The sequence below is a fragment of the Andrographis paniculata genome, unplaced genomic scaffold, assembly GCF_009805555.1.
Source record: "Andrographis paniculata isolate CXL003 unplaced genomic scaffold, ASM980555v1 Contig89END, whole genome shotgun sequence".
Taxonomy (NCBI): domain Eukaryota; kingdom Viridiplantae; phylum Streptophyta; class Magnoliopsida; order Lamiales; family Acanthaceae; genus Andrographis; species Andrographis paniculata.
The window spans coordinates 2,040,844-2,110,881 of NW_026137627.1; the positions used below are offsets into that span (position 1 = coordinate 2,040,844).

General features: G+C 34.7%; 9 protein-coding genes and 1 long non-coding RNA gene across 13 annotated transcripts in view; 5 read left to right on the forward strand and 5 right to left on the reverse strand.

The window, feature by feature from the left end:
• The first annotated feature begins 5,755 nt into the window (after nucleotides 1–5,755).
• On the forward strand, nucleotides 5,756–8,893 carry LOC127243112 (phospholipase A1 PLIP2, chloroplastic-like). The gene is made up of 5 exons (XM_051262985.1): nucleotides 5,756–6,716; nucleotides 6,890–7,384; nucleotides 7,462–7,521; nucleotides 7,622–8,038; nucleotides 8,131–8,893. Exons 1-5 carry the CDS (start codon nucleotides 6,144–6,146, stop codon nucleotides 8,728–8,730), a joined length of 2,145 nt encoding a protein of 714 aa, XP_051118942.1. The 5' UTR covers nucleotides 5,756–6,143; the 3' UTR covers nucleotides 8,731–8,893.
• Nucleotides 8,894–10,189: 1,296 nt separating this feature from the next.
• LOC127243115 (uncharacterized) lies at nucleotides 10,190–11,945 on the reverse strand. The gene is made up of 3 exons (XM_051262988.1): nucleotides 11,556–11,945; nucleotides 10,919–11,138; nucleotides 10,190–10,608 (listed from the first exon to the last, which is right to left on the reverse strand). The coding sequence occupies exons 1-3, from the start codon at nucleotides 11,759–11,761 to the stop codon at nucleotides 10,393–10,395; spliced, it is 642 nt and encodes a 213-aa protein (XP_051118945.1). The 5' UTR covers nucleotides 11,762–11,945; the 3' UTR covers nucleotides 10,190–10,392.
• Nucleotides 11,946–28,876: 16,931 nt separating this feature from the next.
• On the forward strand, nucleotides 28,877–35,089 carry LOC127243110 (BRCT domain-containing protein At4g02110). The gene is made up of 10 exons (XM_051262983.1): nucleotides 28,877–29,124; nucleotides 29,237–29,323; nucleotides 29,548–29,652; nucleotides 30,401–30,502; nucleotides 30,627–30,711; nucleotides 30,953–31,019; nucleotides 31,162–31,206; nucleotides 31,385–33,619; nucleotides 33,690–33,906; nucleotides 34,374–35,089. The coding sequence occupies exons 1-10, from the start codon at nucleotides 29,026–29,028 to the stop codon at nucleotides 34,944–34,946; spliced, it is 3,615 nt and encodes a 1,204-aa protein (XP_051118940.1). The 5' UTR covers nucleotides 28,877–29,025; the 3' UTR covers nucleotides 34,947–35,089.
• A 2,948-nt stretch (nucleotides 35,090–38,037) lies between these two features.
• Nucleotides 38,038–40,638, reverse strand: LOC127243113 (uncharacterized). The gene is made up of 3 exons (XM_051262986.1): nucleotides 40,382–40,638; nucleotides 39,873–40,288; nucleotides 38,038–39,612 (listed from the first exon to the last, which is right to left on the reverse strand). Exons 1-3 carry the CDS (start codon nucleotides 40,478–40,480, stop codon nucleotides 38,427–38,429), a joined length of 1,701 nt encoding a protein of 566 aa, XP_051118943.1. The 5' UTR covers nucleotides 40,481–40,638; the 3' UTR covers nucleotides 38,038–38,426.
• An 8,347-nt stretch (nucleotides 40,639–48,985) lies between these two features.
• Nucleotides 48,986–53,109, reverse strand: LOC127243111 (probable beta-D-xylosidase 2). The gene is made up of 6 exons (XM_051262984.1): nucleotides 52,650–53,109; nucleotides 51,333–51,620; nucleotides 51,082–51,251; nucleotides 50,909–51,006; nucleotides 50,443–50,802; nucleotides 48,986–50,365 (listed from the first exon to the last, which is right to left on the reverse strand). Exons 1-6 carry the CDS (start codon nucleotides 53,055–53,057, stop codon nucleotides 49,344–49,346), a joined length of 2,346 nt encoding a protein of 781 aa, XP_051118941.1. The 5' UTR covers nucleotides 53,058–53,109; the 3' UTR covers nucleotides 48,986–49,343.
• A 6,069-nt stretch (nucleotides 53,110–59,178) lies between these two features.
• On the forward strand, nucleotides 59,179–60,975 carry LOC127243116 (GTP-binding protein SAR1A). Its single transcript, XM_051262990.1, has 3 exons — nucleotides 59,179–59,483; nucleotides 59,569–59,700; nucleotides 60,392–60,975. Exons 1-3 carry the CDS (start codon nucleotides 59,355–59,357, stop codon nucleotides 60,710–60,712), a joined length of 582 nt encoding a protein of 193 aa, XP_051118947.1. The 5' UTR covers nucleotides 59,179–59,354; the 3' UTR covers nucleotides 60,713–60,975.
• A 550-nt stretch (nucleotides 60,976–61,525) lies between these two features.
• Nucleotides 61,526–62,473, forward strand: LOC127242866 (uncharacterized). The gene has a single exon (XM_051262576.1). The coding sequence runs from the start codon at nucleotides 61,823–61,825 to the stop codon at nucleotides 62,471–62,473; it is 651 nt and encodes a 216-aa protein (XP_051118533.1). The 5' UTR covers nucleotides 61,526–61,822.
• A 409-nt stretch (nucleotides 62,474–62,882) lies between these two features.
• LOC127243117 (uncharacterized) lies at nucleotides 62,883–65,165 on the reverse strand. The gene is made up of 2 exons (XR_007836944.1): nucleotides 64,632–65,165; nucleotides 62,883–63,565 (listed from the first exon to the last, which is right to left on the reverse strand). It is a non-coding gene; the product is annotated as an uncharacterized LOC127243117 (long non-coding RNA).
• Nucleotides 65,166–65,228: 63 nt separating this feature from the next.
• LOC127243114 (uncharacterized) lies at nucleotides 65,229–68,307 on the forward strand. The gene is made up of 7 exons (XM_051262987.1): nucleotides 65,229–65,576; nucleotides 65,681–65,752; nucleotides 66,421–66,488; nucleotides 66,826–66,955; nucleotides 67,110–67,190; nucleotides 67,777–67,872; nucleotides 67,956–68,307. The coding sequence occupies exons 1-7, from the start codon at nucleotides 65,427–65,429 to the stop codon at nucleotides 68,043–68,045; spliced, it is 687 nt and encodes a 228-aa protein (XP_051118944.1). The 5' UTR covers nucleotides 65,229–65,426; the 3' UTR covers nucleotides 68,046–68,307.
• Nucleotides 68,308–68,514: 207 nt separating this feature from the next.
• The window catches only part of LOC127243109 (uncharacterized), a 13,807-nt gene continuing 12,283 nt past the window's right edge, over nucleotides 68,515–70,038 (reverse strand). For all 4 annotated transcript variants that reach the window (XM_051262979.1, XM_051262981.1, XM_051262980.1 and 1 more), the window contains 4 exons: nucleotides 69,889–70,038; nucleotides 69,212–69,784; nucleotides 69,050–69,108; nucleotides 68,515–68,985 (listed from right to left, as the gene is read on the reverse strand). The exon at nucleotides 69,889–70,038 is cut by the window's right edge. In XM_051262979.1, the coding sequence (XP_051118936.1) occupies nucleotides 68,799–68,985; nucleotides 69,050–69,108; nucleotides 69,212–69,784; nucleotides 69,889–70,038 (969 nt within the window). In that variant the 3' untranslated portion in view covers nucleotides 68,515–68,798. The remainder of the gene's footprint in view (nucleotides 68,986–69,049; nucleotides 69,109–69,211; nucleotides 69,785–69,888) is intronic.

Sequence of the window (70,038 nt, forward strand, 5' to 3'; positions counted from 1 at the left end):
CAGACAGGTCTGATGGTGGTCTGCAGTCGGATAGGCAAGTCAGCTGGTCCGCAGGCGGGTAGACTGAGATAAGAAGGGTGACCCTGCATCTCTTTATGAGTTTTGAAATGTCAAAAATAGCAATGATATTTCAACTTTGATAATTGTTACGCACAAATAATAATAATAATAATAATAATAATAATAATAATAATAAGAATAGCAGGATTTTAAAGGAAGTTAGACACGAAATCGGGTGGAAAAGGAGAAAAATTTGCGCTCAGGTCGGTTGGTCAGGTCGGTTGGTCGGATGGTCAGGTAGGTTGGTTAGCGGTCGGATAGGCAGGTTGGAAGGTCCTCGGTCGGTTGGTCTGGTCGGTTGGTCTGGTCGGTTGGTCCTCGGTCGGATGATCAGGTCGGTTGGTTAGCGGTCGGATAGGCAAGTCGGAAGGTCCTCGGTCGGTTGATCTGGTCGATTGGTCCTCGGTCGGATGGTTAGCGTTCGGACAGACAGGTCTGATGGTTAAAAGGTCGGACAGACATTTCTGATGGTCTGCGGTCGGATAAAGTAGGTCGGCTGGTCTGCGGTCGCAAAGGCAAGTCAGTTGGTCCGCAGGCGGATAGACAGGTCGCTTGGTGGGTGCGGCCAAGGAGTCTTTTGGTCTACCGATTGGTCTCTGGATTGGTTGGGTGGGCTATTTAAGTTCTGGAACTGGTGGAGGCGTTTGGCGAGGCGGTTGATGTAACTGACCTGACGACGTTCCAAAACGTTTCGTCTTGGGCGGTTGACGACGGTTCCAAAACGTCTTTTCAAGCCAGTACAAAGGTAGGTTAAGGGCTAAATTGTCATTTTTGAAATAAGGGGCAAGATAGACTTTTCAAGTGGCAGATCCGTACAAACTCGTATTTATAAGATATAATATATATAGTTCTTATAATTTTTATCATTTATATATAAAATCTGTATATATGCTATCTAATACTGTTTTCATCTCAAATTCGTCTATATTTTAAATATATTAAAATATATTTAATAAATATAAATTATTTTGTAACATGTAACACATAGGATTTAGTTAAAACATTTTATTTCTATTTTTCGTTAATAAAAAAATATTTATATCTCTATTTAAAACTCATACTATATTATCAAAATAATTTGTATTAATCAAAATAAATATATTTTACTTATTTGTATTATATGAAATTTTATTTCGCTAGATTTATGCCTAATTTATTTACAGTAAACAATTTTATTCACTCATGATTTTATTATCTATATTTTAGCAAATAATAACCAATTTTTTACTCATTTTTTCTATTTACCATACTATTTTTATTATTATTATTAAATTTTAAATAAATTTAATATAATACTCACATTTATTTTTTACATGGACATTTACATTAAAATACTAATTATAGTTTAATAAAAATAATTATAAATTAATATTAACATGATTAAATAGTTTAACTAAAATAAAAAAATATTTATAAATTATGAATTTTAAAATGTGATTAAAGTATATTAATAAAAATAATTATAATTTAATAAAAATAATTATAAATTAATATTAACATGATTAAATAGTTTAATTAAAATTAAAAAACATCTATAAATTATTAATTTTAAAATGTGATTAAAGTGTATAATTATGTTTGAAAAAAATAAAAATTATGTGAAACAAAAAAAAAATAGAAAAAATGAACAAATTATGTGGGATGAAAAGAAAGTAAGTAGTTGTTGCAAAAGAATATTAACATTTTTTTTTAACTTTATAATTCATACTCCCTCCGTTTCAATACAATAGTCATATTTATTATTTTTTTCCGTCCAAAAATAATAGTCTTATTTTCATAAATAACCATATCACTGTAAAAGTATCGTTACTTTTTCATTATTATTACACAATTGCTACTACTTTTTATACTAATACTCTCACAAAGGCAAAAAAATATTTTACCCAAATTTTTTATCCACTATCGATATTAATATCGATATTTATTAAATTTTGTGTCTTATTACAAACGAAGATTACAATTCTGGGAGTATAAAACTAGGATAAATAATACCATTATACCCAAAAAAAAAAAAAAAAAAAAAAAAAAAAAAAAAAAAGTATGTGATGTGATATCTTCTTAAATCAGTTTCAGTGTTAAATCATTTTCAGTATTATATATATAAACTATTCACAAATATACAATAGACATTGCTTGTTTTCAATATAAATTTAGAGTGTTTTTTTCTTTTTTTTTAAAAAAAAATTCAAATTTTATTATTTGAATTATGAATTTTTCTTTTTTCGTAAAATATTGCATTAAATATTATTTTAATACTAAACTCAAATTAAATTAAAAAAAACACTCTTATGTTTTTTTTTTTTTTGGTAAAATATTGCATTAAACATTATTTTAATACTAAATTCAAACTAAAAAAAAAAAAAAAAACACACCCTTAGTTAAACCATAATATATATGTATACATATATCTAAATCTTAAATATTACATATAACTTTAAATTTGACTGAACACTTAAAAAAAATCTTAAATGGGGCTGAATTGGAACATGAATGAGTTACTAATTTCAATGTAGTTAGTTTTATTTAAAAATTTGTGGCCATTAAAGATTATTTAAGTGAGCCATAAAAATTGATTAAAATTAGGCAACATTTATGATCAATCCACTTGGTTCGGTGGGTTTTTTTTAGCCTACCAAGGGTGTGTTTGTTCGAGGGTTTGGATTTTGAATTGGGATTTGAATAGTAAAAATTTTGAATTTAAATAGTTGTATAATGTGATATAAATAGGTGTTGATGTGATATTTTGAATGTAAAATTGATTTTTAGTATAATATAAAAAATTAAAAGTAGGCGTTTGATTTGATATTTTTTGAGGGAAAATTTTGAATGAATAGTAAAATTTTAACAAAATTTTGAATGAATGGTGTGTTTGTTTGGGGGATTTGATTGGATTTACACTATTCATCCAATTTTTTCCCCTAAAAAATATCAAATTAAACACTTATTTTTAATTTTTTATATTATACTAAAAATCAATTTTACATTCAAAACATCACGTCAACTCCTATTTATATCACATCATACAACTATTCAAATTCAAAATTTTTACTATTCAAATCCCAACTCAAAATTCAAACCCCCAAACAAACACACCCTTGGCATGAGCTGCTTAGGGTCTTTTTACACAATATTTTTAAAATTTTAACATTATTTAATTTTAAAAATATCATATTAAATAAATATATTAAAATTAAGCAACATTTATGATTAATCCACCTGGTTAGGTGGGTTTAACTTTTAGCCTAGTAAAATTAAAGACATGCCCTATGAGCTTTTGTCTGTTTGCACAGTATTTTTGGAATTTTGATATTATTTATTAAAAAAAAAAAAATCATATTAAATACTCATTTTTTGCTCCGATAAAGTGTGGTTTGTTTCTTTAGATTATTTTTTATTATTTTACTATTTCGATTCATATTTTTCGAAAAACAGATATATTTTTTTATTTTTTTAAAAAATAAATATATATATTTAATTATATTTTAAATTTTATATTTCATAATTTTTTTAATTTTAATTAACTTATGTTGTTATCTTAATTTTTATAATTATTTTTAATAATATATTTCTTAATTATTAATTATTATAATTCTTTTAAATTCTTGTATCATTTGCCTAAATATTTTTTGGGAGATAGAGGATATTACTCAACACATTTTGAATAAATATGGTATCATTTTACTTATGAAAATTATATCAAAATATTATTTAAAAATTAAAAGTTTAAAATAAAAAAATCAACAAAATATAATATTTATTTGGCTTGTTGTTTGAAATTGATTTAAAATAAATTATTAATTTGAAATTTTATTTAAATAATATTTTAATATTATATTTTGTTAAAAAAAATAATACGTCCTCCGTCTCATAACTAGCTATCCATTTGCTTTTTGTAAATAGTTTTAAAAATATTAGTATTATATTTGGATGTAGTAGGAATAAAGTAAAAATGACTAAAATAACTTTATTATTGTAGCTTAATATAAAGATAATGGTATTTATGTAATATATTGTAAGTTGTAAAAGTATTTGCAATGTTAGGTAAATAGTATAATTACTAAAAAAATAAAATGAATACTTTGTTATGAGACGTACTAAAATGGAAAAATAAATACTTTATGGCACAAAGATAGTACTATATTTTTTGAAAACTATACAAGTTAATAATATTGATTTTAATTTAAAATTAAAGAAGAACAATTGTTTGCTTGTGAAGTTTGGTTCTAAAGAATGACATAAGTTAAACAAGTTTTATAAATAATTTCATTGAATAAAATAAATAAATAAATTGTTTTTTTAATTTTTGTAAAAATCACATAACAATTTGTCTTAAACAAATCATAGAAAGAATGATTAATCAATTATTTATTTATTAATTTTAATAAAACTTGCATTGTTGAGTTCATATTTACAATCAAATATCAGTTTTGGACGAAAATATTGTACAAACTTTGCATTAACATAAAGAGGTTTCACGCAATAAATAAAATATGCGGTGTTTTATACATTTTTACTAAAATACGAGTGTGTTATATAATTTATCCATTTATATCCAATCAAATAATTATTCAAATTCTACTTTTTACTGTTCAAAAATTTAAATAAAAAAATTCAAACCTACAAACAAACACACACTTGACGTTTTCGAAGAAAAAATACTTTTAAAATAGTAAAATCATCATCAAATTCTCACATGTAAATAAGAAGATAGAATTTCTATACAATATACTCCCTCAGCCTACAAGAAAGTGTTATATTTATTTTTGGCACGAATATTTACTTTAAGTCAGAAGGCAAATTTATTCTTTGATTTTATTTATAATAGAATAGTATTTATATAAATAAGTGATTGATATTTTATACTAACATAAAAAGTTTGGAAAAATGTAACTTTTGTTATAAAACAGAAAAGAAAAATAATAAAAAAAAAAAATGAAAAAGGTAACCTTGCGGCTGAATAAATGGGAGAAATTATGATGAAAAGATATATAGAATGCAAGCTATGGACATACGTGTACCTGTGTTATATTTTCTCCCTTCAATTTTTATTGTCCTTGTATAGTTTTTTTTAGGTGATTGTCTTTTTGTTATGAATAGACATATTTGTCTTTGTATAGTAGAGATAAAAAATAATAAATGAATTAAGAATAAAAATATAAAATTTAATTGTTGGACGTCCCAAATAAAAAAATAGGATATTAGTTTGTGGACGGAGAGAATATTAATTTATGAATAAAATAATCAATACCTCAAATAATAAAAGCCATCAATTCAGATAAAATAAATCGACTGCATTACACATTTTTATAAAAAATAAATTTACGTTTCATCTGACTTTTAAATTGTATGTATACACATTACATATACTAATTTCAATTTGAAATTATTTTAGATAAATCAAGTTTCTTAATAATTAATTAAAAAAATATACTTTAAATTATTTACTATTATTCATTGTCTATAATATAAATATTCGGTGGTAAAGGTATTATTAAAATGAAGGAGGCCAGCTTAATGTGAATGTATTAAACAATAATTCAGTAAATAACCGCCCAATAATAAATAATCCGGGTTCGGGTAATTAATGTAACGCGGAGCCCCGCCCGCCGACTCCAACTGCCCACGACGTCGTTTCGGTTTGATTTTGTTTTTAAGTACAGATTCAGATTCATTTCTTCATTTCTGCTGACTTCCCTTCCCCCTAAATTGGAGTTTTCACGTCTGCTACCCAAGCCAGCTAGAGAATCAGTAATCGATCGATCAGAGAGTTGCAGAGAGAAAGGTGAGAAGAGTGTGAGGTTTGGTCACCAAATTTTGGTCCTAATCAATTCGAGGGTACAAGGGAGGAACTCATTTTTCCTCTCCCTCCTATAAACCAACTGTTTGTCTCCATAACGCCTCTGAAATTCAAAGATTGTGCTCACGTTAATATCCTGCGCCAACCTCTTTCTTCTTCTTCTTCTTCTTCTTCTTCTACCTCTACCTCGTTGTCTATATATTTGTAATACGTATTGTATACTGAAGGAATTTTATAGCGAAGTAATAGGTTTGAGTTAGGACTGTACGGATTTGCAAGGGCAGAGATGGATGCTTTGTGCTTAAAGGCAGGGATTCATGGAATGGTCGCGCCGCAGATCGCCGCATCGGGAAGCAGCGAGCTTCGGCTTAGCGACAAGCCGTCGGTATCGGCAGTGAAGCGGAGGAATTTGCCGTGGGGATTCACTTTCCGGCATCCGCTGGGATCTTTGTGGCCGGGAGGTAAGAGCCGGTACGAACCGGCGATCGCGGTGGATGATTCCGTCCTGGTGGAGGAAAAGGAAGACGCTGCGGAGAGCGCGGAGGAATCGCGGAATGAGAATTGGGTGTTGAAGATTTTGCACGTCAAATCTCTCTGGAAAGAGGAGGCTGTTAATGAGCCTGAATCGACGAAAGAGATCGGAGCGAAATTGGAAGGGGAAATTAATGATGATGGTGGGGAAGATGATTGCTGCGCGGTTGAGAACGACGGCGACTGCGATTGCGATGGCGATGAACAGATTCAATTCGACAGGGAATCGTTCTCGAAACTTCTGCGGAAAGTGCCTCTCGCCGAAGCTAGATTGTACTCCCGGATGTCGTATTTGGGGAATTTGGCATATGCTATCCCAGAAATTAAGGTATCCTTTTCTGCTTCATCTTTTTGAGGAAGAAGATCCACTCGTGTTCTTTGATTTGTGCGTTCTGTAATTTTTGTGGTTAATTGAATCTGGATTTTTGGGGGTTTCTGAAACTTATTTAAGTTATATGTTGAAGAAATGGCATTTTGTGATTGTGAGGAATTGTTATGCAGCCCAGCAATCTTCTGAGAAATCACGGCCTCCGGCTTGTGACTTCGTCGGTGCAGAAGAGGGAAGCCGCGGCCGAGAAAGAGAAGTCGGAGGGAAGAACAGAAGCTGATGTAGCTGAGGCAGAGAATGCTGTTGCAGGTAATGAGACAGTGATATCTGAAACAGACAATGGACGCCATATAAGTGCAGCTGCAGCTTATCACATCGTTGCTTCTGCCGCGTCGTATCTCCATTCGCATACCAGAACCATCTTTCGCTCTAAATCCTCCGGCTCAATCCCAAACGAAATCAATGGAGCAGCTGCAGACAGCGATGATATGATCAACCAGGACGTCGCTTCATTAATGGCGACCACAGATTCAGTGACTGCAGTTGTTGCTGCTAAGGAGGAAGTAAAGCAGGCTGTTGCAGATGACCTGAACTCAACCCACTCGTCGCCGTGCGAGTGGTTCGTCTGCGACGACGATCAGACCGCCACCAGATTGTTCGTCGTACAGGTAAAACAACACAATCATCCGATTAAATCCCCTTGCATTCGATATGTTAGAATGATTTCTAAACCTGTCGGTTACAGGGATCCGAGTCGCTTGCGTCATGGCAGGCGAATCTACTCTTCGAGCCGATCGAGTTTGAGGTGAATAAGCCTAACCCTTTTCACAGAATCTCATCGACAAAAAGCTTCAATGGTTTCGAGTTTTGTAATGTTAAATTCTTGATTCATCTTTCGTCGTTAGGGATTGGACGTTCTTGTGCACCGAGGTATATACGAGGCTGCAAAGGGGATTTACGAGCAGATGTTGCCTGAAATTCGCGCGCACGTAAAGACTCACGGGGAGCGCGCCACATTTCGTTTCACGGGGCATTCTCTCGGCGGTAGTTTATCGTTGCTTGTGAGTCTAATGTTGCTAATAAGAGGCGAAGCACCCCGGTCTTCTTTACTTCCCGTCGTGACTTTCGGGGCGCCGACGATTATGTGCGGCGGCAATCGCCTGCTGCACAAGCTGGGTCTGCCTAAAAGTCACGTACGTTCGATCACGATGCACCGAGACATCGTTCCCCGAGCATTTTCGTGTCATTATCCGATCCATGTTGCGGAATTTCTCAAAGCCATAAATGGGAATTTTCGAAATCTTCGATGTTTAAGTAAGCAGGTATATAGCTATTATCCCGAATTGCGGAAACAACATTGTTTAGTACGATACATTGTAGTTAAAATCTCATTCTTTTTTCTTGTCGAAATCAGAAGCTGTTATATGCTCCGATGGGGGAGTTCTTGATTCTTCAACCGGACGACACGTATTCTCCGAACCACAATCTTCTCCCGTCCGGAAGCGGTCTGTACGTAATGACGGGTGCGGAGACGGAAGCAGCTAAGGCGGAGAAGCAGATCCAAGCGGCGCAGGCGGTGTTCATGAACTCGCCGCACCCGCTCGAGATACTGAGCGACCGATCGGCATACGGTTCGGGAGGGACGATCCAAAGGGACCACGACATGAACTCGTATCTAAAGTCCGTTCGGAATGTGATCCGCCACGAGCTGAACCGAATCCGGAAGTCGAAGAGGGAGCGGCGGAGGAAGGTGTGGTGGCCGCTGGTGGCGCCGCGGGGAGGAGCCGCGAACTCCGGCGGCATTATTTTCAGGCGGCCGGCGACACTGTCGGAGAAGGAGAAGATGATGGTCCAAGGACAGCTGGACTTCTCTGGCATGGTTCAGACAGGTAGAGAGTCGTTGAAAAGGTTTACTAGGTTAATTGCATCACAGCACATGCATTTGCTTGTGGTGCTTTTGTTCCCTGCCAAGTTGCTCGTTTTGGGAACTTTTAGTTTAATCAAAATTCATTGATTAGACACCCACACCCCCACACCCACGAAAATTCGATTCTTTATTCATTTACACCTGTGGGAAGCAGCAATGGCTTCCCTGATCTGTATCAGATTATTACTGTTACTATTATTACAATATCTATGAAAGAAGAGGTTCACTAAGGACCACTTTTAACTTAGGATATCAATGGTTTTCACGTTGGGAATTTCTACCTATCCAGTTGATAAAAAAATGTTAAAAGACTTTCTGGGAAGATCCTATGAAGGGTTGGGACCAAAACATGCCCAACTTGAAACATGTCTGCTGCTAATATGCCAAAAACATTTCGGGACAAAATAAGGGTCCCTAGTCCAAAATGGCTATAACACTTCATACCTATCCATCCAACGAGGCGGTGAGGCACGCGCACGTGGGTTGAACCGAAACGCTGTCCGGCGCATCTGTTCTTACCTGGCTGACGAGTGTGCTTATTGTAGTATTTGGCTTGCTTGACCATCTAAATCATAGTTTCATTTCTAAAATAGGGATCTACTGTTAGCAGCATCCCGTTCTGGTAAACTACTTACCTGTAGAGGCTGCCTTGAGTTGTTGAATGTTCTCGGCCTGTTGCAATACAGACAACAAATATCAATGTTGTCCACTTTATACACCCGGCAAGGAATGGGCCCGCTTTAATATCATCGAGTATTTGCTGCTCTAGCATGTTGTCGCAATGCCTAAAACGTGCACGAAAGAAACTGCAAATAGGATCAATCAAGATGTCGTAATCTCATTGGTAATCCAGCATGATTACGATAAAAAAACAAAGTTACGAAAGTTATGCTATTGTAGGCCAGTAAGAGAAAGAAGTTTTTGATTTTCAAGAAAGGTACAGAATAAAACCTATCTTGCAACTCAAACTAATGATCCAAATTCCATCATAACAATCACATTCATCTACTGATAGGGTACCCATAACAGAAGCACGCATTTTTTATTTGGTTTCGTCATGTTCCGCTGCTAATAATGTAACAGTTATGACTCACTCGAGCATCATAAAAAGATAAAATACCGTATCCATTACAATGAGCTATAGCACGGTACCATCAACTAAGTTTGCATTAAATGGAATACAACTACAAAATCCGGCATTAATATCGTAACAACCTCTACTATGAAAGACAGAACCGCAAAGGTAGGCAGAGTAGGTCAGGTCATACCATCAACATTCACATAGATATGAAAGCTTCTCAGAGGTAATATCAGAAGATGGGTCACGAAGTAATAATAATATAACTTCTCAGTGAAGTAAGTAGCCAAAGAAGCAAAATATAGTCTGAAACAGCTCATATACAGATCAGTTACACTTGAGGAAGACAAAATATACAGCACAGTTGTTTTCAAATTCAATCGTTCATATCAGCACACGCTAGATCATTTTTATTGAATTCACAAGCTGTGTATGTCACAATTCCATCCAAAACAATAGGTTTCAAGGTAGAAACTGGAAAAAAGTATTTATTCTCAAATTTGTCCAGAAATACATAATCAAGATTCAGAAGCAACCAGGATATTCCCAAATGAAGAAGGGTGGAAGCGGAAAGTTGAGGCATTTGATGTTACAGATACACAAAAAAAAAAAAAAAAAAAAAAAACCATGCGAAACATATAGCTGGTCTGGGGAACATACATGCGTTGCATCTAAAAATTGATTTTACCAGCCAAATACCAGGAGTGGACAGCAAGGCTACCAAATGACATGAGATTCGCAAGCGAAGACAATCCATGGATCATGCCGAACTTCTTATTCATAGAAGCAAGCCTTGGGTCCTTTTTTGCAACTTCTTGGTTTTTCGCTCCACCAACTTCTTGCCCAATATTCGCTTCTCTCTCCACCTTGTGCCTCTGTTTCATCATCTGCACAATTAAGAAATTGTAAATGTCACATTGTTTATAACACTGAGAGAGGATTAGTAAAATGACATCACTAGTGTTCCTTATAATCATTTGGATCAAGTTGGAAACTTTCTTGAGTTAACAATTCCTCATACAATTCAGTACATAATAAAAATTCTTAAACACAGCAGGAGAAAAATCATCAAGGCAGTTGTAATTACGAATGCCTGTCTATTCGACATTCCTTGAAATAACAGTAACAAGTGCACAAATGTCAATCAACCAACACACATAATCCAAGCTGTATAACACAAAGAAGGGAGAGTGTTACCTCAATGGTCATGGGAGTAAATATAACAAGATTGATGAGGCTGAAAACAAAGCCAGCAAGCAGGAATACAAGCTGGTACTTCTCAGAAGGGCTCGACGTCTTCCATGGATGCAAGTAACCAAAAGCCCCTACTGCCACTGCACAGCACACTCCCACCAGGGAAAAGTAGGCTGGAAACATCTTGCTTTGCAAATTCCCAAATTGATGCCTTGGCAAGTTTCTATGAAAAGGATACCAATAACTTTGAAATTACAACGAACAAAAATTACACAAGATTTATATTGAATTTAGCATATTTTCCCCAACTTCCCCAAGATTTATACTGACCTAGCCTGATTTCCCCAACTTCTACAGTTACTTCAGCATATTTTCCCCCATGATTAATATTGAATTTAGGGGAAATCGAAGCCTAGAATACTCCAACTTTCAAACAAAGTGTTAACTATACAGAGTTGGATCATTCGACAAGTTTTTCTTAAATGCTATACCTCATTCGAAAACTACATATTCCAATAAAATTCTCAGCCCAACCATTTCAATAAGATTTTATGAGACGCAATTTCTGTAAATTTAGAAGCTATAACTCAACAAAAATAACGAGAAAGGAAGATTTTAAAATATATAAATGAAATCTTACTTGAACATGATGATACCGCCGATGAAGGTAACCCATAGAGATGAGCCGAAGGCTGTGGAGAAGCAGAGAAGGTGTGACAACTTCAGTCCAGTGATAAGCACTGGTGAATAACCGCCGTCCGACTTCGATCCGAAGGTTTCCGGCGAGAAAATTACTCCGACGGCCAAGAATGCAACCGCAGTCAAAAATCTTGTCATCCAAGCCATCTTTTACTATGATTATTCCGGATCAAGTGCTTGAGCTGTCATAAATATTTTGGACATTGACCAGAAGAAGAAGAAGAGGGTGAATTTCCCAAGCTCACCAACCCCGTCGCCGCCAACTACCGCCGGTCTTATTGAAGATATTTTTTACTCCTATTTCTTACAGACTCGTGGAACACGAGGCGATACTAGGGCCAATTGGATATTTTGGCCCAATTAAGTACTCTCAAGGGTTTAAGAATTGTTGGTTGGTTTAAGGATTTAAAGAGATTTCAAGTTATTTTGATTTTAAAATTTAATGAAATTTATGTTTGATTTAAAAAAAAAAAATGATGAAATTTAAAAAATTCAAAATTTTATAAATAAGGAATATATATATATTTTTTGTAACAGAGCTACCTCCGGTCCTCGATTATTTTTAAATCTTATTTCTAGAATTTTAATTTTTTACTTTTATATCATTTTATCAAAGAAATAATATTATTTGAATTATATATTTAATTAAATTTATATTATTTTTATGATAGAATATTTTTTTAAATAAATTAATAAATTTATTGTTTAAAATTATTATTTATTATAAATTTTATTTGAATTATAAATGATAGGGATGACAATTCGAAACTGATATCGTTATTGTAAGATCCGAGGCTCAAATTCCGATTATATCGGATTTGACCGAAACTATAGCCACTATGATTGGATTGATCCGAAAAATCTATTTTTTTTTACTATTCTTAAATTTTAATTAAAAATTAGACATGTACTAGACCCGACATATATATTAAAATTTAGGTATTTTATTAAAAAATATTATAATAACATAATGAATAAGTTAAACTCAAAAAATATTTTTAATATAATTATATTGTTAAAAAATATGGATAAATTATGTGGGACGAAGGGAGTAATTTTTTATATATATAGTTGATATACTATTATTATATTACTCCGAACATGACCCAGACCAAGACCTAATACTCAAATAATTTGATTCAACTTCAAATAAATAGGTCGGGTTCGGTCGGGTCTCGAGTTTACAAAAACCTATTGTCATTCTATAAAATTGTTGATATATTTTTAATTTTATATTAATAATGAATTAGATGTTTAATTTATCAAAATAAATAAAATTCATATGAGGACAATTATGTCATTTAAAATATAAAAATTTCAAATCTTTCAACTCATATGAAAAACAAACCAAATGTGAGAAATATAAATCAAACATTATTTTTCTAAATTATAAATATAATAAATTTCATTACATATAAATCCTGTGAAATCTTAATCCCACGAAATAAAGTCTGACCTGCCGCGCGGTCAATCAAATTGTTAATTTATTTTTTCAACAAACAAAAAGTAAAATTCAAAGATATAGAAAATATCTTTAAACTTGATTAATGAGTGTCTGAGATTAGGAATCTCTAAACACGGTACAGTACATAAAGAAATTAACTGGAAAAATAAAATGCTGGAAATTTAAAGTGGTGATCCCCAAATCTGACTTGGCTTTGTTGAAGTTGATTGAAGATGCCCTCTCAAGAAAAATCCAAATCTTTAAATACTTCCTGAGAAATTGTACTGGAAACCGTCGCCTGAACGGTTACAACATCTCATTTTCAACCGTCTGCCAACCCTTTTCCTGCTGACACGTGTCCTTAGCAGACCAACATTATCACTCTATTCCACTCTTAACAGTATCCGCCTCTTTGGACCGACCGCAGACCTTCCGCCCTTTTGGTCCGAACACTACTCTTCCACCTTATTGGCCCGACTACCAATTTTCCCGACTTGCGGGCCACCCGACTTGTTGATCCAGTCGCAGACCTCCCGACCTAAAGACCATCCGACTTACTGGTCAAGTCGCAGACCTTCCCGCTTAAAGACCATCCGACTTACTGGTCTAGTCGCAGACTTCTCGACCTAAAGACCATCCGACTTACTGGTCTAGTCGCAGACCTCCTGACCTAAGGACCTTCCGACCTGCGGACTTTCCGTCCTGAGGACTTCCCGACCTGAGGACCTTCCGACCTGAAGACTTCCCGACCTGAGGACCTTCCGTCCTGCATTCTCCTTGGAAATTAACCTATTTTCCTTGAGTTCCCCACGGTGCCCTTCAGTCAGTTCGATCAACTCTATTACCAGGCCCATTTTTTCTTTTACCTTGGGCTTTTTAACCTAATTCTAAATTTCATACGTAACAACTTGCCCGCTGCCAAGGGACTTTCAAACGCCGTTTATCAATCGTCGTTTGGAAGTTCATAAATCACAACCCTCTTGAGAAAGTCCCTTAGCAACTGCACCAGTTACAACACTCCTGATTAACTTCCCTTCCTTCAATACGAGCCTTTGTGAATCACAATCTCAACAACTCTAACCATGGAGAATCAATATGTTCCTGCACTTCCCATCGATGGATCAATCCCTGAAACCACTCTTACGTCAACGAAAATGCACACACCAATCGTATGAGGGAAGTCTTGGAGGCAAGAAATCTGCTGGCGATCAATAGCCCCAACTACAACGCGACTCGTCTTCATTAAAGCATCAAAACACACCTGACGGATCCCAAGGATCCCTACCGTACCTGGTACCAAAGAATAGCAGAACATTACCAGGAGCAATGGAAAACTCAACACATCGATGAAGCCATACGCCTGTCAACGCTCCCGTGCCATTTACATGAGAAAATCCTCCTGGCCATGGCAGCGTTTTGGCACTCTGAGGTTTGCACCTTCCTTCTTCCAACAGCCCCCATCGGCCCCACCCTCATGGACGTAGCCATGATCGTTCATCTGCCCATCGTTGGGGAAGACCCTGTAATGGGTGCCTAAATGGACAAGAGCTCAACACAGACCACTTGGGTTGGTCTCTGACAGATGTGAGAGAATGGGGCTGGACTAAATTTCTAAATGACCAACAAGGAGCCGACGGGACCCCTATAACCGATCGAGAGCACACCGTTTTTCTGCTCTTTTGGCTCTGTAAGTATGTTGTAGTCTCTCCTTCGAAATGTGTCCTGCCTTCTCATCTTGATCTTGCTATACACATAGCCTCGGGTCGGTTCTTTTCGTTGGGCACCATTTTCCTTGCCAATCTCTTTGAAGGATTATCTAGAGTTAGTGTTCGCCTTACTGAAAAAGACGGTAAAAAATTAGACACTACTGCGTCGGATCCTTTTTGGTTCCTGGAACTATGGTTCCGTCTCTATTTTCTCGACGCCTTCCAACTTGGTCATCCTCCTGTTGCTCCCACACTTGAGAAATCCCTAGGAGTAGCCCTTAACCGACTTTGCTTAGGCCGTAATAACCTCCAGGCTTCTGATCCAATCATAACAGCCATTCTTACTAATAATCGAAATGACAACCATTTTTACATACACAAAAAGTATATTGGTTATGCTTCCGGTTTGTTTTGGCCATTCCCTGTTTCTTCGCCTTTGTTCCAACCAAATCCACTTCCACATCCGACTTTCCCTTTCTCTTGGGATGTCGCCCTTAAACCCAGGTCTTTATTCACCAGTAAGAAAATCGATAAAAAAGGCCTCAAAATATTTTATACCTTCAACTACCAACCTCAATTTATGGCACGCCAATTCGGCTGCCAACAAGGCTTGCCTGGACCCATTGCACATCCTCATTTTATAATTCAAAGTCCGGATGGGAAAGCCATTCCTAATGCAATCGCCCCATATATATCCCAACTCACAAATTACATCACTACCAACACTTACATCCCTTTCAAAACTTCTCCAACTTCAGTTGAGTCTTTCGTGAGTGGTGGTTGGTTACTTGGGCCTTGATTGCCCCTGACAAGGACCGTTTACTGGGCATACTTCTTCCCCCACCTGCAATAATTTTAGGGGCGACCCCTCTGACTAACACCCGAAGGAACCTGATTACTCAGGGCGATGAGTCGGGTACGCCACAGAGGAGGAGAAAAGCCCCTCAGACTCAATCTATTCCCCCTTTTGGGAACAGTCAACCGTCCCCAACAAAGCGTTCATCAGGTCGGCTCCTTATAAGGACCCGATCCCGTTCAGGTATACTCTCAATGTAATTTGATTCTTCTCTTAACAGAATATTAATCCTTAATTCATACTCAGGTGTGGCTTTGGCTCGAGCGACCCACTTGGAGGTTGTTGACCCAGGGGCAACCGACTTGGAGGCTGTCGACCCAGCAGCGGCCAACTTGGAGGTTGCTGACCCAGGGGCACCAGACCTGGAGGTTGCCGACCCAATAGTGGCCGACTTGGAGGTTGCCGACCCAATAGTGGCCGACTTGGAGGTTGCCAACCCAGGGGTAGCAGACCCTCTTCCAGAAGCAGATAGGCGAGAAAATGAACCTGCACCAATACCACCAAGAGGTCTCTTACAGGAATTACCAGAAATTCCCTCATCTGACTCAAAGACCTCTGTCAACCTGGTAAACACTTGAAATTTCTTCCTCAAATGTACCAAAATACAAGCTAGCATGACCTTTGACACACTATATTTTCACCACTCAGGGACCTGGATCCATACCTCAGCATCCACTCGAGACAGCCGACGAATCAGCTATCGAAATACCAGCCGCCCGACCCTCCAGACTTAGGGTTATTTTGGCACCTTAAAAAACCACCATCCGTCCATTCAGTCTGAGATAAATATCTTTTATTTCAGGAATGTTCTGACCTAGCCCTCTTGTCGGCGGTCCCCATTTCGACGGACGTCCGAACTGTAATTGCACAGGCTGTTGACCAATCTTTCCCCGACCTGGGGTCAGACTTGCTTGACAGCTTTCTTCAAGCTGTTGGTGGTCTCTTGTTCCAAATGTCTTCAAAGTCGGCTGCTGCCCCTATTCTTCACCAATTAATGAAGCGATTGTCCGAACTCAGAAATGAAGTTCTGTTCGCCCAACTTTTGACGGCTGAGACCCCCTTGCCCGACTTGGAACAAATAAGTCTGGAGGCCTCATTGATTAAAACCAAATAATCCATTCAACAAGCAATTGGTCGACTAGAAAGCCTGAATAATGCCAAGGCACACATCGAGGGGTCAATCCAGCAAAAAGAAGCAGAGCTGAAGACGCTCCATCAAGAAAAGTCTGTCCTGGAAGGACATATTAATGATGAGCAACGTCTGATTGATCGGTACCAAAGTAATGCAGCCGACCTGGACCAGGAGCTAAAGATTCACGCCCGATCTCAATTCATAAAGCAGTACCAGTCGGCTGCTAATAATAGACGGCGCTCCAGAATAGAAGACAAATGGTCTCAAATAAAACTTGTATTAAGATCCCTTTTGTAATTCTTTGACTTGGCAAACAAAATTTTTCTCATTTTATTGAGGATCGCCTTCCAAATTTTTCACTCTTCAGGAACTGACCAATTCATCACATTATAAATACTAGCAGCTCTTGTAAATCATCAGATAACCATTTACTCAATTTTGAACACGCCTGTTCACAAGCATTAAAATGCCATCTCATTATCCCTATGTTCCTGCAAACAATTGGCAAGGCGTCATTCAACCTTTCTTCGTGGGTAATCATCCAGTTGGAGGTCACGCCGAAGACCTATTATACATCTTCCAACAATTGGATTACAAATTCAGGTTTTCCAAACGAGGCCGAAAGACCATCCACTGTGTCATCCACCTGATGGAAAACGTGGTAGAGGGATATGAGACCCTTCGGGATATTCAAAGTCCCCTTCCCGACATTGATCATCACATGGATTTGATGGAACACCATGTGACCGCCATACTTCCAAACCTTCTCCAACCAACATGCAGTCTTTTCAAGATTACGTACTCTTGTTGATCGTGAACGCCAAGCCCTGACAGACATGAAAGCTCGGACCGACTATGATCTTGAGAAAATGCAAGATCAGTGGGAAAAGTACCGGCCTAGCTTAGAAGACCTTATTGATGAAGAGCCAGAACTAATCCATAACCGTTGGAATGAAGCTTCTGACTCAGAAGAAGATAATCCTCTGCACGAATCAACATCTGACAATGAATGAACCCTTGTTAGGTTCGAACCCTTGGAAAATGGGTTCTGAAAACTTACTGTTTCATGCTTTCTTGTAATCTGAAAATGCAGGAAAATACCTCTTCAGATATCTAACATTAATAAAGTCGTGTACTCTTTTACCTTCTTGATTTATAATAATATAGGCACCATTTCCAATTTCCTTTTGAATTATGAATGACCCCTCCCAATTTGGGGACCACTTTCCTAATTGATCAACCTTCTTGTAAGTTGGCAGAATAGTCTTCCAAACCAAGTCTCCTTCTTTGAATGTTCTGTAAAAGATCTTCTTTCTATAAGTTTTGGCCCTGATCTCATTTTGCTTCACAATCTGATCAATTGCATGAAGTCGGTTGACATCCAGACTTTTCAACTGCTGCAACATCATTTGTTGATATTCCTCAGTAAACTTATCATTGGTAAGGCTTGTGCATCCATATGAGACCTGCACTTCGGCTGGCAACACAACATCTTGTCCAAAAGTGAGTTGATATGGTGAAAATCCTGTGGCAGAACTTCTGTTGTTCCTATGTGCCCATAGGGCTCGAGATAACAACAAATGTCATTTCCTTGGATTCCCTTCAATCGTTTTCTTGATGATCCCAATGATAATCTTGTTAGCCGCTTCTGCTTGCCCATTAGCTTTGGGATAATAAGGCAAAGAATGACTTAGCGAATGCCAAACTCTGCCAAGAAGCTTAAAAACTTCTCCACAGTAAAGACCAATCCTTGGTCGGTTGTTAACGAATGAGGAATTCCATACCTATATATGATCTGATTCAACACAAAATCAATCACCTCCTTTTGATCCACATTCTTTAAAGCAACCGCCTCCACCCATTTGGTGAAATAATTTGTTGCAACTAAAAAAACAATAATTCTTGGATGAGGGAGGATGAATTTTACCAATGATATCCATAGCCCAAGATTTAAAAGGCCATGGTTTCACCATCGCTTGCAATTCTGTTACTGGCAAATGAATTAGTTGCCCATGCCTCTGACATTCTTGGCAACCCTTGGCAAATTGTATGTAGTCCTCATAAATCTTTGGCCAAAAGAAACCTAAGCGATGAATAGCCCATCTCATGTTCAGACCTGCTCGATGAGCTCCACATATTCCACTGTGCACTTCTGTCATCACCTCCAACACCTGATCAGGACCCAAACATTTCAAAAACAATCCTTCGAATGTCCTTTTATACAACACCTTCTACCAATTGGAATCGTAAAGCTTTCAAGCGAATTCCAATTGGTACATTTGCTCCTGAATCCTGTAAATACATGACAAACTATGTCCTCCAGTCGGTTCCTGCTTCTGTCTTTCAGTCGGTTGCTATTTCAGTCTCCCGGTCAGTTCCTTTTTCAATCTCAGGACCGACCTCTGCGCACATATCTTTTAGAATTTCCTTGCAAGCTTTCTGAGCTAAATCATCTGTAAATTGATTCTCCTCTCTAGGGACGAACTATATTATCACTTCGGAAATCTTTGATAGCAACCGACCTACCAAATCTCTGTACCTCCGAAGGTGAGGATAATTGCAAACATACTTTTTGTTTACCTGGTTAATCATCAATTGAGAGTCCCTTTTTATAATAACCGACTGAACTTTTCTGGCTATTAATGCTTCCAATCCCAAGATCAAAGCTTCATATTCTGCTGAATTATGGGTCATATCTTCCAATTGAAGCTGCAAATTGACCATTTGGCCGTCTGGTCCTTCCAACAGGACGCCTGCACCAGATCTGTTTCCTGAGGTAGAACCATAAAAAAACATTAACCAATTTCGGGTGCTTACATAAGACATACACCCAGTCGGTTGTTCTTCACGACCTGTGAAGTCAGCCAAAAAGTCTGCTACTGCTTGGCCTTTGACCGCCCTCAAGGGAGAATGATACAAATCGAAGGGAGCTAATTTAATGGCCCACTTCATGAGTCTCCCCTGCATTGTCGGTCTTTGCAAAATCAACTTGATGAGATCAACCTTTAAAATAACCTCAATTCTTCTTGGCAACATATAATGTTCAAGTTTGGTGCATGCAAACACCAATGAATAACACATCTTTTCTGGCATTGTATAATTTAATTCTGGTCCTGTGAGAGTCTTGCTCATATAATAAATTGCCCTTTCCTTTCCATCGTCTCCATCTTGAGCTAATAAGCAACTGACCACTTCATAGGTATTCGCCAAATAAAGTTTGAGGGGCCGACCTTCATTGGGAGGCATCAACACAGGTGGTTGAGTTAATGCTTGCTTTATAGCTTCCAGCGCCATCTGTTGGTTTGGTCCCCACTCAAAGTTACTTCTTCCTGCCTTCAATAATTTAGTGATTGGCCTGACCTTACCAGCAGCATTAGAAATGAACCGTCTGAGATAATTTACTTTTCCCAACAGACTTTGAATTTCTTTAACCGTCTGAGGCGATTGGCTAGTAAGGATTGCCTTGGCCTTGTTAGCATCAATTTCAATGCCCCTTTCATGAACCAAGAACCCCAAGAAACTCCCAGCTGATATGCCGAAGGCACACTTAGTCGGGTTCATCTTCAATTTGTATTTCTTCATCCGACTGAAAGCATCCTTGAGGTCCCTCAAATGTTCCTCAAAACTGGAAGACTTGACAATAACATCATCAATGTAGCTTCCATGGACTTACCAATGAGATCCTGAAAAATTGAGTTCATGGCTCTCTGGTAGGTCGCCCCAGCATTCTTTAAACCAAAAGGCATAATTGTCCACTCATAAATGACTAATACCCCTGGACATCTAAATGCTATCTTGTGGATGTCTTCCTCTGCCAAAAAGATTTGGTTATATTTTGCATAACCATCCATCAAACTGAGAATTCTGTGCCCTGCTGCCTCGTCAATTAGCATGTCGGCCATAGGCATCACATACTCATCTTTAGGGGTGGCCATATTAAGATCTCTAAAATCGATGCATATCCTGATCTTACCATTTTTCTTAATCACTGGTACAATGTTGGCCAACCAGTCTGCATAACGGCAAGGTCGGATGAAACCCACTTTAACAAGCTTCTGAATCTTTTCTTTAATCTGAGGCATCAAATCAGGACTCATACGTCTTGAAGATTGTTTACATGGTTTAAAATCCTTCTTGATGGGCAATCGATGTTCTATCAGACTTTGCTCCAGACCTGGCATTTCTGAATAATCCCAGGCTAAACAATCAATATTGTTTCTTATAACTTCGAGCATCAATGTCTGTTGCTCTTTAGACAAGTAACCACTCAACCTGATTATTCTCGGAACCAAGTCGGTTCCTAAATTAAATTCCAGCAAAGGGTCTTGTGCTGAAAAAGTTGGCTCCGTTTTTTCTAACAGATCAGGCCAACGAAATTGTTCATCTTCTTGGAAATGAACATCACATTTTTTTATTTTTTCTACTTTTTTCAAAAGTTGATTTAAATAATACTTATTAATAAGTAAACTACAATCTTGCAATTCTGCTTCTTCCATAATAAAAGTATTATATAGAGTAGGTTTGGCTTACTAAAGAGCCATATAGTACAACTGTTCTTTTAAAAGAACATTGACTTCTGGCCAATGAATTTAAAACCCTTCTTTGGGTAGTCATTAGCATAAAAAAACTGATACATTGGAGGTACATGACCAGAATAGAAAACTGATTCTTCAACTTGTTCCGATGCTCCAAAAGGATTGTCATTTGCCTCTATTTTGAAGACCTGGTTGCCTTCCCAGAACATTAATTGTTGATGTAGTGTTGATGGTACACATTTAGATGCATGGATCCAATCTCGTTCCAGCAGGATCGAATATGTGGTATCTGCATCCACCACAAAGAACACAGAAGAAATCGTCTTTGGACTGACTTCAATGGAGGCGACCAACATGCCTTCTGGTCTGGTCGGTTGCCCTGTAAAGCTGGTCATCTCAAAATCTACAGGAGATAGATCATGTATTCCCTTTCCTAACTTCTTGAGAGTCTTTAATGGCATTACATTGAAAATAGCCCCATTATCTATGAAAACCTTTGTGATTGGTTTCCCGCAAATATGAGCATTAACGTACAGAGGTTTCAAATGAGATGCCACGCTTTCTGGAATGGGCGGAAAGACTATTGGAGGGACTTCTGATTGAAAATCAGGATCTGCAATTTTTGTCCATTCTGGTTCTTCTACATACTCATCCACCAGACTTGCCCACAAAGGTTCTTCCTCAACCCAATTAATTTCTGTCATTCGGCAAGGAATACATGGCCCTAGTCGAGATTTGACAAACCTTGAATCCTTCTCTGGAATTTCATCTCTGACTTCCATTTTGTGTTGAACAATCAAAGATTCCAAGCGAAATTCCTCTAGTGATGGGTTAAAGTTAACCTTCTCGCAATAGTGACATCTGAAACCCTTAACTCTTTCGAGTCCATTTGCTTCCGAACGTACCCGTCTTCCTGGTCGGGTGGTCCCGGACTACAACCTGGTCCTTTAATTCCACATTAAAAGAACCATCTTGGTTATCCCATTTTTCAGCCACTGTTTTTTCACAGACCTTGAGCTTCTCCTCTGGTCGGCCTCTATTTGATGAACTCCCTTTTTCTTTTATGGAAGTAGTTTGTATATTAACCATTGCTGTGGTTACTTTTGGAAATGGTTGCTGGCTCCACTCCCAAAGTAATATACTTAAGCCGACCTGCCTTAATGGCCTTTTGGATCTTATCTCGAAAATGAGTGCATTAACTTGTATTAGGTGTAAAGGAGTTATGCCACTTACAATATGACCTCCCTTTAATCTCCTCCTTAGTAGCCAACCTCTGCCCTTTAGGAATTCGAATCTGATCATCGGTTAATAGAATATCAAATATCTCGTCGGCCTTTGAACTGTCAAAGGTCGGTTGCCCTTTAGTTTCTGCTCTTGGTGTTGGTTTTAACTTAGAGCAAACATAAGGTTTCCCTGAAATTATTTCGGCCGCCATCTCTTCTGTTTGATCATAATCAAAATCGTATGCCTCTGATTCCATACTAGCCATATGTTGGCCTTTATTACGCCTGAAATTCTGATCCCTTTCTCTGAAAAGAGATTCTAAACGTCCAGCCTTGGATGCAAGGTTTGCCAAATCTTCGACATCATGTGCAATGAGCGCATCTCTTAGGCGACCATGTATATTTCGGACCACTAAGTTGATCATCTCCTTCTCATTGATTATAGTAGGACATCATCATTTCATTAATCGCACCCTCTCAATAAATTGTGAAGCTGATTCCTCTGGATATTGTTTCATCTCCAATAAATCAGTCAGAGAAACCGTTGGCAGGGGGTTGAAAAATCTGGCATGAAACACCATTTCTAAACCTTCCCAAGTTTGTATTTGCCCAGGTGGCAGACTTACAAACTATGAAAAAACTGTCATTGTAAGAGACAATCAAAACAGTTGTAACTTGTAAAATGGATTGTTACCAATTTCCCCTAATTGCGCTGTAAAACGCCCCACGTGCTCTATAGTGGAGGACCCATCCTCTCCAGAAAAAGCATGAAAATCTGGTGGCCTGTAATTCCTTGGGAGAGGATATTCATTAATAATCCTTTCGGGAAATGGTCTCTGATAAGCAGGTCGGTTGGCCATCTGAGGATTTAGACCTAACTGAACCCTCAATACGTGAGCAATTTCATCACCCAAATGAAACTGTTGATGATCAGGAACATCAATGGGATTTTGCACAGAAATATAAATGGGTCCTGCACATGTCCCCCTGGCCTTTCCTCTCTTGAAATGTTCGGTTGCACATTTTCAACCATTGGTCCTAAAGGAATATTATTTGGGAAAGTCAAAGGAGTCTTTCCCCTATCTGTTCGGTTGAAGTTTGTAGCGCTTGGAAGTGTGCTGTCCACATATGATGGCCCTGCGAAATTTGCTTGCATTCTTGATGGTGACACCCCTGGTGGTGTCTGAGTGGGTTGAAGAGTAACCCTTGACAAAGCTTGATCTAACATGTTTTGCATAAGATTTTGTTGCTCGCGCAACATATTCTGCATAAACACATTCTGCTGATTGTTCATTTGCTGAACATAAGACAACCAATCGGTAGATGGTTGGGGAATCTTCCCTGGATTTGGCATAACTGGTGGTGAAACATTTTCTCCCACCGGTGCTGATGATGATTGAGGTTGTGAGCCTGCCATACTGATTTTTCTGATGATTCGGCCAGACCTCAGTTGTATGAAATTCTCTGGTAATGTAGGATCAACAATCTTGTCTTTCTCCCACTATGGTCGCCAATTTGTTGATGTATTTTTTCAACAAACAAAAAGTAAAATTCAAAGATATAGAAAATATCTTTAAACTTGATTAATGAGTGTCTGAGATTAGGAATCTCTAAACACGGTACAGTACATAAAGAAATTAACTGGAAAAATAAAATGCTGGAAATTTAAAGTGGTGATCCCCAAATCTGACTTGGCTTTGTTGAAGTTGATTGAAGATGCCCTCTCAAGAAAAATCCAAATCTTTAAATACTTCCTGAGAAATTGTACTGGAAACCGTCGCCTGAACGGTTACAACATCTCATTTTCAACCGTCTGCCAACCCTTTTCCTGCTGACACGTGTCCTTAGCAGACCAACATTATCACTCTATTCCACTCTTAACAGTATCCGCCTCTTTGGACCGACCGCAGACCTTCCGCCCTTTTGGTCCGAACACTACTCTTCCACCTTATTGGCCCGACTACCAATTTTCCCGACTTGCGGGCCACCCGACTTGTTGATCCAGTCGCAGACCTCCCGACCTAAAGACCATCCGACTTACTGGTCAAGTCGCAGACCTTCCCGCTTAAAGACCATCCGACTTACTGGTCTAGTCGCAGACTTCTCGACCTAAAGACCATCCGACTTACTGGTCTAGTCGCAGACCTCCTGACCTGAGGACCTTCCGACCTGCGGACTTTCCGTCCTGAGGACTTCCCGACCTGAGGACCTTCCGACCTGAAGACTTCCCGACCTGAGGACTTCCCGACCTGAGGACCTTCCGTCCTGCATTCTCCTTAGAAATTAACCTATTTTCCTTGAGTTCCCCACGGTGCCCTTCAGCCAGTTCGATCAACTCTATTACCAGGCCCATTTTTCTTTTACCTTGGGCTTTTTAACCTAATTCTAAATTTCATACGTAACACAAATATTTCATTTATTTCGTGATCACAATTTAATGTAATACAGAGGAAGGGATCGTCTCCAGAGGGATTGTGTGATTCACTCCTTTGTGTTCGGGGAGAATTTTTTTTATTATCTAATGAAAATAAAATAACAAAGCAATTAAATTAAGAGATAACTAGCTATTAAAGGGATGTCTGGCTCAAAGATGATACAGTTATGACACTTGTGTTTTATCATTAATTCAATAAAGTTAGTTCTTATTAAAGTATCAATAAATTTGTTATAGTTATCAACAAGCTTTGACAACCAATTTTTCCTTATAGGTAATTAAGGTACGACAGTTAACTGCCCCTAATTAAGCAAATAAACTTAGGTGCGCCAAAAAGAAATATTGTCTAATCGCATTCTAATTTAGAAAAACCCAATTCAAAACAATTACTACCTAAGAGGAGCAATTAAATTTGATTGTCTAACCCCCGGGAAGGAACTATTCAACCCGGTTGTCATCTATTCAAGTGCAAATACAATTACGGTTACGGATATCTTACCTGAATTGACTTTAGATTATCAGACTAATTTAAATATCGGTACTAAAATATCTAATCAATCTAACAATCACAAACGTTATTTTTAGAGTTAGACAAATATTGATCATTAAAAAGAACTTTTATAAAGAAAGTCAAGAATCTCCAAAACAAAAGAACCAAAACATTATCATCCCTAAAGTAGAAAAATATCTACTGCGCGATCTATGAGTTTGTGAGTCTCGTGCTCTGTGTATCTGATTCTAGCCATTCTCCTCTAGTATCTGCTTGTGATCCTCCATTTTTATTTAATTTTTGCTCTAATTATTTTGTTGTTGGACTTTTGGGCCTTTAATTACATTCTCATGTCAAGAAGAGAGTGTGATTAGTGATGATCATGACTAATTTGATTGTCCAATGCTGATTTTTTTCTTTTATTTTTCTCCAAATTCACCAAATTTGTCTTTTCTTTCCTGCATGTCGGAAATAAACAATACACACCAAAATTAGGCAGAATCCACTCAAAATCAATCGAATATCGCATATAATATGAACATTTAACGCACGCGATTTTTAACTATCAAAGTCCATGAACTATTTTTGAAGAATTTGTAAATATTTTAACTATTCGTTTAATTTTTTAAAAAAAAATATTTTATATATTATTATACTAAAAAATCAAGTTTATATTCAAAACATTACATCAATATCTATTTATATCACATTATACAATTATTTCAATTTAAATTTTTTACTATTCAAAAACTCAAAATCCAAATCCCAAACAAACAACTGTCTGAATGATTTCTACCAAATTTTTAATATTTATCAAATTTTTTCAAAATCATCAAATTAATTATTTATTATTTATTTTTATATTATGCTAAATTAAATTTAAATCTAAAATATCGTATCAATATTTATTTACATAATATCGTATCACTATTCAAATTCAAATCCAAATCCTCAAACAAACATACACAAAGTGTGTTCGTATGAAATATTTTATCCTCGATTTTTACTATTCATCATTTTTTATTATTATATTAAAATTCAATTTTATATTCAAAATATCATATCAATATCTATTCAAATCACATTATACAACTATTATAATACAATTTTTTTACTATTAAAATTCTAAATCAAAATCCAAAATCCTCAAACAAACACACCTAGACCGTTCATAATCTATTATTAAAAAATAACAGTTTATTTCTCTATTTTTGCTGAGTTACATTATTCATCTATAATTATAATTTCTATTTTTTAATTATTGTCAATCATCTCCAATTACATTTGAGATTAAGAAATATTTTATTTATATTATATTTTATATATTATTTTTAAAATTATAAATAACACATTAATATTTTATTATTTTTATATATTTGATTTATAAAAATATTATATCAATAAATTAAATTTATAAATTTTTAACTATTTGATCTTTTAAGGGTGTGTTTGTTAGAGGGATTGGATTTTGAATTGAGATTTGAATAGTAAAAATTTTGAATTTGAATAGTTGTATGATGTGATATAAATAATAATTGATGTGATATTTTGAATGTAAAATTGATTTTAGTATAATATAAAAAATGAAAAAATAAATGTTTGATTTGATGTTTTTGAAGAAAAAAATTTGTGGGAATAGTAGAAATCCCACAAAATCTCTCAAACAAACACACCCTAAATAAATGAATATTCTCTCGATTCCAATTCAAAGTATCTTTTTATTATTTTCTTCCGTCACACTTTAAAGTATTTATTTTATATTTAAAAAATACACTAATAGAAAAATACTCTTAGTGTGTGTTTGTTTGGCAAACACTTACAATTACTTTTTACGCAAAATCAAAAGACAAAAATATCAAAAAAAATTCTCACATTTCCACTAACTAATAAAATATTACTATTATTTTTTAATCTTCTGCAAAACCCTAAAGGGTCTATGATTCGTATGGATTGACTTAAAAAATAAATAGAAGCCAGAAGCCAAAACCAGAAGTAGAATAAGCATAAGCCAAAAGCAGAAACAGTTAAATTTTGTATTTGGATAAATCATTATAAAAACAGTTTTTTTTTTTTTTTTTTAAACTAAGTGTTTTTAACTATTAAAATTACTTAAAATGACATGTTGTTAATATAATAGTATTTTTATATAGCACTTTTATAATTTATTTTAAATGTTATAAATTATATTTAAAGATTTCAAATTAAAGTATAAAAAATATACTTTTAAAATTTGATTATTTATACTTTAAAATTTTAATTTAAGGATAATATATCAATTAAAAATAACATTACAATATAATATTAAATTATTTGTATTTTAGAATTTATTTTAAAATTTCATAAATTATTTAGTAATTTAAGTATAATTACAAAATTTATATACTCCTATTTAAATTTGGTATTTTAATTTTAAATTTTAATCCAAATATAATATATAAATTAAAAATAATAGTTTAATTATATTTTTAAATTTTTAGTATAATATAATATATAAATTATTTTTTTATATTATATTATATTATTATATTCTAAAAAAAAAAAACACTTTTCATCTTAAAAAATTGCTTTTATATTTGGACAAAAGTCAATGTAAATCGATACTAACTATTTATTCTTAGAAGTAGAAGCCAAAAACTCTTTTAAAAGTCAATTCAAACGACCCTATTTGATTTGGAAGGGAGTATATAATATCATTTTATTGAATATAATAAATGATGTATAATATTCCTTCTGTCCATTAATAAATATCTTTTACTTTTTACATGTTGATCTTTAGATATTAATTATTATATCAAAAATGTATTACAAATTAAATTAAGGAAAAATTGCAAAAATATTTCTATTAGTGTCTTATAATACTAATATAATTATATTTGTATAAAAAATTATACAAATATAAAAATATTTTTAATATTAAGTAAAATAACGACAAAAGGTAAATGGATAGCTATGGGACTGAGGGATTATAAAAATGTATATTAATTATAAAATTAAAATATAAGTATAAAAAATAATTTATGTTATAAATAATAAATAAAAACAACCAAAAATAAAATAATAATATAATTTTTAAATACTTTTTAACTTAAAATAAAATTGCCCTTTTGCACGAGTGGAGTTCTGATGACTGTGAAAAAAACGGGTAGGTTCTAACCTTACCATTTTGGAGGTTGGGTTTAATTAGGTTCAACCCCAAATTATATTAACTGCCTAGGTGGGTAATAGGCCCAATTAATTGTTCTAATAGGGCTGGATATAATAACTTTAATGGGCCCATTAAGCCCATTAGTTCAACACTGACACGTCGCCACATTTTGGCACTCCCGCCATGCACCAAAATCAAAACGAATTTCCAAGAGGATAAATCCCTCCTTCCATGTGAATTACCAATTTTACCCCGTCGGTTTTCTAAATTTGCGAATTTCCCTTGGTCTTCTTCCTCGAGAAGCTTTTGCAGAATGAATAAACGTTTCACTTGCAGAAAAAAATTATTCGGAGAAGAAGAGCTAGTTGTATTTGCATAAGGTTCCTTTAGCGGCAGTTTTTTCTTTCAGTGAATCAATTTCCTGCAGTTTGTATTGGAGACCGGTGATGGAAAGCAAGCAAATTTTAGCATACGACGACCACCCAAAGGCCTTTGGTGGTGTCCGCTTTATTCTATTCGGTTTTGATTCCATTAATGAACACGAGGTTTTCTTTTGATAGAATTTCTTTTGGAGTGCCGTGCTCTGCATTTATTATTGTTATTTTCCCACATCGCCAAAAGTCGATCTTTGATTTTTGTCGTGACTTTGGATTACAGGTTCGGTCGAAGCTTTTGGAAGGCGGAGGATTTGGTGCTGTGAATTACGAGGATTGTAGTCATGTTATTGTTGACAAGCTTGTATATGTGAGTTGGATGAAAAGTTCGCTGAAAATACTCCTTTTCATTTTAGATATTTGCCACATGTGGACTTATAGCGCCTGTATAGAGTCAATAGGCTTGATTTAGTGAATATGATCACTGCATTTGGAAACAAAATATTGAGTGTGCCTTTCTTTGCTGATTTTGATTTCTTGTATCCTAGTTATATGAATATTAAATTGCTGTTGATGTTATCCTTGGTGGTGCAGGATGATCCCATTTGTGTTGCTGCTAGAAACGATGGCAAGATATTGGTGACTGGTCTATGGGTTGATCACAGTTTTGATCTGGGAATACCTGTTGATCTCCCTTCTGTGAGTTCTTGAAAATGGTTGATACTTTTGTGTCTACTGTGATGACAGTGATGTATAATTAGCATCTGTTTACCAAGTATTTTATAACTGTTTTGCTGCTATATTTCTGAATTTTGCTATCTAAAATATACCACATTCAAGCTTATTTTTTATTTAATATATTTGAAAAGACATTATTTATATGTTTAAAATATCACAATCGAAGCTTATTCTATATTCAACTTTTTATTGTTTTCAAACTAACACAAAATTCTAAAATATTTTCAAAACATATATAAACCCACCCTTCTTGTTTTCTTTTCCACTTTGGGACTTATTTTTGAAGCATCGAGTTGAATTTACACTGCAATTCTTCTCTGCAATTTACAAATTACCTGTGTATAGTAATTTTCTATCAATTTTATGTTCTTCCAAACTAAATTAATCTCTTTCAAGGTGTGAGTTTCAATCTGTTCTTGCCATAAAGAGGCATCATGGCCAGTATATGTTGTATGGCATTGTATGAACTATGAACTAATTTAAGTCGATGAATAGATGGAGGCATTGCTAAATGTTTGTTTGCTTGTTTTTAATCTTCTGTCGTCATTTCGTTGGACATCCATACTTTATATAATGAGCATTTTATAGAACATTTCAGTAACTTGTATTCTTGTCCTATTTGAATGTTGATGCACTTAGTTCATTGTTTGAATTGTAGTTTGATGAATTTTGAGCTGTTTGGTTTCCATATTCATACAATTCTTTACAGGTCATATATGCACCAGTAAAAGATTTGAATGGGATCCCTGGTGCCAACTCACTGATTATGTGCTTAACGGGATATCAACGACATGATCGAGAAGATATTATGGTTCTTAACGCGGCTTCTTTTTCTCCTTTATTACACACCAACCACAATGAGATTTTTAATCGTTTCGAGATACAATTAATTATATTTAATCTCATCTTATAATTTAGTTTCCTTTATTCTGCAGACAATGGTTTCCTTGATGGGTGCAAAATTTTCAAAACCATTAGTGGCAACGAAGGTTACTCATCTTATATGTTACAAATTTGAGGGTGGGTTTCAGTTTTGATTTTTTAAGGTTCAGCTTGCTTGTATTTGCACTTGATTATGTATCACAGTATTTGTCTTTTTTATACTTGTAAAATATGAAAAATCCAAGCTGTCATTTAATAGGATGAATTATGGTTACATTTTCTGGTAGATCTTTTCACATCTTTGTATGGTGCTGTTCTATGACCTCATTCATTTTCATATATCATTTTCACATTCACTTTAAGAGTTTTCTGTTCATAGGGGAGAAGTATGAGCTTGCCAAGAAAATGAAGATAAAGTTAGTTAACCATCGTTGGCTGGAAGATTGGTATGCTCAAAGTTTGATCTTCTCACTGTTAATATCTCATATGCACATGATTGTTTTGCCTTTAAAGGCAATGTTTGTTTCTCCAACTTGTTTTTACATTCAATCTGTAATGCTTTTTGTTTTTTCTTCGTTGTGGTTTCAGTTTGAAGGCTTGGCAGATTCTTCCTGAAGCTGACTACTGTAAGAGGTGAGATCTCAAGATTGCATGCTATTTATCCCAACTTACTACAGCCTACTTTTGATATGCATTAAAAATCTTATGTTATGTCTCAAATTGAGCTCTCAAGGTTTAAGATGCGTACGCTAGTGTTTAGTTGGCTTGTTATGCTAATTAATAAACTCATGACCTAAACCTCTGGCCACAGTGGATTTGAGTTGGAGATGGAGAGTGAAGCCAAGGATTCAGAAGATGAAACAGAAGATGTAGCTTCTAAAACAAATATGCAGAGGAACAGCATAATATCCCCTCGAAGCAAATGTGCTGCAAATAAGAGTTCTGGTGAATCATTGGCGATGCTGGAAGCTTCAAGAAAAAGTTTATCATTAAGTGCATCTCGAAATTTGGCAAATGTTAGAGACTTCAGCATGGTCCACCCAAATTCTGGAAAAGATTCTGACTTTGGTAAAACATCATTATCAGTCGAAGATCACAACAAGGGTCTTGAAATGGCTGGTGTTGGTAATCCAAGAAGTCCTGGGAAAATGCCTTCTGAAGTGCTGTCAAACCTTGGGGATGATACGGTGGTTTTGGAAAAGGTTGGACACGTCTTAGCTTCAGCATCTGGAAGTGTTAAGAAGTCTCCTAACAATGAGGTATCCAAATCCAGTGGTAAGAGTTATTATAGGAGCCCTCCTATCAAGTCAGGTCTCCCATTGAGAATCGAGAGTAATTCAGGTAGTCCATCTTCCTCGAATGTAAGCAAGCGCCAGATTAGCGGTGGGTTCAACCTGTCCATGGAGAGAGTTCAAGATAGATCAGATGCTTTGGTAAAAACACCTATAAAAGGAATCTCATCTGACGTTAACGATGGGACAACTGCTAGCAACAAAGGGAAAGCACCTGTTTCACGTGGCAGTTCAAAATCGCCATTGTTGAATCATGAACCTAAAAGATCAGTGGGAAGTAAATTAGCCGTGAAGGCTAATGAAATGCTGGCTTCTGGATCCTCTGTTTATGGTTCACATTGTCTACCTGGCGATAATTCTCCGAAAATTGTTAGCTGCACCATTAGAGAGGAAGCCTCATGTGCTGCTAAAGAAGCTTCGAACATTTCTGCTGCGACAAGGGACATACAGAAGTGCAATGATCATTTGCCTCAACATTCTCCCGAAGGATTGAAAAGCTTGTTCACAGAAAATGTGGATGTAGAGGAGCATTCTTCTAGCAGGATTGATATCGTAGCCAATAATGTTGAGATGGTTCGGAATGATATAGAAGCCATTAAACGCTCATCGCCGGGAACCAATTCAGATTTGGGGAAAATGGAGGATCATGCTGATTTGAATGACTCAAAGATGGGGCAAAGTGATTCCCGGACGAAACCAGGTAAAAGAAAAATGCTTGCCAAGAAGAAAACATTGGGTTCCCGAACAACTACCTTTAAGGCTGCAAAGCATAAAGGAACCACTAACCTCCAGAAAGCAGCAATGCAGGATGAGGGCATAACAGATATTAATGGAGCAATAGGAATGGAAGACAGTGGCAATAACCTTGTTATCGACAAGGTTGAAAAGGTTCCTCCAGCAGCCAATGAAGATTGCTTTCCTGGTGACGAAACAGAAGCTCCCAACCAGAGCTTGCAAAATGAGTATGATGGGGAGCATGGCAAAGAGATATCTGCTGAATTTGAAGCATCACCGTTTGGTATAGATGCCATCCCTTCAAAAAGCCAAGCTGATGGAAAAACTTTGCTAATGGAGGAGCAGGTTGAAAAATCTGTTGAAGATGAAGATGGCAAGGAAGCTGAGAAGGACGTATGCATTGGAGGAACTGAATTGATCAAATCGAATCCTACTGGTGATGCTGGACAGAAAAAATCAACGAAAGGCAAGAAACGCCCCTTGATGAAATCTAAGACAAAAAAGTCTAAGGATCCTGGCTGTGAAGTGCAAGAAAGTGAACTTAAACACAAACAAGATGAAAATAAAGCAGCAGTCTCAGGCAATGAAGCAGCTGTATCAGTGAAGACTGGTAAAACAAAGATGAGAGCACGCAAGAAAACGAAATGCGCGGACGATGTGGAGAAAGAAAACAAGCCTCTTAAAGAAGACAAGCAGAAAACTCTGAAGAATGATGCTGGAGCATGTGAGGAATTGGCATCCGAACCTCATAAAAATGCTTCGAAAAGTGTATCAAAAGTTAACAAACACACTGCTGGCGATCTGCAAGCCGCGAAAAACCTCGAGAATAAATCAGAACCTGCATGTTTTATACTGAGTGGCCATAGGCTGCAAAGAAAGGATTTTCAAAAGCTTATAAAGCGGCTGAAAGGAAGAGTTTGCCGTGATTCGCACAATTGGTCGTATCAAGCGACACATTTTGTTGTTCCAGATCCAGTACGAAGAACTGAAAAATTCTTCGCAGCTGCAGCATCCGGAAGGTACTTTTTAACTAACATAAGAACTACAAGTTCCATCCTCATAACTATATGCATTCGTTTGTTTGTGCAGTTGGATTTTGAAGACAGATTATTTAACAGCTAGCAGCGAGGCCGGGCGGTTTTTGCCCGAAGAACAATTCGAATGGCACAAGAAGTGCTTGAGCGAAGACGGCGCCATCAATTTAGAGGCGCCGAGGAAGTGGCGCCTGTTGAAGAAGAGAACCGGCCATGGAGCATTCTATGGGATGCGAATTGTCATCTATGGTGAATGCATTGCCCCTCCATTGGTAAGCTACTTCATTGCTCGAATATCTATTTGTTAGAGCTGACAATAGGTCGATTCGTGTTAGGTTCGTGTCGGGTTTGTATTGACCTATATTCTTAATTAAAATCAATTATTGTTTGTCGTGTTGTCATGTTATGTTAATTTTTATTGGTTTTTAGTGTAATTTGTACAATGAATTAGGTTGAATTATTTAAAATTGAACTTAATTTAAATTAATATGTGGATTAATTAATATATTGTAATCGGATTGTTGTGTCGGGTTCAAGTTGAAAGCTTCAATTCTAACCCAACATGTTTATCATCGTGTTGGGTTCGTGTCAACTCATATACATAATCAGATTGAAATCTTTGATCCAAATTCAATTATTTTGTGTTGGATTGTCGTGTCGTGTTAGTTTTTGTCAGCTCTATTATCTATTTGATCTAGTTGTTCAATCGTTATGCGCTATCAATGTTTGTTGCTGTCAGGATACGTTGAAGCGCGTGATGAAGGCCGGAGACGGGACAATATTAGCGACGTCGCCGCCTTACACACGGTTTCTGAAGCCGGGGGGTATCGACTTTGCGGTCGTGAGTGCGGGAATGCCGCGGGTCGATGTGTGGGTTCAGGAGTTCTTAAGACACGAGGTGCCCTGCGTCGTGGCTGATTATTTGGTCGACTACGTTTGCAAGCCCGGTTACTCTCTCGACAAGCACGTACAATATAATACTCATGCTTGGGCCGAGAAGTCGCTCGAGAACCTCATGATCTGCGTGGAACGAGAAGAGGACGTCGATACCGGTGGTGGTGCCGGACATGCGAAAGCACCGCCGCGGGATGGCGACATTGGCACCGATGAAGAAGATGACGGCGACGACGATGATGTAGCTTGTCGTGCATGCGGACGCCGCGATAGAGAAGAGGAAATGCTAATATGCGGAGACGAGCGTGGCGTCGAAGGGTGTGGTGTCGCTGTGCACATCGATTGCCTCGATCCTCCGCTCGATAGTGTTCCGGCCGACGACTGGTTTTGCCGGTCGTGTGGCCGGAACAAAGGTTGAACTTGGTCTTGAACATGGATGGACTCAACAGGTTTCTCAGTATTTTGTTTTGTATTGTATGCACCATCAAGCGTTTCTTCTTCTTTTAACATTTCGTATCTTTTAACATTTCATACTAAAATTAATATTGTTTATTCTATACTGTTTTCAATAAAAATATATTATTTATTTTATGAAAATTACATCATAATACCATTTAAATAAAAATTTAAATTTAACACTATTGTAAATGAATTTCAAATACAATTAAATACTTCCTTCGGAATGGTTATATTTACTTTTTAGTCATAATTTTTATATTTGTATAATTTATTTTGTACAAATATTCTATTAAAAGATACTATATTAATAAAATAATTTATATTATGTTTTGATATAATAATTAATATTTAAATATAATGCCTTAAAAAGTAAACAAGGAACAAACGTAGTATAATACAAGTCTTTCATATTGAAAAATTTGAAGTTAATAAATGGATCTAATGTGAAACAACTAGCAGCCCATTTGAAGTTAGTAATTTGATTGAATCCAATCGTATGAAATAAAAAAGAAAAAGAAAAATGTAAAACCAAATCCAATAAAATAGGTGGAAATGGCTTTAATTTCATTGACTTAAGTCATCTTTCGAATATATACTCAGCAAAATTAATTCTTACTTTTCTTTTAGTCTATGAGTTAAATTGATTATATTATTAACTTTGATATCATTTAATTATTACATTTATTTAATATTTATTTACAACAAATATTATTTTCTTTATTATATTCTTACTCTTCAATTACTTTAATTTTTAAATAAATTTTCAAAAATACTTCAAATTATTTTTTTTACTTTTCTAATTTTTTAATAAAATATTCAATTTTTCTTGATCTACAAATGGGCTAATTTAATGGATGGAGGGAGTTCATGAAATGAAATGCGAAAGAGGGATGGAACCTGGAAATAATATGGTGTTATAATAAGTAAGTGGTGTGATGGGCAGTAGCTGTACAAGCTACTCGGGAGGGTACTCTTGACTATTTATTACAGATATTATGACCACGCTCATTTGAAAATGTGATAAAAATTGCACAACACCAATTGGCTACCACTAATAAAGACATGTAAAAATATTTGGTATGGATTAGTTTAATACCTAAACACAAATATATATATATATATATATGTTAATGGTTGGAAGAGAATCCTATGTTTCTTGGCTATGTTTATGTGAATATGATTACATATTCATAATCCTCTGTATCTGTATCTGTATCTGTATCCTACTCTACTCTAGTTGGCTGGCAACTGGCAATTGGCAACTTGCAACTACTTAATCTCTCTACCATTTGTTTAATAAATAAATTAATCAAAATGTTTAAAAACTTAGATGGGCTTATAACATTATTATTATTATTATTATTCCATAGAGACAGCTAGCTCAGTGGTGACATTTTGGGCAGCAGATCCTTGGCTTGGTTTGGCTTTCTTTAAAATTTCCCTTCACGTGACACTTTACACATCTTTTATATTTATTTGGCAGTCTTATTGAAGCAAAGCATCCCTCCCCTATTATTGCATCATGTTTCTTTGTCTATTCATTTTTTTGTTATTACATTTGTTTTCATTATGAGTAGGGGAGGGCAGCATTAGTTGGAAAGTGGGAGTGGTGATTATTTCATGATCAGATCAGATCAGATTGGGAGTGGAATATATGTATTATATAGAATTTAAGTGTACAAGTAATGCCTCAAACTCAAGTATGTGGAATCATTGTTTTGTTGATTAGGGTGGAAGTGAACAATCTTTTTATATAAAAAGCACCAATTTGAATTTGAACTTCCAAGGGAAGCCACACTCCCACTCCCACTCATCATACTAACTTCTATACATTTGTGTCTACTCAAAGTGGAAAACTATAGAGAAATAAAATTGGGTTTTAGCACATCTAAGTTCTTACACACACTAGGAAATTAAAAATGCCATTAAATAAACTAAATAATGAGAATATTTGTAAGATGAAGATGATATGGCATCGATATTAGGGCTTGCTTTTGACTTGTTTGGCATATATATATATATATATATTTATAATAATCTAATTAAAAATGCAAAGTTTGCCACTTTGCTTGGAATCCCATCCAATCCAATCCAATCCAATTCAAGAGACTTTTCAAGAGGATTTGAGCATCCCATTCCTCTCTTCTCTCTTTTGGCTCTCTAGTTTTAATTGGTTTATACTTTATACAATTAAGATTAGTTGATGAGAAAGATCAAAAGAAAATCCAAAAAATGTTGACATGATGAAGCCCTGAAGCAATTATGTTATGGCTGCCAAACATAATAATAAGTTCCACCACACCTTCCATGATGATGATTCTTGGATTCACAACATTAATTTTCAACTTTCACATTTATTCATCGCACATTACATATACGTACTTGGTAGAGGCTGTAGCAACAGCCAGGTTATGATTGTTTACCTCTCAGGGGTGGGTGGGGTGGGGTTGTGGTAAAAAAGTAATGATGACCTGACCTGACCTGAAGTGTAAAAAAAAGGTATGAACAGGGCACAAGGAAAACATGTTCAAAGCAACTAAACAAAACTATATCAATGTAATGTGCTATGGTGGTGATGAAATTGAAAAGAGCAAGGCAGACAGGCAGGGATGGGAAATTGGGAATAGAAGAAGAAAGCATTGTGACAAATAAAATCAAAAGGGCACTTTTTATTGTTCTTACAACTTAGGAAGGAATGGGGCATCAAATAAATAACTAGTGTAAGATTTGTGGGTATAGCCAATGTGTGTGTATGTGAATCAAGAATCAAGAAGAAGACTGGCTTTAGTGGTGTGTCAGGTCATTGGTAGTTGTGTGGATGTGCCTAAGCCTACCTGACATTTACACATTATTACAAGACACAACCACCACCAGATGTGAATAAGCCAAGAACCCCCACATCCATTGTGACTTGTGTGTACATGTGTATGTCTCTGTTTTAGAGAGAGAGAGAGAGAGAGAGAGAGAGAGAGAGAGAGAGAGAGATGTCCACTCCCAAATTCTTGCCATCACCCATTTGATAACAAAGAAAGAAAATGACCCACAACCAATTCTAAGCCTAACACCCAAGATTATTATCATTAATTCAGATCAGAAAACACATGTCCACACACAAGTGCTTTAAATAAAATCTGTACAAAGTACCAAAATAGAAAACCAGAAAAAAGAAGGCAAACAAAAACAGAAAAGACATGATTGGATTGGATTGGTACTAGCAACAAAATTTTCCCCTGTGCAGTAGTAGCATAGCAATAGAAACTTCTCCAATTTGTACACTACACCACCTCCCCCCAAGAATCACATTCCCTCTTTCCCCCTTTCCATTCCAAATACTTTTCACAGGGTATAATAACAATTATTACTATCATCATCATCATTTATTATTATTATTATTATTATTATTATGCTCACAACAGTAAAGTAAACTTACTTAACTTAATCAGCAGCTTAAAGCCTCATATTTCACTGGAATTGAACGGTTAAAACCTGTCTGGGAAAGCAAATTCCCTACCACTGCAAGGTCCCTGCAGAACACTCCCTGATATACTGCTGCTGTTGCAATGCTAGCCTTGTTGCTGCTGTTCTCATCACTCCTCTCATTATTTGGATCAGATCTGATGGCGGCTGCCGCCGGCCCCGGAATTGGGGCCTTCTTCCGCTGCTTGTCGACGGCTTCCTCATCCAGGACTGTAGACATCAAACTTGTATACCCTCTTTGAATCAATCTGTACAGAAGTAAAGCAGACATTTTTGCCCTGTCTCTAACTGAATCCACCTCCTTCTCATCAGCAAATTCGCACTTGTCAATGAAGCTCGAGGATCGATCAGGCTTGTGTTTCAATGTCAACAGCAAATGGGCTCTTTCCAGTTCTGATCGGGAGCATCCCCTTCTCAATCCGATCAATGCATAATAGTCTACGTTCCCGGTTTCGCCGGCAGCTACCCTTTGCTTAAGTTGCTGTGTTTTGGCAGCTAAGGAGCAGAGCTTTCCAGGTATCTCCCTGTACTGAATATGTTGACGCTTCCAGACGGGGCCGGGGAGCTTCCGATCGCGCAGGATCGAATTGTAGAGGAGCTTCAAATGCTCCAGATCGTGGAGACTGTCAGGCAAACATCTTATGGTTTCGAACAATGCTGCTCTGATGGTGAGGGCTTCAATGGAGGAGGTTTCTAGCGCCAGAGCTCTGTTGCAATCTGCTATTGCCTCTGCTATTCGCCCTGCAGATTGATACGCCGATGCTCGGCGAACATAGCACTCGGCTAGAAATCCCTGTGGAGCGCCGCGGCGGCCGTCGAGAATTTTGGAGAAATGTCTTATGGCCTCGGAGTAGAGGCCAGCATCGAGGGCTGCGATGGCGGCAGTCTTGCGGCGGATGAGGAGTTTGATGTGGCAGAGGAGGTGGGAGATGCTTTCGGACTCTGTTTTGGGTGGGGTGGTACAAGGCTGGTTGGTGATGAATTTAGGACCTGATAATGGGAATTTGTTGAAGGAGAAGATGTCGTCGGTCAGGGAATTGCTTTCCCGGCGGAATGCGGCGGTGGCGAGGCGTTTTCCGGTCTGGAGGAGGGCCATCGCATCTTCCATTAAACCTAGATGGCAACATGCTTCGCCTAAAACTGTGTACCTGTATGGAAGATGAAATGTGTAAGTCAGAGCAGATCATTCGATTGATTGAACATTGGAGTGATTAATTTGATTGAAATATTATAATTAAACCATTGATGCTGTTGACATTGCGTACGGCGAAGGGAAATCGCGGATGATTAGGTGAGACTTCATTAATGGCGGCCCATGGTTTCGCGTGATGCACCAGTAAGTGGCTCAACCAGAGCCGTTCATTCAAACAAATAATTAATTAATTGAATAGGCAGGCAGGGAAATTACCTCCATTGTTGCTCCTTCTCTGCATTGTTGCAGAGTCCAGACATCACCTTCTTCTTCAAATCCGAGACGGAGAAGCACTTGCAAGCAGGTTCTCTCTCATTCAACGGTTCACCGGTGGAGGAAAGAAGCCGGACTCGCTCCCGAGACCACTGAGTCGACGAATTATCCGATGATCCAGACGACGTCGATTCGTCGGGGATCGCCATTTTTACGCTGGGAATATAATCCTGCAGCATATCGGCTACCTCCTTGAACCGTCTGAGATGCAGCAAACAGCGCGCCTTCAGCTCCAGCGCAACCTCCACACGCGGCGCCATGGAAAGCGCCGCCTCCAGGAGCCTTAGCGCCGCCGCAATATCGGTTTGCTCCTGCGTCGCAATCAGCATTTTCGCCTCCCTCACGTACCTCTCCACCATCTAACACCACACAACAATGAATTAATTCCGAAACTATTAAAGCAACACCAAGCGGAAGAAAATTAGGTTTAACTTCAACAACGCGGCGCTCACCTTTTTGTTAGTGAGCCACCAGTGCCTCTTCTCGGCGGCGGCGTGAGGCGGTGGGGATGCAACAGCCATTGATGAATTGCAATTGCACCGATCGACCATCAACAAATCCGTCCTTCAATTAGCATCCGAAATCTCCATTCAAAACCTCGATCACACCGCCTCAGACACGACGGAGGAGGAGGAGGAGGATTTCATTCTAGAGAGAGAAATAGAGAGAGAGAAACTGGATAGGTGAGAGGAGTAAATGGGATAGAAGGGCTTTAAACAGCCATTGCCAGCTTTGACCTGAGAGAGAGAAGGAAGAGAGATGATGATGATGATGAAGTGCCTCGCTGGCAGCAGATGCTGCCATGCCCATGCCATCCTTTTTTTTGCATCTCTGTACTCTACACGCTACCTCTACAAACCTACATATACCATAATATTATTTTATTTTTTATAAATTTAATAGTACTTATATATTTATAAATTATTTTTTCAGAGGTGTTTAAATTTGGTTTATTCTATGTAAATAAATGCTTTTATACGGAAGAATTTTACCATTCAAATTATCCACAAAATATTTTCAATTATAATATAAATAAATATACTTATAATTACATTTATTTATGTAATATAAACACAGATTTGAAATATATGGATGTGTGGGAGAGTTTGTCTTACATTCAATTTTCCAATTTATTATTTGCTCTACGCGCAACACGTGTTGCATATATATATATATATATAGCTTAAGCTTGTTACGTAAGAGTTCCAAATAAATTACTACTACCTTCATTCCTCCGTTTCGCTCTAAGGATCTCATTTATTTTTTATATTTTGATATTTAATATTAATTATTATATAAAAACATAATATAAATTAATGACAAAAATATTTTGTCTTATAATATAATTACAATAACATTTGTGTAAAAAATTATACAAATATAAAAATATTTTTAGTATTAATTATAATGACGTAAAAGGTAAATGATACCCGTGGAGCCGGACGGAGGAATATTATTACTCTCTTTTTTTAACAAAAAAATATTTACATTACTGTAAATACGAAAAGATAAATAAACTATAATAACTAAATAATTATATAATTAAAAATTAAAATTAAAATAACTAAATAATTTAATTAAAATTTTAAAAAATTATAAATTTTAAAATATGATTATTTTTTTAAAAAAATATTAATTATATAAAACTGACAAAATTAGAAAGAATGGACATGGATAAAGAGAGTAATAAACAAGTATATTTTGATTTTTATGTAATATTGAATTTTGATGTGTTATTTAATTAAATTTTTACTATTTATTTTTTTTTAAAAAAATATATATTAAATTAAATTTTTATTTTTTTATTTTTTTAAAAATCAAATTCATATAAAAAACATCATATCATTATTTATTTATATAATATTATACAATTATTCAATTTTTACTATTTGAATTCTAAATCAAAATTCAAATCCCCAAACAAAACACACCCTTGTACAATTATTCAATTTTTCCAATTTGAATTCGAGAACTGTTGTAAAATTTGAGTGAAGTAAAAAATAAAAAAGAAAGATAAGATACAATTATGCTCATACTCCCTCAATCTTATATCTATAATTTATTTGTTTTTTGTACGGAGTTTTAGAAATATTAATATTATATTGGAATAAAGTAGAAATAAAAGTAAAAGATTAAATTAACCATATTAGTACTGTATAATATAAAAGTAATAACATTTGTGTAATATATTATAAATTGAAAGGGTAATTATAATGTTAAGTAGATAGTACAATTACTATATAAAAAATTTTTATTATATAACAGACAAAAAAATAAAAAAATAGATAGATTGTTAAGGAATTTAGAAGGAAGTACTGCATTATATTGTGGTATTTATTAGCTAGCAATTGTTTTCAATGAAAGTCATTTATCAGATATGAAATTAATATTTTGATATATATATATATATATAAATATGGTAGGAAGGCAATGAATTAATGAAAACATAACATATATAGAGAGAGAGACAGCTATAGGCTACAGCAGCAGTAATTAAGATTTGCGATCGATTGGATCATCATCCACAGCTGCAATGCAAACATGCATGATGCATTGCATGGCGTCCACCTTATCTTTTAAATTTATTTATTTATTTATTTAAGCGAAACAGCATAAGTTCACTTAAAAAATAAAAATAAAAATAAAAATATTATCACGTAAAAAATAGTTTGGCGATGTAAAATTGAAGTTACGATCAGTTATGAATTTACGATCGAGAGATCATGGATTCAAATTTGATATTAATTTTAAAATAATATAATAAATAAAAAATAAATATTTAATTTAATATTTAAAAAAAAAATTAAAAATCAAAATTTCACAAGTAAACACACTAATATTTAATTTTTACCTTAAATCTAGTAAGTCCACTGTTGCTTCTTCTTCTTTCTTTTATTATTATTATTATTATTATTATTATTAATTTCTCTATTTTGTTTTTTTTTTTTTTTTTACCCATTTACCCAATTTGTTTTCTTATTGCTTCTTCATTATTCTTTTCTTCTTATTTTGGTATATTTTTCAGGCCTTTTTTTTATTTGACTTCTTATTTTTCTTTTTTTTTTATTATTATTTTTGTCAGTTTGTAATTTTTTCTTCATTCTTTTTTTTGTTATCCTCAATTTTCTTCATTATTTTCCCTTTTTTTTTTCTTAATTCTTTTCTATTCATTTTTTTTCCTTCAAATTTGCACTCTTTTTTCTTTTTCTTCGGTTTGTTATATTTTTTTTTACTTTTTCTTTGTTCTTGTCAAAATTCAACATCTAAATTTAAGATGTTGATTTAAATCTCAAATGATCAAAGTGAATAGCGTGTTGAATTTTTCTAATTGAGCATTGCTAAATTTAATCACAAACTCTTAATCGACTTAACCTATCTATTTAATTAAAATGATTATATTCAAAATTAAAATTTTTAGGATTAATTTAATTAAACATATGCGGTATTGACACGCAAAATTAGTATATGATCAAATCGACAGACCGTCTTATGCAATTTTGCCATTTATTAATTATTTATCTATTTATAACGAGAAATTATTAATTTCAAAATTAATCATTTTTGTGTTATATACAGTTGTAAATTATTATTATTATTATTAATATTATTATTGAAGACGGCTGGCTGGCAGGCATGAAATGAATACAAATAAAACCCAAAGTCCCAAGTGTCAAATCAACGCATGAAGTGTGACAATAGCATATAAATGTATAATACTCTCCATAAATTAATGATAATAATAATTGTACTGTGGGCCAGAAATATATATATATATATCAAATAAATAAGGGACGGTCCGGTGGTGTAAGGGTTGAATTTGTGACTGTGAAGCTATGAGTTCAAATGTGACTTTTCCGTCGGGCCTGATTAGTAGAATATTAGGTTCGGCCGGGAAGCCAGTGCGCACTTTCGAGTAGTGGCTGCGGGTTTCCACGTCATCAAATAATAAATAAAAGTAATTAATTAATAGATGGCCATGGTTGCTTTCAATGGCTTAATCAACCAGCAGCTAGCACTTGCATATGTATGTCTATATTTGAGTTCCAATAATTGGCCATGATCGGCTCGGCCTATAAATTAATATATAATAATTAATCAAATAACTAACTAACATCATCAATATATATATATATGGTTACAACACCTGTAAATTCATATCCCACTAAATTAATTAAAAAGATGTGTGCTTTCACTTACCTTCTTAATATTTTACTTTATATGCAAAAAAAAAAAAAAAAAAAAAATTGAATGGAATATAAAAATCATTTAATTAAATAATTTTTTTAAAAAAAGAAAAACATAAATATGGTAACCAAAAGGGTTCAAATTCTTCATTTAGACATCAACTATATATATATCGGACGGGATCGTCTGTCCCATACAGAATTCTGTCCCACTGTTCCATACACACATTATGTATATATATGTATGTATAGAGTAATATTTTATACATACACACATGTGTATATATACACACTATGTATATAGAGATAAAACTTATTTTTGGGACAGGTGATCCATGGGATATATATATATATATATGTATGTGTGTGGAGGCTAATTAATAGGCATTAGGCAGTTGAATTAATGAATTCACCAGAAACAGTTCTTGTGTTAAATTCTTGTATCAACTCTAATATCATAGGTAGGTAGATAAATGGAATGAATATACATATATATATATATATATATAAGTGTATATATCCCCAAAAAAACATATAATGATTAATTAATACTTCCTCTTTCCGTCAAATTTATTCTCATTTTTCTTTTTAGCCTGTCAACTAAATTTGTCCTAATATTAATTTTGTCAAAGTCAGCAGATTAATATTTAATTATTACGTTCCATTCAACATTTATTTACAACAAATATCATTAATTTTATTACATTCTTTCTTTTCATTTACTTTACTTTTTAATTAAATTTTCAAAAATACTCCAAACTATTTATCAACTTTTTAATAAAATATTCATTTTTTTTTTATTTCTGCGCCGGGCCAAATGGACTAATTTTAATGGACGGATGAAGTATTTGACAAAATATTTTTTTTTTTTTTTTTTTTTTTTTTTTTTTTTTTTTTTTTTTTTTTTTTTTGGTAATTAGAGATGGTAGGGGACTGACTGATTATTATTAATGACCTGCTACTCCTAGTCTTGGCTGGCCATTTGATGAAAATCTGTCCAAAAATTAATGTGCTACTTTTTTATTTGGGACGTTCTATTTTTTTTTAAACACAAATTTTATATTTTTACCCTTCATCCATTTATTACTTTTCATTTCTACCATACAATTAAGGACAAATTTGTAAAATTCATAACAAAAAGACAATTACCTAAAAAACCGTGCAAATATATTTTAGGACAATAGAAATTGGACGGAGGGAGTATATAGATACATGGATTAAGATTAGGATTAGGATTAGCATTAGGATTAGAATTAGATGAATTGGTTTAATTAAAGTGAAATTTACCCTAATGTAAAGACATGTTGGTGCGAAAGGAGGCAAAGTATTGTGCATATTGTGACTTCCAAAAGATTGTGTCATATAAATATTATCAATAATAAAAATAATAAGGATTGTGGTAAGAGTGTGTGCAAGTGGTTGGAGAGAGATTAATAATAATTAATTATTAAATAAATAAATAAATTAATTAATAAAGGGATTTGAAGAAGCTAAGTCTGTCTGTAATTGGGCAGATCGATCGATCAGACTGAGAGTTTTGGGATGAAATTTCACGTGTCCCATGTGGGGGGAAAACGTGCCTCCCATTAATTTGGCTTGGGCTGGCTAATTGCCAGTTAAATGCTAATGAAATTCACCTTGTTTTAATTTCATTTAATTTGCATTTGCATCTGCATTTGCATTGCATGTGATAGCATGCATGCATGCAGCTCATATGCTTCCTTTGTTTTGCTTATTAATTAATTAATTATTTAAATTGTTCAACATTATATATATATATATATACTAGAACCCGGCGCGCGCGATGCTGCGCCGGTGTGTACAATAAAAATAATTTCGTATAAAACATATACATACACATGTAAAACAAGTAAACAAGTTCGATATGATTGCAACAAAATCAAAGTAAAACAACCTTAACATTTAACTCAAAACGTGATGCAAATTTTAGGTCACTTCCTGTACTTGGAGAGATCAGGAATGCTAGTGGTTGGAAGTGAAATTGAAAGTAAAGAAAGCTAAGCCTAAACCATAGACGCCTATTTTCATAAAATGATTTCAGCTTAAGAGGGTAGTTTATAGCTTATTAACAGCTTTTAGCTGTTTGATCAGTAAAAAAAACTAAATTAGTTTTTTGAAAGAGTTCCAAAAAGCTAATTTTTTGAAAAGCTCATTCACCCAGTGTTTTGAAAGAGTTTTTCATTTTAATTTTGGTTATTCCTTATTTACCTTTAAAACTTAATTATTTTTTTATACATATAAATATATTTTTATAGTTGTATTTATTAATTATTTTTAATATTTTTACTATTAAATTATATTTTTATTTTTGTAAATTTAAAATAATTACTATTATTAATTATTACACATAAATTATTTTATTTGTAAAATATATAAATTTTTAAAACTAAATCAAATAAAAAAAATAAAGGTTAATAATTTATTTATATATATTAAAACAATAATTTAACATAATAAAGATATATATACGAAAGATTTATTATTTTATATTTTACATAATTTCAATAAAAAATTATTATTTTTTAATAAAAATAATTTTCTCAAATCTAAATAATAAAAATAAAAATAAATATTTTATAATATTTTTATAATTTTTAATAATTAATAACAAAAATTCACATAAATTTTAAACCAAAATGAACAAAATTAAATATTTTAAAAAATAGTATATCAATGTCCTTAATAATCATTTTATATATAAACAGCTAATGTCAAACAATTATTTTACCAAACACTTTAATACAAACCGCTAATTGAATCAGATAGTCAAACCAACTAATTGAATCAGCTAACAACTAACAGCTAATTGAATAAGCTAACACGTAAAAATTATCTGCTAATTGCCAAACGCACCCTAAGTAAAATAAGAAGACAAACATCTTCTATTCCAAAAAATTTAAAACATGCGGATGACAACGAAAGGATCTTTTTAGTAAATTCTACAAAAAGAAGATATGTTATATGATTATTACCAATCTTCTTTAAGGTGCGTTTGTTTGGGAGATTGTATTTTAAATCCACTGTTCATCCTATTCCCCCCAAAAAAACTATCAAATTAAACACCTATTTTTTATTTTTTATATTATACTAAAAATCATTTTATATTTAAAACATCAAATCAACACCTATTTATATCACGTCATACAACTATTAAAATTTCAAATTTTTACTATTCAAATTCCAACTCAAAATTCAAATCCCCAAACAAACACAAATGTAAGCAATGAAACATCTACAAGCATCAGTAAAGTCATGATATATTCCATGTAAACCAACTACATGTAATAAAAAAATATTATGGTTTAAATTAATTAGTTACTGACCATGTAAGTAAAAAAAGGCAAAAATGCATAAGATCAATTTCACCTAAAAAAAGCAAAAATGCATAGACCAATTTCACCTAAGGGTGAAGGGAAGGACAAACATGTAAATAAGAGAAAGGGTAAAATAATAATTTCAAGTGGCAGAAGTACAATTCTTGTATTTATAAAATATAATATATATGGTCGGGCTCTTAAGAGAGCTAGCAAGTGCTCAGGATTCCTTGGTGTGTTTGTTTGAAGATTTGGATTTTGAGTTGAGATTTGAACAGTAAAAATTTTGAATTTGAATAGTTGTATGATGTGATATAAATAGGTGTTGATGTGATATTTTGAATGTAAAATTGATTTTTTAGTATAATGTAAAAAATAAAAAATAGGTGTTTGATTTGATGTTTTTGAAGGGAAAAAAATTGAATGAATAGTATAAATCCAGTCCAATTCCCCAAACAAACACACAGTGTAAGAGGACCCATAATTTTAGAAATCTAAGAGGGCCATAATTATAGAATTTAGATCATTACTATTATTAGATTAAATGTATTAAGTTTTAAATTAAATTTCAGATTTTAATTTTATTATTATTATTATTTTTTTTTTTTTTTTTTTTTTTTACGGTTATCCAATTCAATTCAATTCAAATTCTAAAATTAAATCTTAATAACTTTTTTTTTTCTACGTCCTGTCCATTAAAATTTAACTTAAATTTATCTTTATTTGTAAAAAGATTTTGCAATAAAAAATACATTTGGAGTTAATAGTATTACTATTAGTATTGTTGTTATTATTATTATATTATTGATTTTACAATAATCATGATATTATTTATTTTTCATTAATAATACACTTTGTGCTTATGCCTTTTAATTTGATATATGATTAAAATAAAATTTATTTTATAGAATTTATTACTCCACACGTTGATATTCGAATATTAATTATTATATCAAGGCCGTAGTACAAATCGAGAAAATAAATATAAGAATATGTTTTTTAGTCTCTTATTTTTAGAGTAAATTATTTAAATATAATGATATTTTTAATATCAATTACAATGAAGCAAAAATTAAATGGCAATCTTGCAGCGAAACGTCTGTATTATTTTACAAATAAATTTAATAATATGTTTATAAGGTCAATAATTTAATTTTTTTTGTTGAAGCCTAAGAAAACTCGGGCCCTATGTATATATATATATTTATATTCAAGAATAAGTAAAGGAAGTAGTCTTACTAATTAATTAATTGACCAAAATACATATACTCGTAGTATTAAATTGTGCATGTACACATGTGAGATTCAAATCCATTATTATTATTATTATTATTATTCAAAACAGATGAATGCAGTAGTCGTCATCGTGCACGCCAAAGCATAACAAGTAAGTCCAAATAATTCATATACATACATACACTTCAATCTTGAATTTTTGACCCATTCAAATTTGTTCTTGGATATCAGCTGCCTGCTTCCATTTCATTGGAGGATGCACTAATTAATTAATTAATTAATAATAATAATAAACAAAAAATAATAATAATAATAATATCATTGCATTTGCATATTTGCATTGCACAATTTTCCTGTTTACATAATGATAATAATACTAATAATCTCACAACACTTTTTTCACCCTTAGCTTGAAGAGCAGAACAAATCTTTATCAAATCATCTAACGAATGAATGTTGTTCCAATCACAACACAACTCTCTAATAACATTATCCAATCCAATCCATCCTCTCATCCCCAATGCTTGCTGCTTGTTGCAAAATTGAATTGAAGTTCTGGGATTTTATAGAAACTGGGCCTCCTGTATAAATTGATCGACGTCGACGATGATCGATATTATTAGTATACCTGGCTTACCTGCAGCTGCCAATGCCATTGATCATGATTTAATGACTCCAAGAGTATGAGCTTGGAGTGAAACAGAATGTCTGGCATCTCCAATGTCCAGGGCATGTTCTCCCATGGGGATTCGCCGGATTCCAGCCCTGTCCACCACACTCAGGTGCTTACACACATGAATGTGCACCGGAACTCTCCGCCGCCCTCTTGCAGGAACCTTCACTTTCTGGAATGCCACCAGCTGTTTATGCGGCATCCAATGGTCGCTTCCCGGAGGTGTCGAGAACACCAACAGCGTCTGAGATCCATCTCTCGCACCCGTGTTCTTCACATCAATGTTTAGAATCAGGGACAGCCTGCTGCATCTAGCATGCGTCACTCTTATCGACTTGCTGGAGATTGTTGTAAGGTTGGAGTGATGGCGCCCGTCGACAGGGATGGGTACGATCTTTGGGGTGTCATCAGCTACGACGTGCGCGAAGCTTGTGTAGCTGATTCCATGTCCGAATGGGTACACTACAGGCCCTTTGTAGAACCTGTAAGTCCTTCCGGGGTAGTTTCTCTGTGGATCAGACCTCATCGCCATGGCTGTCATGGGCAGGTTGTTTAAGTAGTCCTGAGGGTACCATGTCATCGGAAGCTTTCCACCGGGGTTGTGATGACCAAACACGACGTCAGCAATTGCAGCTCCTCCGGCTTGGCCGGGGTAACCGGCCCACAAGATGGCGCCAATTCGCGGATTGCTTTTGGCGAACGACACATCAATGGGACCTCCGCTCATGAGTATGAGAATAACAGGGCCTTTTGAGGCTTCGGCGATTTTCAAAATGAGCTCCTGTTGGCGTCCGGGGAGGAGTAATCCTGCCCTGTCTTTGAACTCAGCCTCGACGGATTGATCCAGGCCCATCACCATTACAGTTGCATCTGCATGACGCGCTGCCTCAATGGCGCTGCCAAATAGGTTGTCATCGCGGCAGGCTATGTCAGCGCAGCCCGGCTGATGAATTGTCCTGGTATATGTAGTAATACCTTGCAATGGACTAGTGTATCGGCACCCAACACCTGGTTAATTAGAAATGATCGATTTAGAACAAACTCCCTACTTATATATATGTAATGCTGACGATCTTACTTCTTACCAGCGTAATTGCCTATCATTGTAACGGTAGCATCTGAATTAGGTCCGATGACAGCAATGGGATGATGGTGTCTTTGAGGGGAAAGAGGAAGCACAGGCCCTTCATTCTTGAGCAAGACGATGCCTTGTCGAGCAGCTTCCAGGGCCAGCTCCTGATTGGCTGGGTTGCAGACGTCGTTGGGGCTAAGATTGCTATAAGGATGCCCTGAAAGTGACGGCTCGCCATCGAACATTCCCAGCCTCATTTGAACTCTAATTGTGTTAGACAGGGCGTTGTTGATCTCTGCTTCATTTACTAAGCCTCTTTGTACTGCATTCTCTGTGTGCAATCCTAGAAATGGCCCACAGTCCAAATCCAAACCTGGATTGGATTGGATTGGATGGATTTCATGCAAGAAGAAATTTACAGAGATGATCTTTCAATCTTTCAATCAATTGTTCAGCAGATTATAGAGTTATATCGTTACCTGCTTTGATAGCATCAGCAGCAGCTTCTTCTGGAGTGGATGTATAGTGCTGACTATCGTAGAACACCCCAACAGAGTCGCAATCCGAAACTATATACCTAATTTAATTGAAAAAGTTGAAAAGTTTGATCCAAGTGATCAAAGCATCAACATATATGAGGTAAGGTATGTACCCATTGAGACGCCATGCCCCTCTTACAGTTCCTCGGAGAAGCTTGGGATCAGCACAGGTGGGTATGCCATTAACTTGATTGTAGGAACACATCACGCTTGCTACCTTCCCATGCATCACACAGCTTCTGAAGGGAACATCAAATGTGTCTTCAATGTCCTGCTTGCTAACCTGCACCCACACAAGAAAACAGACTATTACATACATATGTATATATATAGCATACAGAGACAAACAGAGACAACAGCTTACCTTTGCATTGAAGTGAAATCGATCGACGCCGCCCCAGTTATCAAGATCATAGGCCGTGTAATGCTTGCAACACGCAGCAACTTTCAAGCGGTCGTCGCCGTCCGTCGTCGTCCCCTGCAACCCCCTAACGTAGCTTGCGGCGTATCTACCGGCGACCACTGGATCTTCGCCGGGAGTTTCTTGTCCCCTCCCCCATCTCGGATCGCGGAATATATTAACATTCGGGCTCCAAAAGGTCAATCCCGCCATCCCGCCATTGTACATAGCACGAGCCTCATCTGACACTACCTGTATTTGTCAAACAATCCAAAATCCACTTAGAATTATGACCAAATCTGACATCCATGGCAGAGATTGATGGCCCACGTTATGACCCAAAATATATACGCTCACCAATCACCATCGGATTGCCCCCCAACAGCAACTTGCAAAAGAAAAATTCAGATACTTATCGGATTGACTATTAAATACTTCCCTTTCCGAAGGGATATCATTTTCAATTCGATTACAGTATTACATGCATTGTTTTGATATGCGTGATTACACTAGGGAATAGTAATTTGACAGTGATATAAGTAAACCAACAACAACATATATACATATTTATTGGTTTTGTTGCAACTGCAACTTTTATGTTCTTATGACTTACTGATCCTAGTACCGTACGTGATGCTTGTTTCAGACAGCTATTTGCTAAAACCAAAACCAGATCATAAATGTTCCTAATCCGCTGTATTGAAAGAGATTTGAGACGAAAATACAGATGGATCCAACACCCCACGATTTTGAGCCCACCAGATGAACGGTGTAGATCCATCGGGTGTTGAATCCAAGGGTGCCCCACAGCATGGTATCAACAGTGAAAAGTGAATGACATATAAACAAAAATAAAAACAGTAAAAAGTGAATGGAAGCAGTCATTTGTCAATTAAATGTATCCAAAGCAATGAACGTGCAGGTTTCCATTGTGCAATCAAATTTCTAACCGAAAAGAGAAATAATGCCGTCCATCAACATGGAAATGATATTGCATTATCATCTTGCTTTTTCCAAAAACATATATATATATATATATCACAATAAAATTTTATCGTATGCTATTAATGTATAGACCCAATGCACAAAGCAAAGATTCTGCTGCTGTATAAACCAAAAACCTATTCACAAAAACTTTCGGGATTCGCAGAAAGACACAGAAAAAGTGAGAGAAAAGCCAGAAATACTGCTCATCCCGAAACAACACCATCTTTCATTGTTTGCAGAAAAAAAAAAACTCATCAGAAGTAACAGAGTATGAACAGTTATTAGAAACCTTACTTTTCCAATTTCTTCCCACAAGGATTCATTGAAAGAAGCAGCTGTCGTGATGACCTGCGGAAAGCTCGTAGCACCGGGAAATTCGCCCCCAAACCTTGTCCCTGGACCTACATTTGATACTCCATGAAGAGCCTCCGACCACCACTCGTAGCTCTTAATCCCCAGCCGCGGCACGGCGGCGGCATTGTTCACCAGCAACTTAACCTTCTCTTGCAATGTCAATCGACCTACCAAATCCTTCACTCTATCTTCTATGCGCACATCAGTTCGACAAAATGGTAAAGTTCTGGTAACTGAATCATGCGGTTCACAGGCGAATGGTCGCCGTCGTCCTTCCGCCGCCGCAGCAACAACAACGGCGCCGAGAATAAGAAGAAAGCAAAAAAATCCGACACCGTTTCTGCCCATTATTCCGCCAAGAAAAACTTCTTTTTCAAGGTACGAATATGTGAACGCAGAAACGTGGTTTATATATACACGCAGGAGTATGGAGGGGCAGCGGTTACAAAAGATGCTACGCGGGGGCCGGGATCCCAAGTCCAGAAATGATCCACCCCGCCCATAAGGTGGGTCCAGACGATGAACGGCGTGGATCTGATCCGCGATGACGTACGAAAGCAGCTATGTAATATGGACGGTGATGATGAGGGCGTTGGATTGTTTGGGCTTGAAGGGATGGGAAATTAATAAAGGAGAGCAAGTTGCAAGTAAAGGATAAAAGTATGTTGTGCACTAATTCACTGACTGAAATAATGTGCAAGTTGAAATTAAAGTCGACTGAGGGATAATATAGATAAAAAATAATAATAATAATAATAATAATAATAAATTGGGCAATATAATTTAAATAATTCATTTTGTCTGTTGAACTTAGGAGTTAGGGGCCCTCTCTATATAACCTGACCTTTTCAATTTGGTTAATTGTAAGATTGGGCTTTTATTACGATGAGGGAGCATCTGACAGACTGACAGTGAAGGGGGTGGACACGTGGCGAGGCGTGGTTGGATGTTGGTAGAGGCGGTGGGGTCGGCAGAGCAAGTGGAAGCGGAAGTAGTTCTTAGATTCAATTATTTATTTATTTTTTCTTAAGTTTTAACAGAGGTAAAAACTAGTAAGTTTAGGTACATATTGTCACGTGAATATTTAGATTCTAAATTATGTTGAGTTATTCAGGTATGTACAGGGAGAGGAAGAGGTTTTCTATGATTGTCCTAATTAACTGGATTGGTAAAAGGTGATTCAGATCTATTTTTACTTTAACTATAATTTTACTTTTTATTAATATTCTTCAAATATTTTATTATTTTAAATAATTTTTTACATTTATAATTTACAATAACTTTTTTAAACATCTAGAAAATAAAAAATAAAAAATAAATTTAAAAATAAAAAAATATATATATATAGAAAGGCAACTACATTTACTATAACTTTACTTTTTTTTTAATTACATTCTTTTTTTTTTTAATTACATTCTTTTTTTTATTTACGTTTATTTCTAATTAAATTTCCAAAAATACCTCTAAATATCTATCACTTTTTTAATAAAATATATATATTTTTTAAACTCCGTGTCGGACTAAAATGGACAATTTTTAGCGGAAGGAGGAAGTATTTTATAAAAATAAATAAATAATACTCCTTCCATTCTATAACAGTAGACACTTCTTTTTTTTGTCCGTCCTCGTAACAATTAACATTTTTTTATTTTGGGTAAAATTTGTTAAAATAAAATATATTTTAAAATATAAATCAATTTAATATCCTTAATATCGCAAATCACGTAGGATTCACTCAAAAGTCATTTATTTATATATTTTTTCTAAAAAATAAATATTACTATTATCTATATTTAAAATTTCACGTTTATTATAAATTTAGTTTATGTTAATTATAAATAAATACAAGTATTTTTTTAAGCAAAATAGCAAAAAACTTTTTATTTTTCAAAATTTCTAAAAATCCCTCGTGATTTTAAAACTCCAAAAACCTACTCGTGGTTTTCAAAATGTTGCAAAAAAAATCCCCCATCCGTTAGGATTTAACGGCGATGGTATATCACGCGTCTGAAATACGATTTTTGATCCATAAAAGTGATATATTTATATAAAATTACTAAAATACTCTAATGACTACTTTTTACAACAACTTATTATTCCTTATTTTTTCATTTTAAATCCGCTAAACACAACCAAATTTGAAACCGATTCCAAATTTATCACAATTAATCTACCGGACATGGAGATGAAGACGAGAATGCATAAGTTATTATTCACTGTCGATTTCTTTTACCAAATCCAGAAATATTTATCAAATCCAGAAATATTTATCAAACCCAGAAATACTTTTTCTTCTATTTTGCAAAACCTACAAATATAAGAAATCAATCTAAAAAGAAAGAAAGAACTGTTGGTTGCAACGGGCGTACAGAAGAATTATGGAGAAAAAATAAAGAAGAAAGAAAATTGAAAAAAAAAATAGAGAAAAAAAAAAAAAATTGGAGAAAGCCGCTTATTTCCGTCATCTTCTTTCTCTTCTTTTTTTTTCCAATTCTTCGTTCTTCAAAAAATAATTGGAGATGAAAAAGAAGAAAAAAATATTGGGAAAAATAAAAATAAAAGAAAGAATCGGGTGAAAAAGAATTGGAAGATAAGAAAAAAATTGAGGAAAAAAATGTGTGAAGAATTTGGAGAAGAAAAGAAGATGGAAGAAAGAAGTTGGGGAGAATAGAAGAAGAAAGAACAAAAGAAGAAATAACAAAAGAGAGAAAAATAAATTAAAAAATATATAAATACGGGTATAACGGTCAAATCTGATAAAATTTATCGTCCGTTAGTCAAATTTAAAGAGAGGGAGAGTGTGCAACATTTTGAAAAGCACAAGTAGGATTTTCAGCGAATTCGTAAAATCAGATGGAGTTTTTTGCTATTTTGCCAATTTTTTATCTACTTATATTACAAAATATTTTATTCTTTACAAAATGATATCCATATTAAGTATATTTTTTATTACGATATAATTTTTAAAATATTTAAATACGTATTCTAAAATTTTTAATCATATGTATTAAATTTACTTTATACATATAATAATACCATAATTTAATATTATTAACTCATTAAACATCATTTTCTTAAATATCATATCACTAATAAAAGAATTCAATTATGCTAAGACTAAGAAAGTATTAATTTTTAAAATAATTAATTATTAATAATATAAAAAATAATAATATTTTATTCCTCCCAGCTGAAAGTATATATTTTTATTATTTTTTTCCGTCATATTTAAAAATACTTATTTTCTATATAGTAAAAATAATCACATATTTAATATCAAAGTATTCTTAATTTTTTTTACATAAATTACAAATATATCATTATACATGTATATAAAGTAAAAATGACAAGTATGTTAAAATCATCTTACATACTTTAACTATCTAATATTCTCCCTATACCATTTCAAATGACATAAGTAGATTAAAAAATTTATTGGTTAATAAAAAAATAAAAATATGTAAGATAATTTGATTTCTTTTGTTTTTATAAAATACATATAAAATAATATTTTTATAATTTGTGAAAAGTAAAAATATTTATGTACTTTAACAATAAATAACCAATCAATTATTATTATTTTTTCTATTCACTTCAATTTTTTATCAATTATTTAATAAATTTTTTATAATACGATTTGTTTTATTTTATTTTATTTTTTTATCTATCTCATTTTACTATTAAAATAATATTATTTTAGCTTATGTGTTCAAATAAAATTATATAATTGTCCTGGGTTGAGTCTATTCAATATATTACTTCCTCCATCCCATGAATTATGAACATATTACAGTAGATATGAGAATATAGGTAAAACATAAACTAGTAAGTAATTAAAAAATATATTAGTTAAAATATTATTATATAATAAAAATAATTGTAGATTAAAAAAATAACTAAATAGTTTAATTAAAATTAAAAAAATTTAAAATATAAAATAAGATTAAAATGTATAATTATATTTTAAAAACAAAATAGAAAAATGATGTGAAACAGAGGGAGTAATATTTTTATAATTTTTTATGTTTTAGTTCAATGTTTAGTTTAATTATTCATTAAACTTATTATACAATTTTTTAATCAAACCATACAATTAATGAATTAATATTATTATTTATATTTTTACATATAAAAGAAATATATATCTAATCAAAATTAAAATTAATAAATTTTTTTTTAATGAAACTTAAATATAAGATTTTAAAAAAATAATTCTATTTCCGTCTATTATAAATTTAAAGTATTCTTTTGAATTTTTAGTATTAAAATATAATAATATTTTATTAATTAATAAAAATATATAATGGTGAATTGAATTGTTCGATCTTTAGACTTAGGGGTATTTAGAAAACAACTTTTTGAAGAATTTTATAGCTTATTAAACCGCTTTTAGCTATTTGATCAGTCAAAAAACTAATTTATATGTTTGATAAATTAGTTTTTTGAAAGAATTTTTTTATCCAAAAAGCTAATTTTCAAAAAAACTAATCTACTCATGTTTTGGAAAAGCTTTTTCAATTTTGTTTATTCCTTATTTACTCTTAAAAATTAATTAAATATTTCATACATATAAATATATTTTTATTGCAATATTTATTAATTATTTATTAAATTATAATTTTATTTTTATAAATTTAAAATAATAATAATTATTAATTATTACCAATAATCATTTTATTTGTAAAATATATAAATTTATTAAAATTATATCAAATATAAAAGACAAATATTATTAATTTATTTATATATTTTGTATTATATAAATTTTACATTAAAAGTTAATAAACAATAATTAACATAATAAAAATATATATACAATAAATTTATTATTTTATATTTTATGCAATTTCAATAAAAAAATTATTATTTTTTTTAATAAAAATATTTTTCTCAAATTTAAAATATAAAAATAAATATTTTATAACATTTATATAGTTTTCAATAATTAATAACAAAAATTCTCGTAAATTTTAAATTGAAATGAACAAAATTAAATATATTAAAATATAACATATCAATGTCCTAATTGTCGTATAAATTTTTTAATATAAACAACTAATTGAATCACTTAGTAAACCAGTAACTGAATCAATTAGTCAAACCAGTAAAGGAATCAGCTAATCGGAATAAATTAACATCTAAAAATTATCAGCTAATTGTAGCATCCTTAATACTCCCTCCGCCCCTTAACAATAATAAAATATTTATTTATTTTTTTTTTAAGTAATTGTACGGTCTACGTAACATTACAAATACCCTTCCAATTTACAATATATTACACAAATTTCATTACTTTGTATCCGTCTTTCTATCTTTATTTCTACTTTATCTTAATATAATATTAATATTTTAAAAACTTCGTGCTTTATGAGACGAATATAGTATTTAAATATTAATGGATTTCAAGTCTCGTCTGTCAAGCATTATTATTTTGTTGAGCCTAATCTGTAAATTATTAAATTAGTTCCAAATTCACCCAGAGTACAGCCCAAGGATAGCGACCAATTTATAGAATATATATATAATTGTTGAGCACAAAAAATGGTGGATTGAATTTTTGAAAATGGATCTGCCAAATTAGATTAAGATTTATTCAAAAAGTCTAATGGGCTTTTAAAAGTCCAAATATAGCTGCAATAACTTGGTCGGGTCAATTCCAAAGGTCGGACGGATAATGAGACTGGACCTGGTCGGGTCAATTCCAATGGTTGGACGTAATGAGGTCGGGTACTGAAGTCGGACATGGTCGGACCTAGTAAGGTCGGACATTGAAGTCGGACCTAGTCGGCACAAATCCCAAAGGTCGGGCGTAAGGAGGTCGGGCATTGAAGTCAAATCAAGTCCAAAGGTCAGGCATAATAAGGTCGGACACAAAATGGAGACAGTACAAGGTCGGGTAGTAAAGTAGCTAATCTACAGATCGGGTGAGAAGGCAGTTCCTGATAGTGGGGTAGCTTCAACTGGCAAGAGGTTTTCAAAGGTCAGACGTGGTAGGACGGTTGACACACGTGTCAATAGGAGAGAACTTCTGAGGTGGTTAACAGTGGTTATGGTAACCGACTAGGTAGCGGTTCGAACCGCATCTTCAAGAGGTTATTTAAGGATTCCGTACTGTACGGAGAAGGCATATTCAATCGACAAAAAATTCAAAAGAATTGCTTTTGGGATCACCACTTTATTTTCCAGTCTTTTATTTTATTTTTCCTATTTTATTTTATGTATTTGTACAGTGTTTAAAAGATCCCTAATTTCAGGCACTCGTCTATCAAATTCGAAGATATTTCTCTATTTTCGAGTTTTACTTTTTATTGTTGAAAAATATTATCAACAACAATAAAATTAAAAACATAATTTGAAGAAAATCATTTTTTAATTAGAAATTGATTTATTAGTTTTTTTTCACCTCAATTGTTAGTATTGATTTTAGTTTATTTAATTTAATTTATAAGAGAGCAAAATGTTAAACGTGATCCGCAAAGTCGACTGACGACTACGCGAACCTCTCACCTCACCTCTACAGTCGATCGATCCATTGATCCATCCTACACCACCGAATTCGCTTCTCTCCTCCCCAAACAACTCAAGAACAACCAAACCCACACCATTCTTCCCTCCAGATCCACACCAATTTGATTCTGATCTACGATGTTCCTCGTCGATTGGTTCTATGGCGTTTTGGCTTCTCTAGGCCTGTGGCAAAAGGAGGCTAAGATCTTGTTCCTTGGCCTCGACAATGCCGGTAAAACTACACTCCTTCATATGCTCAAGGACGAGGTGAGATATGCTATCTTTTTCTGTTGTCTGTTATATTACTGGATCTCGCTGAATTGATTTGACTTGGAGCTTTGGCTTGATGCAGAGATTAGTGCAGCATCAGCCTACGCAGTATCCGACCTCGGAGGAGCTGAGTATTGGAAAAATTAAGTTCAAGGCTTTTGATTTGGGAGGACATCAGATCGCTCGTAGAGTTTGGAAGGATTATTATGCCAAGGTAGAAGGACATAATTCACTTCTGCTGTTGTGTCTTTGTGCTTTCAATGAATGATATCCTTATGAAAGCTATACACAAGTGTTCGTTTGTGTCGATAAAATCTGATTGCTGTTTATGCGATAAGCGATTGAGAGTGATTGAACAATGTTTTTTTATAATGGTTCTGCTATATCTGTGCTGTGGTTGATACCAATGCTAATTTCATTGAGTATTAAAATTGCATCCATGATCATAATTTTAGCCTGAACAGTTCAGATGTGTGTGTAAATATCAAATCAGATTGCAACTCATCTCTCACATTTATCACTGGAAGATGTCTCAGATTCATTTCATATTTGCAGGATTTTTCTGCAGTTGGCAAGTTATTCTTTGATAGCTGTTTTGCTTTTTGGTTCTTTAGCAAGAAACATCGTATGCTGCCTTACCAGACAAGCAAGCATTGTGTTTATAAAATATGTTTCTGGAATGCACATGGTTATTAAAAAATGCTGAATATATATGATCTTTTTGGAGAATCAACACTTAGGCATACCCGTTGATTAATGATTATGGCTCCAAATAGCTCTCTCTTGGCAGAATTGATCCTAATTTTACATTTGGGGATTGAAAGGGAAATGAACCTATATAGCTTTAGCAAGCTCTGCAATGTTAATCAAATAAATCTCATGCCATATTCTTTGCTGGTCCACAGGTTGATGCTGTAGTTTACCTGGTGGATGCATACGACAAGGAGCGGTTTGCAGAATCGAAAAAGGAATTAGATGCACTCCTTTCGGACGAGGGCCTGGCCAGTGTCCCGTTTCTGATTCTGGGAAACAAGATTGACATACCTTATGCTGCCTCAGAAGATGAGTTGCGTTACCACCTGGGGTTGACTGGTGTGACTACCGGGAAAGGGAAAGTGAACCTTGCTGATTCCAATGTACGCCCTATAGAGGTTTTCATGTGCAGCATTGTGCGGAAGATGGGATATGGAGATGGGTTCAAATGGATGTCTCAATACATAAAGTAGATGATCGATTTTGATTATGGATGGGCATGAAGGTTGAATAGATTCTCATGAATCCTCTTTCGTTTTCTTTGGTGAGTGTGGGGAAGTAACGGCCCTCCAAAGAGGGGTAGGAGGAAAAGGGGAGACGATTCTTTCATTATAAGCTGAATTATGTTAGAAAACTGTACGCATGAACGAACGAACGAATAGCGCTTTGAATTTGTAAGTGGCATTGAATGAATCCAATTGTCTGAGTAAGACTATTTCTTGTTTTGGTTTTATAACTTAACATACATACATACACTAGTGTACTCTTTCTACTACATATACATTTATGGATGCATGATTTAGACTAATGAGTTACGTAAAGTATGCAAAGTGTTTGTAGGTTAACGACCTGTTATTGTGAATATGATGATGAAGAAGAAGAAGAAGAAGGTGAGTTAGATAGTTAGTTAGTTAGTTAGTAGTATTAGAGAGAGAGAGAGAGTTAGTTCAGCGGTTCCTCTTATTTCATTCTCGTATCTACCTATCTATCTATCTGCACCTACTACTACTACTACTACTACTACTACTGTAATTGTAGTTGTAATTGTAGTTGTAATTGTAATTGTAACTGTAGCTGTAAGAAATGTTGTTGTTATTGTTGGGTAGGGTAGGGTAGGGTAGCAAATGCACATCAATTAAGCTAGCAAGAACGCAAGCTTATCTGATCTTATTACCACCCACCCACCTTGAAAGAATTACTTACTACTACTCTACAATCATCTCATCTCATAAATTTGCAAGGTGGGTTTGATTTATTGATTATAGATTCCTCTCTCTCTCTCTCTCTCTCTCTCTAGGATCTGTGTGTATGTGTGTTATGAATGTTGGAGCGGTTTAACAAACACACAAGCATTCTTGATCACATCACACCACAAACATACATACGCCTAAACCACCTTAAATTAAATTAAACTAAACTAAATTCTGTGCAGAGTCTGTGATACATAATCTTTATTTATACACACACACACACACAGAGCATTAGATATGATAACATAAGGCAAGCCAAGACATAACCCTTCTCCTTCCAGTTCCCTCAAGCTCAATCTATAATATATACATATATATATACAAAGGCAAGGGATGGGCAACGCCGGCACCGCCAGCGCCAGCCGCCAGTGCGGGGAGGTGATATTGTCGGACGGCAATATGTTGAGTTACAGCAAGCCCCTCACAGTAGCTGAGCTGATGCTAGAACACCCACAGGAAGTGGTGGTGGAATTCCATCCAGCCATGATCATCATCAACAACAAGAACAAGAATATCAATTACAAGGCCACCCCATTGCCAGCAGATCACACCCTGGATATCCACAAGCTCTATCTCATGCTCCCCAAGGCCAAGGCCAAATCCACATCATTGACGTCGTTCCAACAAGAACAAGCTCGCCTCATTCTCGCAAAAGCAGCAGCATCAGCAGCCACTTCTTCCCTCTCTGTGCTAATAAACTTAAACCCGAAGCCCCTCCTCTCTTATACTGGGGTTGTTCCTCTCTTCCTCAGGATTTGCCCCGGAGGAGGAAGAGGACTTAAGCACCAAGCCTTCACCCCCCCTGTGTTGGTGGAGAAGAAGAAGCCGGTGCCGGAGATGGAGATGGACATGGATATGGTAGAAGGTGGGAGGGAGGAGTTGTTGTTTCTGAGCAGACAGTTTTCAGGAAAGGGATGGAAGCCCAGTTTGGATACCATCAAGGAGAAGACCATCAAAGCAAAAGTCACCCATTGGCTCCTCTAATGATCAGATCAGATATATATATATATATATATATATGTATGGCGAATTCGACATAGGTTGTGATTAATGCCTTAAATTATTATGTATAATCATGTGTGTATGCTCGAGTTCGATAGTTTTAAGGAATTAATGGTTCTACATTGCATTGCAGAGTTTGCTTTTGCACCAAACCCCCAAGTTCTTATTATTTGGATTCTTGGGAAAAAAATAAATTTTTTCCAAACCAATCAAAAGAAACACACCCTTAGGAAGGCTATGAAAAAGATCGGATTGTCTCTTTAGTGTTAGTTAACCAACTATTAGTGTGGCTTAAACTTAATACATCTTTAAAGAATTCGAAACTCGAGCCCTCCTGCCCGCACCTACAAAACATGTAATGGAACGAGTATATCGTACAATAACAACAATCTATATATAAATATATATTACCAATAGTGAAATACGACTAATAGAATTCTAGATATGATCATACAAAGACAAGAATTTGATTATCAAGTTCATCCCACAGCTAAATCAAATATTATCATTTGTATAGATTGATTAGATCACTAACTTCATCAAATTTCATCTTTTTCTTCCCGGATGAAACACTCACTGTCGTTATAAATGCATTCCAACTTTCTGGTAAAGACGATAAGAAGACGAGAGCTTTGACCTCTGTGTCAAAGTTGATATTTACCCATGTCACCTCTGATATGATATCATTAAATCTATTGAGATGTGTAGCAATAGGAGTACTTTTGGCCATCTTCATATTGAAAAGTTTCCGCATCAGGTGAACCTTGTCAGCAATAGTGGGTTCATAAATATTCGATAAGATCTTCAAGACTTCTCTTGTCGTTTTAGCCTTTAATGTTTGAAATGCAACGTCTTGTGTTAGGGAACGTGGAATTATGCTCATCGCCTCCCTATCAATCTTCTTGTACGTAAATTTGTTCATATCTTTAGGTTTATCCTCTAGCGCTGCCCTCTAAGTCTTTGACATGCAAATAATCTTCGATTTGCATTTTCCAAACTTTAAAATTGATTCCATTGAATTTTTCGATTACAAATTCATCGTTCATCTTGTCTTCCACTCAAACAAACCTAAAGCTTTGAGAATTGAAATAAGAGTAATGAAAATTAGCATATTAATTGAAAAAAGAATGGTAAAAATCGACGCAAATGCTAGGACTCCGACATTAATTGAAGCAAGAGTAATGAAAGTCGAATTGAAACAAGAATAATAAAAGTCAACATGTCAATTGAAACAAAAATAATAAAAATCGACGGTTTCAAACAAGAATAACATGTCAATTGTAACAAGAATAATAAGAATAACATGTCAATTGTAACAAGAATAATAAAAATAGACGTTTAGACAACACATTTTCAATCATTTGTTACTGTTTATTTTTTCAAAAAACATCACATACAAATACATTTTTCCTCTCACCCAATATCAAGTCAAATACTCTATTCTTCGTTCAAATCTATTCACACTTTTTTTTTTTTTTTATGTCATCCAAATTTATTCCCGTTTCTTTTTTTAAGTAAAAAATACCACTTTTCTGTCCAAAAAAAGTAAAAATTTCTATTTTTACATATTTTTCTTAAACCCCTTGCCCGATCAAATGAGAGCACGAAGGAGGGAGTACTAATTTTTTACTTTTTTTTTTTTTTTTTTTTTTTTTTCTTTTAACTTTCAAATTTACAAAAACCTTCGAAATTCCATATCTAAACAAACCCTAAGACTCTGACATTAGTTGAAAAAAAGAGCGATGAAAATCAAATTGGAATAAAAATAATGAAAATCAACATGTCAATTGAAAAACGTAATAATAAAAATCAAAGCAAACGCTAGGACTCAATGAGATGCATAAGTTGAAACAAGAATAATGAAAGTCAGAATTGAAACAAGAATAACAAAAATCAAATTGAAACAAGAATAAATGGAAAACATCGTATCAAGTGAAACCAGAGTAATGAAAACAAGAATAATGAAAATCACTATGTCAATTGAAACAAAAATAATAAAAATCAACCTAACGCTGGAACTCTTGACCTCAAATGCTAGGACTCAAATCAAAGACGAATTGATAAGAATAGCAGCATATCAATTGAAACAAAAATAATAGCTAGGATTACGATATCAATCGAAACAAAGAGTAATACGTACATGGGAGATGATAATTTGACAATCCACCACGATCTGGCTCTGCTCTGCCCGACCAATCAAACTATTTTGTTAATTACTGTAATACTCCATAAGAGTTGAACTGTTTACAATACAAGCATTACTGTAATAAGTGAATTAAACCCTAAAATCCTTCCTAATGGGCTGGGCTGGGCTGGGCTGCAGCACGAATATTTGGGAGTGAAAGGAATTTACTAAAAAGCCCTTTGGAGCGCGTCCGGTTGGGTGGGTGGCTGGATGGAGCGGGGGCGCCGGTGACGCCGTGTGGGCCCCACGTTAAATATTAGCCGTTGATTGCCAGCCCACTTTCACACCCATCCATCCAATTATCCAACCTCAATCCATCCAACAAATTCAAACCATGACTTACAGATACATACAATACAAACGCATTTATTCATATTATGCTCTCCCTCCAATAAAATCCTTCAAAATAAAAATGAAAAAATTATTCTAAGTCTACGCTATTAGGCTATAAGGCTAGGCTAATTCAAACAATATACTAATATGATTATATATATAAACGTGCGTTCCCTCGATCTTTCCCTGAGGGAGGGGTGGGGCGTGGGTGGGGTACCCTTACAAATTTCAGCTCCGCTCCGTTGCATATATATATATATATATATATATGTAACAAACTAACTGCGCTTTTCCGAACTGTACAAAACGCAGAGTAATACTAAATCACACGACGTGACCATCGTCATCCTTCTCCTCTCCAGCTACTTTTCTTTTGGTGCTTGTGAGGATTTGGTTCGCAGTGACGAAATTATTAGCATGAACCAGGTCACGCTCTTCATTCATGATGATGATGATCATCATCGTGATTTCAGCTCCGCAATTTCGATCTGCAGAATTTGTCACGAGGAAGAGTTCGAGAGCTGCAAGGCCTTGGAGGTTCCTTGTGCTTGTTCCGGAACTGTAAAGGTGCTTGTTGCTCTCTTTTTCTTTTTTGCATTAATTTAATCATGTGTTTGGATTTAATTTTGATCAACAGTTTTCTAAGCTTTTGCTCGCCTTGGTGCTTTCAGTTTGCACACAGAGATTGCGTGCAGAGGTGGTGCGATGAGAAAGGGAACACAGTTTGTGAAATTTGCTTGCAGGTGTGTAATTTGTCATCGTAATCGTAATTGCAATTGTTTGATTGATACCTATCATCTTCGTCAATAACAAGTTAACAACTCAATCTAGAAGATGATAAATTCATTGTAGCATTCTTAATTGCTGCCTAATTTGAGTTTATGTTTTGGGCAGCAGCATGTTCTTGAGCTGTTTGCCAATTTCTCAAGTTTCACATATTCTATTCTATTTTCTGCATTCTTGTCGTGCCCTCAAGTTTTGGATTTATTATCTATTGTTTTTTCCGTTCAATATTTATGAATTCTTTTATAGTTCCAAATTTTCTGCCATAGTCAGTTTGTTTTCTGTATTGGCTTACATTTAACATGGCGCTATCAAATTAGGAAAGGCTGATTAATACGTCTCTCTGTCTCAATAGTCTATTTTCAAGCATGAAAATGGACCTACCGCTTACATAACTGAATTTCCTTTTCTCCATTGAAAGGATGGGCCTCCACCTTTGTTCTTATCTACACTCCAATTTCTATTTGCATGACAGCTTAGAATTTAGACTACAGCTGTTTTGGAAGCTTTTATCTTGCATCACTTTTTGAATTTCTGTTTTCTCTTTCTCTTATGTCTTTTTAAGGATGTGATGATTTAGACATAATCTTATAATTTAAACAAATAGTTGTGTTCCTGTAATTTGCAGAAATTTGAACCAGGATACACATCTCCACCAAAGAAGACACAGCTAATCGCTACAACAATAACCATAAGGTACTCACTCACTCTTGTCCATTTCCTCAGCTGGCATTGGCAGTCACATTTCCAATTCAATATTCTTTAAATGCACTGGCATTAATCATGGCTTTAGTCATCCTATCATTTCTTTAGACATTCATAAATCCTACAGATTAATCCTCATACTATATTCCATCCAAATCCTGATTTCCCGGCAAATAAAAGATGGTTTATAGTTTATTATAAATTCATTATTTTATTGATATTTGAAATTAGAGAGGGGTTGACCAGGTAGAGAGGGGAATAATGATTAATCATTAGATAATGAAATTAATGGGATATTTGGTGGGGTATTTATTTGTTTATTTTATAGGGAAACTCTGGTAGTGCCTATAAACGAGGAAGAAGGAAACCAGGGAGAGATTCTTGATAGAGATTATTATTCAGAGTATGCAACAGCAGATAATACAGGTGCTGCTTGCTGGAGATCAGTGGCTCTCATTGTAAGCCTTTCATACATCACCCGTAATTTCTACAATTAATTATGTTCTGTGCATACATATAGGCACAGTTGGCTGTTGCATTATTAACTCAACTTGGGGATTGGGATTCAGAGTGTCTTTAACATCTTCATTTTGTTTATCTGAAATTTTGCAGTTTACTGCTCTACTTCTGATCAGACATTTATTTGATGTTCTTACCGGTGAAGAAGGGCCTTACCCATTCTCATTGGCTACTGTAAGTTTAATGTTCCTCATTTTTTCTTGCAAACAACTATTGATCATATTCATATCGACTACACACCTACAACTGTTAAATGAATTGAGTACTGTTAAATGAATTGAGTAGCTCACAAATCAAACTCGACTCAGCTCGTTAACAGCTCAACCCGGCTTGTTTATAGAGATAAACGAGCCGAGCCGAGCTTGAGTAGTTCAATTGAATTCGTTAGTGATAATATATTTATATTATTTATACAATATATATAATTTTTTATATCAAAATTTACATTTATTATTAAACTTTGAATATTTTATTATAAAAAATTATGAATAAAATTAAATATATCTAATTTATATATTAAAAATATATAGAATATGCATAAATTCAAATTGAGCTCAAACTTGATCGAGCTCGTGCTTGAAACTTAAGCCTAACGATCCGAGCTCGAGCGACCATTTTGGTTCGTTTTCTTAACGAGCCGGGCCAAGCCTGTACCAGTAACAAATTCGAGCCGAGCTCAAACAACCGATACTTGAGCTTGTTCAGCTCGTTTAACAGCTCTATATACACCCAACATACAATGAAATTTTAATTGAACCAGGTGCTTATGGCGAAGGCTAGTGGCATACTTCTTCCTATGTACATACTAATCCGGGTTGTGGCAGCATTACACAGCACCATTAGTCTTCATTACCAGGTATAAATGCTTTTTCTAGTAATAACATTACTGCAAACTCTATATGGAATGTCCACCTTAGTTAATACTGGTTCTTGATTCAGAATTCCGATAATGACACTAACTCTGACGATGACGATGAAGATGAAGATGAAGATGGGCGAGGGCGACATAGCATTGAGACACAAGTTTAATCCAACTATTCTTTGTACTACTTATTTTTTTGGTATCTTGGTTCTTCCAGGCCTGTAGAAACTGATGAATATGTAGGAAATTCTTACCCGTGAATAGAATGAAGAAAACAAAATTATTTATTAAGCATCTGTGTAGATGGCAGAAAAACAGCAGCAACTTTTTTAATTATGGAGATGTATATTTGAATGTCGCATTACTCACTGACATATCTAAACATCTAAACAACCTACACCTAAAATAGAGAACTTGACTATGCCAACTTCATAATACTTTCATGTGGGATAAATCAAAGATCTTTTCGTTCGAATATTTATTTCCTAGGAGGCGAGTATCAGGAATAACTTCGACTACAACAATCTAAACAATGCCCAGATCGTGGATTCAAGAACATTATTAAACAAAAATATTGCAATCAAATAAACAACAGATAAAAAAACTAAGAATAATTAGTTAACAGATTAAGGAAGGTTTGCGACGAAAAGAGTTCTTCTATAGTATAAAATGATGATTAAAAAAGAATCTCATGTTCTCTGATATACAAATGATAATCTCTTCACTCCTATGAGGTTTTGTAACCAGTTAGGGTGCTGCCAGTTCCCTATCAAATTTTTGTAACTGAATTTTCATTCTGCAGCTCCTTTGTATCGGAATATATGCCACTATTGACTATTGAGCAAGCCAAATAGATCCATGCAACAAAATCGAATCTGTAGGCTTACGAAAGAAAAAACGAATGCAGGCAGCTACAGACCCTAAATGTTTTTATCAAACCAGCTTGATAGGCGCTTCACCTTTCTCAAGAAGTCTGTATTTTTTGAAAAGTAAGATTCAGTATTTGATAGCATTACCTTGATGTCATGCTTCAATGCTTTCAGGTTCCTATAATAGTCGCTTTCCACTCTCAATTTGATTATTCCAAGAGATAATGGAACAGGAAATCTGCAGCAGCATTAAGAATCAGTGCACAGTTCGAATTTTTAGCAACCAAACATACACTTTCTACCTGTTCATGAAATCTAACTTCCGTGCAACTTCATTCAGCTTTAAGATGCCGTATTTATCCTGTAACATCAGGCAACAACATTAAAAAGAATCCTAGGAATTTCCCATTCATTTTTAGATAAACTTGCAAAAGCCAAATCAAGAAGGGGAAGAAGAGAAAGACCTTATCCTTATTAGCTGTCTGCATTAGTTCTCTTAATGCTTTCGCGATTTTGGGTTTGATTTTCATGTCAATGGTGGGAGGCTCGTATTGCCTGTCTGGATCGTGCAGCTCCCAAGGGCAATGGCGCCGGTAATCAGCATTATCATTCTTGTATTTAACAAGGTATCTTTCCCACGGGCTTTCTGGGAAATCACTAGATTTATCTTTAACTGCAGTGATGCGGCCTTCCCACCAAGCACCAGCTTCCCCTCCCTCATCTCTCCACCAAACAAGGCATTTGTCCCTAGTTGTCCAGTTTCTCTCCATAGATGCCTCATACCATGTCCTCTCAACCACAAAATCTGGGAAGTCATCCATTTCAGATAGTATCAGTAGGAATCTTTGGCCAACTACAGCACAAGTGCCATCAATGAATTTGAGTGTGATTTGACAGCAGCTCTCCCCAGAACCAGAATGTGTCGTATACTTGAGGTCTTCAACTGAACAAACTTCAACAGCTCTAATCTTATCTCCATATCTCTGCCAAGGACCTTGTTGCAGCACGTGGGTCAACTCTATGTAATCCTGATGGCCCTGCATAACATTTATAGCAATTGTGTGGTCTGGTAAGCTACTAAATGAATTTAGAGAATAAACCATCAATAAAATTGAAGCTCAACTCAGCTTAGATCGCTTACCTGTCGCAAGTACACAACTTCATCTCCTAGTTGAGGGATGTACCTGTATCCCTCTTCTTGCTCCGACATCAACAACCAATTCTGTCTTTTAGGCATAATTTGCTGGTCGTCTTCAATCAAAGAACTTGCGTCTCCCCCATGGGAACCCCC

What these genes read in the sequence shown, in the direction of transcription:
- LOC127243112 (XM_051262985.1), top strand. Translation starts at nt 6,144, where the DNA reads ATGGATGCTTTGTGCTTAAAGGCAGGGATTCATGGAATGGTCGCGCCG. An exon ending in ATGCTATCCCAGAAATTAAG is followed by an intron (nt 6,717 to 6,889) that starts GTATCCTTTTCT and finishes ATTGTTATGCAG; the next exon opens with CCCAGCAATCTTCTGAGAAA. An exon ending in TTCGATGTTTAAGTAAGCAG is followed by an intron (nt 8,039 to 8,130) that starts GTATATAGCTAT and finishes TGTCGAAATCAG; the next exon opens with AAGCTGTTATATGCTCCGAT.
- LOC127243115 (XM_051262988.1), bottom strand. Translation starts at nt 11,761, where the DNA reads ATGGCTTGGATGACAAGATTTTTGACTGCGGTTGCATTCTTGGCCGTC. An exon ending in GGCGGTATCATCATGTTCAA is followed by an intron (nt 11,139 to 11,555) that starts GTAAGATTTCAT and finishes TCCTTTTCATAG; the next exon opens with AAACTTGCCAAGGCATCAAT. An exon ending in TTACTCCCATGACCATTGAG is followed by an intron (nt 10,609 to 10,918) that starts GTAACACTCTCC and finishes TTAATTGTGCAG; the next exon opens with ATGATGAAACAGAGGCACAA.
- LOC127243110 (XM_051262983.1), top strand. Translation starts at nt 29,026, where the DNA reads ATGGAAAGCAAGCAAATTTTAGCATACGACGACCACCCAAAGGCCTTT. An exon ending in TATATGTTACAAATTTGAGG is followed by an intron (nt 30,712 to 30,952) that starts GTGGGTTTCAGT and finishes TTCTGTTCATAG; the next exon opens with GGGAGAAGTATGAGCTTGCC. An exon ending in CATCGTTGGCTGGAAGATTG is followed by an intron (nt 31,020 to 31,161) that starts GTATGCTCAAAG and finishes TTGTGGTTTCAG; the next exon opens with TTTGAAGGCTTGGCAGATTC.
- LOC127243113 (XM_051262986.1), bottom strand. Translation starts at nt 40,480, where the DNA reads ATGGTCGATCGGTGCAATTGCAATTCATCAATGGCTGTTGCATCCCCA. An exon ending in GGTGGCTCACTAACAAAAAG is followed by an intron (nt 40,289 to 40,381) that starts GTGAGCGCCGCG and finishes GTGTGGTGTTAG; the next exon opens with ATGGTGGAGAGGTACGTGAG. An exon ending in GAGAAGGAGCAACAATGGAG is followed by an intron (nt 39,613 to 39,872) that starts GTAATTTCCCTG and finishes TCTTCCATACAG; the next exon opens with GTACACAGTTTTAGGCGAAG.
- LOC127243111 (XM_051262984.1), bottom strand. Translation starts at nt 53,057, where the DNA reads ATGGGCAGAAACGGTGTCGGATTTTTTTGCTTTCTTCTTATTCTCGGC. An exon ending in TGTGGGAAGAAATTGGAAAA is followed by an intron (nt 51,621 to 52,649) that starts GTAAGGTTTCTA and finishes TGACAAATACAG; the next exon opens with GTAGTGTCAGATGAGGCTCG. An exon ending in GATTTCACTTCAATGCAAAG is followed by an intron (nt 51,252 to 51,332) that starts GTAAGCTGTTGT and finishes GTGTGGGTGCAG; the next exon opens with GTTAGCAAGCAGGACATTGA.
- LOC127243116 (XM_051262990.1), top strand. Translation starts at nt 59,355, where the DNA reads ATGTTCCTCGTCGATTGGTTCTATGGCGTTTTGGCTTCTCTAGGCCTG. An exon ending in TTCATATGCTCAAGGACGAG is followed by an intron (nt 59,484 to 59,568) that starts GTGAGATATGCT and finishes GGCTTGATGCAG; the next exon opens with AGATTAGTGCAGCATCAGCC. An exon ending in GGAAGGATTATTATGCCAAG is followed by an intron (nt 59,701 to 60,391) that starts GTAGAAGGACAT and finishes GCTGGTCCACAG; the next exon opens with GTTGATGCTGTAGTTTACCT.
- LOC127242866 (XM_051262576.1), top strand. Translation starts at nt 61,823, where the DNA reads ATGGGCAACGCCGGCACCGCCAGCGCCAGCCGCCAGTGCGGGGAGGTG.
- LOC127243114 (XM_051262987.1), top strand. Translation starts at nt 65,427, where the DNA reads ATGAACCAGGTCACGCTCTTCATTCATGATGATGATGATCATCATCGT. An exon ending in CTTGTTCCGGAACTGTAAAG is followed by an intron (nt 65,577 to 65,680) that starts GTGCTTGTTGCT and finishes TGGTGCTTTCAG; the next exon opens with TTTGCACACAGAGATTGCGT. An exon ending in GCTACAACAATAACCATAAG is followed by an intron (nt 66,489 to 66,825) that starts GTACTCACTCAC and finishes TTTATTTTATAG; the next exon opens with GGAAACTCTGGTAGTGCCTA.